The sequence below is a fragment of the Ornithorhynchus anatinus genome, chromosome 8, assembly GCF_004115215.2.
Source record: "Ornithorhynchus anatinus isolate Pmale09 chromosome 8, mOrnAna1.pri.v4, whole genome shotgun sequence".
In the NCBI taxonomy this organism is placed as follows: Eukaryota; Metazoa; Chordata; class Mammalia; order Monotremata; family Ornithorhynchidae; genus Ornithorhynchus; species Ornithorhynchus anatinus.
The window spans coordinates 27872271-27944359 of NC_041735.1; the positions used below are offsets into that span (position 1 = coordinate 27872271).

The 72089-nt window shown below is 46.4% G+C and overlaps 1 protein-coding gene across 2 annotated transcripts; it reads right to left on the bottom strand.

The window, feature by feature from the left end:
• Positions 1–919: 919 nt before the first annotated feature.
• Positions 920–48371, bottom strand: SGK2 (serum/glucocorticoid regulated kinase 2). 2 transcript variants are annotated; one of them, XM_029070086.1, is made up of 15 exons: positions 48337–48371; positions 48005–48080; positions 28242–28332; positions 27261–27321; positions 25669–25718; positions 22352–22409; positions 20313–20396; positions 15966–16097; positions 15257–15369; positions 13143–13179; positions 11838–11924; positions 7530–7625; positions 6524–6679; positions 3864–3953; positions 920–1858 (listed from the first exon to the last, which is right to left on the bottom strand). In XM_029070086.1, the coding sequence occupies exons 1-15, from the start codon at positions 48343–48345 to the stop codon at positions 1691–1693; spliced, it is 1308 nt and encodes a 435-aa protein (XP_028925919.1). In that variant the 5' UTR covers positions 48346–48371; the 3' UTR covers positions 920–1690. The 2 variants fall into 2 exon arrangements, with proteins under 2 accessions (XP_028925919.1, XP_028925918.1); XM_029070085.2 differs by lacking the exons at positions 48005–48080; positions 48337–48371 and adding an exon at positions 37454–37712.
• Positions 48372–72089: the final 23718 nt, after the last annotated feature.

The following is a 72089-nucleotide window of genomic DNA, read 5'->3' on the forward strand; positions in this document are numbered from 1 at the left end:
GCCTGGGTGGCGACGGGCAGGAGGGGGAGGCTTAGGGGTGTGGGGAAGGAAGATGGGTTCTTCTGCAGATCCCAAGAACTGCCCTACGGCTCTCTTAGGATAGACAAGAGTTTGCTTCTTTAAATCAGTATCTATTTCCCAACTGTTGTTTTCCAAAGACCTTTGCCCCTCCATCCTGCTTTCTGCACAACCACACACACATGAGCACACTCTCACCCCCACTCCCCAAGGAAGAACCCAGCAGGAAGAACAGTGGGGAAATAGCTAGGGAACCTCAGAATAATTCACGTGAAACAATCATAATAATGGTACTTGCTAAACACTCTGTACCGAGCATTGTACTAAGCACTAGGGTTGGGACATTGAAAGCCAATTTGACATGGTCCCTGGCCCACATTTAGGAGCAAGCAGGAGGGAGAATAGGTACTGAATCCCCTTTTTACAGATGAATAACTGAGGCACGGAGAAGTAAAGTGACTTCCCCAGGATCACCCAGCAAGCATCTCACAGAGCAGGGATTAGAACCCAGGTCCTCTGGTTCTCTTTCTACTGGGCCATGTTGCTTCTCAATACTAATCTTCACCCCAGAACTAAAGGATAATCAGATGACTTTTAAAAATGTGCATATCCAGAGGTTGTTTAAAGAAACCACTTCTTCATTCGGATTAATGAGGAATACAGTTTACTAGAGCACTTCAGGAGTCCTCCAGAAGCCCTTTAAGATACAATTTTGTGGTGTTTGTGGTGCTTTCTAGACCATATTCCATTTAATACAGTTGCAGTTCTATGTTTGCTGCTTCTATAGGCTTAAATGAATTACGATGGTCCAAATTTTTTATTCCTACATGATGAGGGAGAAGAAACGGATACTTTTACCCTTCGATTGCAAAAATGCTTTTTAGTTCTGCTTTTTTTCCAACCATTTCAGCTAAATGACATGGTGGAAGCCAACAGCTTAAAAGTGAATTCCTAACCTTAGTCTTATATGTTGCTTCAAAAGAGTTCCATTTTTTTTAATCCCCACCTTATTGCTCTGGGGGATATTTTAATTCAAGCTCAGCAGACAATCGAGAGCACTGGACCATGTATTGCCCAATAAATTTCTTGATGGAAAAAAAAAACATTCTGGAGGCACAAGATGATACTGATCAGGTTTTCCATTCTGCACCTAAGTCTTTTGAAACGATGAAAAGTGGGGCAAAATTTACATTAACAGGCGACACCTACTCAGCTTCAAACCTGCTCTGTTGGGTTTACTTTTGCAATTTCAGATTGCTATTGTCACTACGATTCAAGGACTAAAATCATCCCATTTGGAAATTGCAAAGGAGGAAAGACAAATCGAAAGGTGATTGCATTTCTGAGCTCCTAAATTCATGGCTGGTCCCTAGTTATTGTGCAGAGACCATACATAATTTGACCCTGGATTACCACATTAATCCTGCACAAGATAGTCACTGGCATTACACGCCCAAAGAAAAAACCCAGCTAAGAAGTTGGATTTCTTCCTCTCCCAAAGGTGTAGGAATCATTTCGTTCAACAGGAGGGAAATGATTTTTCAGTACAAGAAGGTGGGCCTTTCTCTTTCCGATTATGCTTACCTTACTGCATCTCTTTTTTCCAAATGGACATGCAAGTGGGTTTCAAAAAACAAAATGAAAACACCTTTAATAATAAGACCTATGCTACTTATTTCCAATCTAAAAAGTTCTCATCTGTGGGAGCGTAAGAAAAACCTAAAAAGGCACTCGAAGTCCCAGAGCTGCTGGCCGTTAAATCTGGGGTTCGTCCGATGGAATTCGAAACGGCTTCCTGGGTGAACTCCGGATCAAAATGTCGCAAGTCAGCAGGACCAGCCTGAGAAAGAAAGTCATAGAGAAAGTGGCATTAAGCTCTGTTCAGTTGGTTTCAGAGCAATTTCAGGACTGAAAGGCAGCTGAGGAAATAGGCCCCCTTGCTCGCAGTGGAGTGGCTCACGTCCAAAATGCCAATGATTGTTGCCGAGTTGTACATTCCAAGCGCTCAGTATAGTGCTCTGCACACAGTAAGAACTCAATAAATACTATTGAATGAATGAATGAATGTCTGCTCCTCTAGTTCCCCAGGCCCTCTTGTCCCGGAGGGAGGGAGGTCATTCCCGCTGGTTTCAAACCCCTTCTCAGCTCTCTGAAGCAACGTCACCCACCAGCAAGACCACCGGAAGGAAGGGTGGCCACATCTTAGATTGGGAGCCAAATGTGGGGCAGACACTATAGCCAACCTTGAATCTACCCCAGTGCTTAGTACAGTGCTTAGCAAGTAATTGCTTAACAAATACTATCATTATTATTCGTTACATTATCATTATTATTGACAGACCAACTTTCCTTAGCTTTAGGAGGTGTGTCCGTGTGTTTCGGGAAGAAGATGATGATGATGGTATTTGTCAAGCACTTACTGTGTGTCAAGCACTGTTCTAAGCACTGGGGGAGATAAAAGCTAATCAGGCTGGTCACGGTCCCTCTCCCACATGGAGCTCACAATCTTAATCCCCATTTTACAGATGAGGTACCTGAGGCCCAGTGAAGTGACTTGGCCAAAGTCACACAAAGCAGACGAGTGACAGAGCAGGAATTAGAACTCAGGTCCTTCTGAGTCCCAGGCCCGTGGTCTATCCTCTAGGCAGTGCTGCTTCGCTATATAGTTCTCATTTCCCCTCCCTTCTGTTTCACCTGTGTACTTGGATCTCTGTCCCGTAAGCACTTGTAACTTACCCAACATCAACCCCACAGCACTTATGTAGAAATCCATATGCTCTGCTGCTTCCCCTATATTTCATTTTAGTGTCTGTCCTCCTCGCTAGACTGTAAGCTCCCTGTGGGTAGGGATTGCATCTACCAACTCTGTTTTATCGTGTGCTCTCCCAAACATTTAGTGCCATGCTGTGAACACAAGTGCTTAATAAATACCACTGATTAATTGATTAATCTCAAAGAGGAATCTAGGAAAGTGGGTTTGGTACCTGAAAAAAGGACTCACTAGCACATTTCTTCCTGGAAGCAACACTCTGTGTGGGAGAGTACACTGGTATACTTGGGTGGCTGTGCGGCCTAATGGAAAGAGCAGGGACCTAGGGGCCAGACTATCCGGATTCTGGTCTCATCTCTGCTGCCGTTCTGAGGTGTGACCTCGGATAAGTCACATCATTTTTCTGGGCCTCTGTTTCCTCACCTGTAAAATGGGGCTAAAATACTTCTCCCCCCCCTTCTTAGACTGAGCCCCTGAGTGGGACAGGGACCATGTCCAATCTGATTTTCTTGTACCTAACCCAGTGCTTAGCACAGGGCTTGGCACAAAGTAAGCAGTTAACACTATAATTATTACAATCAAGAGTCAGGCTGGACAATCAAAAGAGAAGTGAGAGTGGACCCATGCTTCCTTTCAGCCTCCAGACTACAAACTTGCTGCGGGCAGCGAACGTGACTACCAACTCCGTTAGGCTGTACTCTCTCAAGCGCTTCGTACAATGCTCTGCACACAATAAGCGCTCAATAAATACCATCGATAGAGTGATTTCAGCCAAGAACAGGCCTTTGGAATGCCCGGAGACAAATCCCTTTCTGTGCCAATCCCAAATGGGAATTCCCTTGTTCTGTGAATCCAACCAAGCAACATATTTTTGATACTGCTTACATTATGTCTCCTTGAGGGGATCTTAATAAGGGAAATGTCTCAGCGGGGCAGATGATGGTCTAACAGTGCAATTGGTTGGTTACCACCAGGCCAAATCCTTAATTCTTAGTTTGCAGGATCTGCGCTCTTAAATTTGCAGACTAATACTTTCTAGTTTTTCAAAGCCTGATTGGATGGGGGGGCCCCTTACCACATTTGGGTTGAAAGGTGGAGTTAGCCTCTTGTGAAACAAGTCATCCCAGTTTATCGGGCTGAAGAACACATGATTCTTGATCTCGAGCTGCAAAGAAAAAATAATCCATCAGTCAGTAGTATTTATTGACCACTTATTGTGAGCAGAGCACTGTACTAAACACTTAGGAAAGTGCAATACAATGGAGTTGATAGACACACTCCCTGTCCACAAGAGGCTTACAGTCAACCGGGGGAAACAGATATTAAAATAGATTAGGGATAGGGGAAAGAGTAGAGTTTAAGAATATATTCATAATTATTGTGGGGCTTGGTTGAGTTTCAAAGTACTTAAAGGGAACACAAGTAACCCATAGTTGACTCAGAGGGGAAAACAGATTGGGGAAATAAAAGATTTAGTCTGGAAAGCCCTCTTGGGGGAGATGTGATTTTTCAGAGGGTTTTGAAGATGAGGAGAGTTGTGGACTGCCTGATATGAAGGGGGAGGGAGTTCCAGGCACAAGGGAGAATGTGGGCAAAGAGTAAGTGATGAGATAGACGAGATTGAGGTACAGAGAGTAAGCTAGAGAGCTTGTTTGGGGCAGGAAACTCTGTTTTATTGTTCCCTCCCAAGTGCTGAGTACAGTGCTCTGGACATAGTAAGTGCTCAATAAATACCATTGATTGACTGAGGGAGCAAGCTGAGTGATTCCCTCAGTGATCATATTCTTATTAATATTACTATTATTATGGTATTTAAGTAATAATATTAGTAATCATAATGTTGGTATTACTGTGTGCAGAGCACTGTTCTAAGCCCTGGGGTAGATATAGGGTAATCAGGTTGCTCCACACGAGGCTCACAGTCTTCATCCTCATTTTACAGATGAGGTAACTGAGGCACAGAGAAGTTAAGTGACTTGACCACAGTCACACAGCTGACAAGCAGCAGAGTCGGGATTTAAACCCATGAACCAAGTACTTACTATATGCCAGTCTCTGTACTAAGCACTGGGGTGGATACGAACAAACCAGTTTGGACACAGTCCCTGTCCCCTGTGGGGCTCATAGTCTCGATCCCATTTTACAGATGAGGTAACAGAGAAGTGAAGTGACTTGTCCAAGGTCACACAGCAAACAGGTGATGGAGCTGGGATTAGTACTTTGGACCTTCTGACTCCCATGCCCATGCTCTATCCACTACGCCATGCCGCTTCTCTTGGGCGAGTTACTTAACTTCTCTGTGTCTCAGTTTCCTCAACTGTAAACTGGGGATTCAGTATTCATTCTCCCTCCTACTTAAACTGTCAGCCCCATGAGGGACCTATCTCGTATCTTAGCTCCAACACTAAGAATAGTGTTTGGTACATAGTAAGTGCTTAACAAATGTCACTATTATTTTTACAATTATAATCTTGGTCTTAGTGATTGTTAGGAAGTCAAAAAGTAGTTATTCGATAAAGATGTTGGGGTCAAGGGAAAGGAAAAGAGGAGACCAAGAGCCAAGTCACTGTTCTGGTTCCTGGAAGACAAAGATTTTAATCTCTGGATCATATGCCAAGCCTCACCTTCAGCTCATCTCCTGTCCCCAACTTGGCCTAGTAGAAAGAGCACGTGCCTGGGAGTCAGGAAACCTGGATTCTAATTTTGGCTCTGCCACTTGCCCGCTACGTGACCGTGATTAAGTTGCTTAACTTCTCTGTGCCTCCATTTCCTCATTCGTAAAATAAGGATTCAATACCCGTTCTCCTTCCTGCTTAGACTGTGAGCCCCGCATGGGCCAGGGATTGTGCCCAATCTGTATCTATTCTAGTGCAGAGTGTTTGGCACAGAGTGAGTGCTTAAAAGGAACCACACTTCCTATTAAGTCAGATCCTTCCACCCATCTTCAGGAAGGAAATTAGGTTGGATGCTAGAAAAAGCTCCGGACTTACAGTGGGGAACCACCATTACACATAAATAATAATAATAATAATGGTAATAATTTGTTAAACACTTACTCTGCACCAAATCACTGTACTACGTGTCATGTAGATACAAGATAATCAGATTGGGTACAGACTCTCTTCACATGGGGTTCACAGTCTATGAAAGAGGAAGAACAGGTATTGAAAAGTATTGGGAAGTCTCATTATCTGGGGATCTTTGAGAAGCGGGGAGAGAGAGAAAGAGAGAAAGAAAAGAGCAGCCTGGCCTAGTGAAAAGAACACAGGCCTGGGAATCAGAGGACCTAAGTACTAATCCCCAATCTATTCCCTGTCGGCTGTGTGACCTTGGGCAAGTTAACTGCCCAAGTTAAGGTTACTCCATCTGTAAAATGGGGATTTAGACTGTGAGTTCCAAGTGGGACAAGACTGTGTCTAACCTGATTCGCTGGTATCTACACCAGCACTTAGTACAAGGCCTGGAACATAGCATATGCTTAACAAGTATCCTTAAAAAAAAAAAAGGCTAATTAACTGGGATATCCCAAGAACAGTCCTGCGCGGACACAGGGGGATGAGTAAATGACCTCTAGGGTTTCCTCCCAGCGCTTCCATTCTAGGAACCTTTCTTGGCCCCTCTCTCCAGCTCATGGGTCCGATTGCATCTGAATAAATTCATCTCTGCTCTTAAGGTGGAGAAGAAGGGTCTGGTGGCTTAGGGAGCGGAGATTCAGAGATAAGCCACATCACGTACAAAGTCCATTTTGGCTCCAAGTCTCCTCTTCTGATCCTTGTGGAGAAGTGCTTGGAGGATGTCACAGGCTGCCACAGTCCTGCCTCCCTGGATCTGGAGCGGCTGGTGCAGGATATTCTCGTACATCTGAGACATGTCCCGGCTGTAGAAGGGTGGCTGGGAGGAGGAAATACCCGTCAGGTGTGGCAAACCAGGAGCTGGTCGCAAGCAACACCAAAGCACACTGTAAGAAGTCTAGGATGGCAACGGGAACCCAGGATACGTGAGGGCTCAGGGAGGAAGACCAGCAATAGAATGGCCTGGCCTTAGAAATAGGTTTCATCCTCAGAGCTGGCCAAGTGCCTGGACCATCTGTTTCCATCCCTCCCCAACAAACACTCCCTGATCATTCCCCATTTACCCTCAAGCCTCCCTCTCTATCTAGGTTCGCTAGTCCTTCTCACGCCTACAGACACAGCATCCAACAATGGCAGAATGATACACATGATCCCCCTGGGCTTTCAGCTGTGGGAGTGAAGCCTCTGTGCTCTTGTCCTCTCCTCCCATTTTTGGAAATCCCACGCTCCCTCCCCTCAGGCTTCCAACAAAACCAGGAGCTTTGGGGCAGAGGTGAAAGGAGCCAAGAGTTTCTGAATGACCCGAAAAATGATAAAAATTGGAACTCCCCATGACCAGCATGCTCTTCGTAGCTTGCCTGAGCCTAAGCCCCATCTTATATGTTCCCGCCAAAATAGCCCAATCACTTTGTGACCCTGAACTCAAAAATAAAGAGTTGGCCCCTTTTCCCAAAAAGGCTCACGGGGGCAAGCCACCCATGCTACCTCCTGGACACTCAGATATAGCACAGACTTCTGCAAAGCTGTATTCGAGTAAAACACCTAGAGAGAAGGGAGATTTTCTGTATTTGGTGAATTCTGAGGTCTTTCTCCAGGCTCCTAGCTGGTTACTAGGGATGCAATGGGAGCTTTATTGACAAGAGTGGGCTAATTGAAAATCCGTCACTTACCAATCCAAAGAGCATCTCATAAAGAACAGCTCCCAAACACCACCAGTCTACCGTCCGGTCATAAGGTTGCTTGCGCAACACTTCTGGAGCCAAATACTATGAAGAAAAGAGTCTGTGATCAATCGTTATAAAAAAGAGTGGGATTCTGGAACTTTAACAAAGAGGGAACGTGGCACCATTTGAGGCAATGGGTCTGAACTAAAAAGTCCCTCTACTCAATTAAACACCAGGTATCTCCTCCTTTCAGGAAAGATCTTTCCTGAGAGGGTGAATCCATTTCAGCACATGGAATCCCTAGAAGTAAACAGGTTATTCCATTCCGGCAGTTGCCTTTTAAAGAACTAATTTTTCTGTTTACAAATTAAATGGCCCTTTACTTGCCCCTCTTCTCCCTTTGGAGTTCAAAGAGGAATAAAAGGCACATACAGTAAGTGCTCCATAAATACTATTGATTGAAATGAAAATGTCTCTGGTATTAGGTTTCAGGGAGGGGTGAGTCTTTGGGATGACCCTGTGGATTTTAATTATTCATAATATGTTTTTCTGCCACCGTCCTAAATTATGAAGGTCGATGACTTGGAAAGCATTCAAAATATAGTCAAATACTTCTGCTACTGGGCAAGGAAGCTGGGCAAGCAGCAACTGCGAGAAGCAGCTGAGAATTACCAAATCACACATAGCCTGAACTTGTTGGATCTATTGTAACCAGGCATAAGGAAGCCTCTGTTTCACTCCCAGCACCGTCTCCTGATTAAAGAGATTTTAAAAATGGCTTCTACCAAGTTTGAAAAGAAGCTTCCATGAATTGAGAGACATGAAGGAATTAAAGGATTGAAAAAGCAATTAGAATCTACAAGGAAAGTTCTAAATTATTGGGATTATTTATCTTGGAGAAGACAAGGAGTGGGGAGTGATTTAATGATCTCGGATTGAATGAAGCCATTATCCCAGACAGAGATTAGCTGTTTTCCATTTTACTAGTCAAAGAGAATATAGGCTTGAATTGCATATGAGAAAATTTAATTTTTGGTTTTTTTATGGTATTTGTTTAGTGCTTACTATGTGTTAAGCACTGTGATAGATACAAGTTAATCAGGTCAGACACAGTTAGAGTGAACTTCCTAATTAAAAGGTTTTTTAAATACTGTCCTGAAGGTAGTTACCAAGAAAGGCCACAGAATCATCTTTGGGGAATTTTAACAAGTGAGTGATTTCCATTAGACTGTGGTGATTTAAGAAGGTAATAGGCCTCAAACTTCTGTTTGGGGGTCACTTCAGTGGGACAACGTCTCTGTGGTCTGGCCCTAGAGAAGAGAGGGTGCCATCCCTCCACTCCCAAGATTTCCACCTCTGAGGTAAAGGACTGATTCTCAATCAGTAGTATTTATTGAGCGCTTACCATGCGCAGAGCACTTTACCAAGCACTCGGCAGAGGACAATACAGGAGAATGAGCGGACACATTCCCTGCTCATAATGAGCTCTCGGCCGCTTTCCCGAGCACAACCTTTTTAGAAAGAAGTGGGTGGTGGAGGCCCATTTTAAAATTAGCACCAGGAGCTCCTCGAAGTATATCCACTGGGAGAAATGGGATTCTCAAAGGTGAAACTTCAGGGCAAGATGGCCCAACTACCCCACCTTATTATCCCTCATGGATAGGACACATTTTGAGAAAAACACTTGCTAAATCATCTCTCTGTCACCTCTTACAGCCCAAGAGACCAACATCCACTGGCCCAGCTTAATAGTTTGGATCCCATGTTCCCTAATAATGGTGGTATTTGTTAAGCACTTACTTTGTGCCAAGCACTGTACTAAGCATGGGGGCTGATAATATTAATAACGATAATAATAGTATTTGTTAAGTGCTTACCAAGGGCCAAGTGCTGTACTAAGTACTAGGATAGAAACAAGGTAATCAGGTTGGACACAGTCCCTGTCCCGCATAGAGCACACGGTCTATGCAGGAGGGAGTTGGATTTAATCACCATCTTTACAGATGAGGAAACTGAGGCACAGAGAAGTTAAGTGACTCGTCCAAGGTCACACAACAGACAAGTGGAGCGCTGGGATTAGAACCGAGGACAAGATAATCAGGTCAGATGCAGTCCCTGTCCCACAGTCTAGGGAGGAAGGAGAACAGGTATTTATTCCCCATTTTACAGGTGAGGAAACTGAGGCATAGAAAAGATAAATGACTTGCCAAAGGTCACATTGCAGGTAAATGGTGGAACCGGGAATAGAACCCAGGTCCCCTTGTTCTCAAACCCACATTCTTTCCACTAGGCCATGCTGCTACAGGACAACGTCTTCAGAAGTGTCCAGTTTCATTCTCTGGGGTCGGACTTTTGGCAACATCAGAGCCAATCTAGGGAACTACGCAGACAGCATTGATGGAGCTTACTGTTTTGGAATCACAGAGCAGAAGTGAAAGCCAGGGTCAGAGAGCAAGATATCAGTCAGTCAATCGTATTTACTGAGCGCATACTGGGTGTGGAGCACTGTACTAAGCACTTGGGAGAGTACAGCATAACAATATAACAGACGTTCCCTGCTCACAGTGAGCTTACAGTCTAAAGGGGGCGACAGATATTAATACACACAAACAAATTACAGATATGAAAGCTTCTCAATGCAACCATGAGCCTACCAAAATCCAGGAATTCCCTTCAGCCCATGTTTCCCCACTCCTCAAGAACCTCCTATGGTGTCCATCCACCTCCACATCCAACAGAAACTCCTTACCATTGGCTTTAAAGCACTAAATCACCTTGCCCCTCCCATCTTACCTCTCTGATTTCCTGCTACCTCCCAGCCCGCACACTTCTGTCCTCTGATGCCAACTCACTCACAGCAACTCGATCTCATCTATCTCACCGCTAACCCCTTTTCCACATCCTGCCTCTACCCTGGAACTCCTTCCCCCTTTATAACAGGCAATCACTCTCCCCACCTTCAAAGACTTATTAAAAACACATCTCCTCCAAGAGGCCTCCCCTAAGCCCTTATTTCCTCTGCACTTATGTATGAATTCATAATTTACTTATTTATACTAATGTCTGTCACTCCCCTCTAGACTGTAAGCTCACTGTGGGCAGGGAACACATCTACCAAGTCTGTTATACTCTCCCAAGCACATAGTAGAGTGTTTTGTACACAGTGAGTGCTCAGTAAATACAACTGATTGATTGATTCAGTCTTGGGGAGAAAATTCCGCCAAGGTTTTCAGTACCATTAGAGAATGCCAAGAGGAAGACAGTGAGGAGCAGGAAGGAAGGATCTGAGAACCAATTGAGCTTACTAAACCTGAAAAGCATCCAATGAAGATAATTGCCCCACCCATTCCCTGAGCTCAGAGCATCATGGGGCATTTTAATGAAGCAAAACATCCCAGATCCTCCAGTCACATTGGCAGTTAGGATATCAGACCTAGATTTCACACAACTCAAGTAGCTGAAAGGCAAAGGTTCAAATGTCCTGATAAGTAAAGGCTTAACAAATACTGTTTTTATGGGCCAAGTATTTACTAAGCCTTGGGATAGATACAAAATAATCAGGTTGGACCCAAACCCTGTCCCAGGTTAGGCTCACAGCTTTTAGATGAGAAAACTGAGGCGCAGAGAATCTAAGTGATTTGCCCAAGGCGGCACAGCAGACAAGTGGCAGAGCCCAGAAGGGAACCCAAGAACTCTGACTAAAGGGCCCATGTTCTTTCCATTAGGCCACATTGCTTTTCCTGATGCCCTAGTAGCCTGCCCAAAAATTCAGGATTCTAGCACATTGGCAGATGTCTTAGAAGGTCAGACTGGTCCTTCTGTTCATCCTCATTCACTCCTGTAGAGGAAAGAGTCCCCTCATTCATTCGCTCATTCAACTGCATTTGAGCTTTTACTGTGTGCAGAGCACTACACTAAGCACTTGGGAGAATCCAATATAAAAATAGACACATTCCCTGCCCTCCTCAGGCAGAGCCACAAAAACACTCCCAATAAGGATGGAGGGGAGCGACGTTTGGGTGAACCTCCTCCCCGTTGCTTTGCCATGGCACCAGTGCTGCTATCCTGCTGCCAGCCTCGCCCCCAAGGTGCTACGAGCCCGGTCAGGGACACGGCAGGCAGACGGGGCATATGAGCATTCCCAGGAATGCTTGGTACAGACCAGAGATCTTCTCCATCTCTCTGACGCAACTCTGCCAGAGGATGAGGGAGGGGTAGGAGGATTGAGCTTCTCACAATTAACCTCCCAAGCCATTAGGGGACTGCTCTGGCTTCTCCCACTCCTCAGGATTTGGTTCAGCAGCAGATCCATACCTCTGGAGTGCCACAGAAGGTCGAAGTGGTTTCTTCTGGCTCCATTCCTTCTTTGCAGAGTCCAAAGTCGGTCAATACCACGTGCCCCTAAGAGAAAACAAGTGGACTGTGAGATTTAACACCACTCTCCTTGCGTGGCACACATATAGCTCAGTTTCGGGTTGCTTCAGAGAACCCAGTGTCTTATCTGAAGTTCATTATCAGCTCTCATTTCCCCATTCCTCCTGTCCCTTGTCAGCTTTTGCTAACATTTCCTAGAGGGAGGGGGAAAGGCTTGAGGAGCAAAGGGTGAGGAGAGCAAAAACAATAAATAGAAGATTAGCTCAGAGATGGCCGGATCCCCCCTTAGACGGTAAGCTCACTGTGGACAGCGATTGTCCACAACTCTAATGCAACGTGCTACCCCAAGTGGGTAGTACAGTGCCCTGCTCACAATAAGAGCTCAGTAGATACCATCGACTGATGGATTCCGATCCATTTAGCAGCACTGTTCCCGGCGGCATATTAATTAAGGATGCAGTGGTTTTAAGGAAACATCCAAAATCTCATCAATACAGTAACATGAGAGCTCATTATTTATCCATCATCTAGGGAGCTTTTAGACGGAGCAAAATGTTTTCCTCCAGCTGCATGATGCTAACTACATAAACCTTAATTAACATCATTACTACTAGCAAGGAATTTCAGTGTGGCCTAATGGATAGAGCACAGGCCTGGCAGTCAGAAGGACTTGGGTTCTAATCCCTGCTATGCTGCATGTCTGCTGTGTGACCTTGAGAAAGTCACAACTTCTCTGTTTCTCAGATACTTCATCTGTAAAATGGGGATTGAGACTGTGAGCCCCACGTGTGTCCAACCCGATTTGCTCATAACCCAGCGCTTAGTACAGCAGCGTGCTTAGTGGAAAGAGCCCGGGCTTTGGAGTCAGAGGTCATGAGTTCAAATCCCGGCTCTGCCACTTGCCAGCTGTGTGACTGTGGGCAAGTCACTTCACTTCTCTGTGCCTCAGTTACCTCATCTGTAAAATGGGGATGAAGTCTGTGAGCCCCACGTGGGACAACCTGATTCCCCTGTGTCTACCCCAGCGCTTAGAACAGTGCTCTGCACATAGTAAGCGCTTAACAAATACCATCATTATTATTATTATTATTACAGGGCCTGGTATATAGTAAGTGCTTAATAAATACCACAGTTATTAATATGAGCATAGTACCTTATCCTGGAGTTGACACAATATAAGGTGAAGTCAACTTCTCACTCCCTACCACCTCCATCTCCACCTAAATAGCCAGCAGACACCCTTACCTGGGAGTCCAAGAGGATGTTCTCTGGCTTCAAGTCCCTGTGGGAAATGGAAAGAAGACTTTTGCCTCAGTTGTCCCTTAAGGAAGTAACGTAAAGAATTCCCACATGTTCACATTGGGAATGTTAACCGAGCACAGCACAACTCAGTTTGTACAGTTTTATTTTAAACATGTGGTCAACACAAACGATGGTGCAACAGAATTTTCTGCTCTCCTCACGTTCAGCCACGATTACTTCTAATTCTTCGAACGCACCGTACGGATGCAGTCTCATAAATATGGACATTGCATGCTCGTGCAGCTACTTTATTCGAGGTCAACAGATAAGGGGTGGACATTACCAACTGAACTGGACAGTCCACGCTAAATGGGTACACTGTGCTATTGGCAGTTAACAGAACTGAGAGTTCACTTTCAAGAACTCATTCCAGCAGGGCCTTGTTACTGAAAGAGATCCCTTGAACTGGGATGAGGGTTAGCATTAGAGATGCAGCTTTACTGAGGCTCTGTAGTGAGCTGCCTCTTACACAGAATGTGTTCAGTATTTCCAGATTGGGCAGTTGAATAGACACCAGATAATAGCGAAGCTGGGAAGCAAACGCGAAACCCCGTAAACTCGTTGTGGCCAGGGAATGTGTCTGTTATACTGTAGTCTCCCAAGTGCTTAGTTCAGTGTTCTGCACACGGTAAGCACTCAATAAATACAGTTGACTGACAAACTCTGAACTCCATCTCTGCCCCGACTACCTTTTTGGCTCCACTCCCATCTCCACATCATCTTTCGGTTCACCTACTTCTCTCCTCCTACTTCCATCACCACTTTCAATATTTACAGGGTGAGGAGGAGGAAAAGTCCCTTCCTCCATCTTACAGTCCCCCTTCCCCTCACCAGGCACTTCATGCCCTCCTCACCCTCCTCCCAGAAGCTTTGATTGAAGACAGAGAAGATACAATCACTCTCCCTACCTTCAGAGCCTTATTGAAGGCACATCTCCTCCAAGAGACCAGCCCTGACTAAACCCTCATTTCCTCTTCTCCCACTCTCTTCTGAATCGCCCTTGCAAGCCACTTGCCAGCTGTGTGACTTTGGGCAAGTCACTTAACTTCTCGGTGCCTCAGTTCCCTCATCTGTAAAATGGGGATTAAGACTGTGAGCCCCACGTGGGACAACCTGATTCCCCTATGTCTACCCCAGCGCTTAGAACAGTGCTCGGCACATAGTAAGCGCTTAACAAATACCAACATTATTATTTTCTCCCTTTTTCACCCTTCCCTCAGTCCTACAGCACTTATGTACATGTCTGTAATTTATATGTCTGTCTTCCCCCTCTAGACTATAATCTTGCTGAAGGCAGGGAACATATCTATCAAGAAGCAGCGTGGCTCAGTGGAAAGAGCCTGGGCTTTGGGGTCAGAGGTCATGGGTTCGAATCCCGGCTCTGCCACTTGTCAGCTGTGTGACTTTGGGCAAGTCACTTAACTTCTCGGTGCCTCAGTTACCTCGTCTGTAAAATGGGGATTAAGACTGTGAGCCCCACGTGGGACAACCTGATTCCTGTGTCCACCCCAGCGCTTAGAACATTGCTCTGCACACAGTAAGCGCTTAACAAATGCCAACATTATTATTATTATTATCAGCTCTGTTATATTGTACTCTCCGAAGTTCTTAGTACAGTGCTCTGCATACCAGTAAGTGCTCAATAAATACAACTGGTTTATTGTTAGATACACCCTTGCTCATGTTTTCCTTCAGGCATGAAACTCCTCCCGCCTTTCATATCCATCAGTTCACCAGAATCCTCAATTTCAAACCATCCCAAAGTCACAACTCCTCCAAGATGCCTTCCCAGACTTAGCCCTTATTTAATCTATCCACTCTCCCTTCTGAGTCGACTTTGCATTTGGCTGTGTACCCCTTAAACACTATGACACTCACCCCAGCCCCAAAGCACTTATGTACATATCCTTATATTCCACTACTTCCTCTATCCAAAATCTATTTTCATGTCTGTCTCCCAACTGTAAGCTCCTTACAGGACTGTTAGGATTGTGCCTACCCAATCTGTTGTATTCTAGTTTCTCAAACAGTACGGTACTCTGCACACAGTTGGTTACCTGTAAATGATGTTCAGGGAATGCAGGTAGCCCACTGCACTGGCCACTTCAGCGGCATAGAAGCGAGCACGGGGCTCGAGGAAACAGCGTTCTCGTTGCAGGTGGAAAAAAAGCTGGGGGACAGAATGTTACGTAAGCAGTTTCTTCTCGGTTGACACCTTTTTACAAACTTCAGAGATCACTCAAAAGCTGAGGCCCTAAGTAGATGGGGGCATCCCCTCCGCTGCCCCTAAAAGCATTCACCTCAACAGACTGCATCTGTTCTCGGTTGTACAACAGGTGCAAGAGAAAAGTAGCCTTTAGTGTGCTTTGTAATGCACTCCTTTCTGCCGGGACCTGAGTTTCTGTTATATGATTTGCGTAGAGCACGATGGCAGATTTAGAGCTTGTTCTTCTGACAGCTCGTTAATATCTCTGGACACAGCATCTAGAAACCCAGCAATCACCCCATGAGGGGGAAAATGGTTTCCATTTTAGGACAGAGAACTAAAGGCCCAGAGACTGACTGATTTGTTCCAGGGCACCTGGCAAGGCCAGGACTAAACCTTCCTGATTCCCAATCTGTTATCAGCTCATTGGACAATCTGCAGCAGCCTGTTAACTGGTCCCTGAAGGGTAGAGGGAAAGGGGGGGGGGGGCCACAAAGACGCAGGATGGATTCAGAGGGAATATGGCCCGCTGAGGCAGCTTCGGTTTTCCTCACACCCACCTCTCCTCCATTGACGTAATCCAAAACGAAATAGAGCTTCTCGGAGGTCTGAAAGGAGTAGTGGAGTCCCACCAAGAAAGGGTGCTTCACGTTTTTCAGCAGTACGTTGCGTTCTGCCATGATGTGATTTTGCTGTCCGGAACCAATCGATTGAAGGAGAGAAAAAGAGAGAGAGAAAAAAGGAATTAATCTTCACTCATTCATTCATTCAATAGTATTTATTGAGCGCTTACTATGTGCAGAGCACTGTACTAAGCGCTTGGAATGTACAAATCAGTAACAGATAGAGACAGTCCCTGCCCTTTCACGGGCTTACAGTCTAATCGGGGGAGACAGACAGACAAGAACAATGGCAATAAATAGAATCAATTAGAATTAATAATCTTAATACACCCACACCTCCTTCTGCTCCATCTCAGGACTCTTGCAGTATTCTTGATCATCAATTCACAGGACACAATACATATTTATACATATTATAAATTATTTGTATTAAAATTTGTTTCCCACTCTAGACTGTAAGTTCACTGTGGGCAGGGAACATGTCTACCAACTCTGTCATACTGTTCTCTCATTCATTCAATAGTATTTATTAAGCGCTTACTATGTGCAGAGCACTGTACTACGTGCTTGGAATGTACAAATCGGTAACAGATAGATACAGTCCCTGCCCTTTGACGGGCTTACAGTCTAATCGGGCTTACAGTCTCATCTCCTAAGCGGGTAGTACAGTGCTCTGCACACAGTAAGTGCTCAATAAATACAGTTAATGCAGATGAGGGGAGGCATCATGGGACCAGCATCTCAAGTTGCCCAAACCCCAGTGACATTTACTATTAAGTTCAGAGTTCAGACCTCCTTACCTGGCTTCTCTACCCACCCCCTCCCTGCAAATCTGTCCTGTTCCCCTACCGACACCTCTAATCTTTTGATCCATTTACCCTAACCCACCTTGACTACTGCATCCGCCTCTGTGCTGCCCTCTCTGCCTCACCCCACTTCAGTCCAAACTTCACTCTGCTGCCAGGTTTGTTTTCCTAAAAAAAAAGTTCAGTCCATGTCTCTCCACTTCTTAGAAACCTCTGAAGGTTGCTGATCCCTCTCCACATCAAATAAAAACTCTACACCATCCACTTTAAAACACTCAATGTACTCTCCCCTCCCACCTTACCTTGATCTCCCATTAGGACCCAGTCTTCACACTTCATCCCTCCAATGCCAACCTACTTTCTGTACCCAGATGTCATCTACATCACTGCTGGCTCCTTGGCCACAACCTCCCTCTGGCCTGGAACTTTCTCCTCCTTTGTATATGACAGACCACTATTATCCCCACCAAAGCCATCCTAAAATCACATCTCCTCCAAGAGGCCTTCCCTGATTAAGTCCTCATTTCCTCTACTTTCTCTCCCTTCTGTGTCATTTATGCACTTGGATCTCTAACTTTTAAGCACTTGATATTCACCCCACCCTCAGCCACACAGCACTTATGTACATATCTTGCCATTTCTTTTTTCTGTATTTTAATGTCTCTCTCTCCTGTGGGCAGGGATCATGTCTACCAGCTCTACTGTATCGTACTCTCTAAAGTGCTTAGTGCAGGGCGCTGTACCCAGTAAGTGTTCAATAATTACTGTGATTGATTGATTGATTCAGAGCAGAGAGATAGAAGGAAGTTGGGTGGTGGGCTGATGAAGCATTATCAGCAGTCCTTTTTGCTCTTCTCTGTTCTAAACTTCTCCTGATGCTGTTTCCCGCTCATTTTGCCCATGGCCACTCCCCTCCTGGCTCCAATTTTCGATTGCCAGCGCCCAGCTGGCCCGTGTGTCACTCCAGGTGGGCTCCGAGTGTTCTAAAATTAACCCTCAGGAGGGGAAGTTGGGAGTGGGGCCAACGTGAGCAGGTTGGAGCACACAGGGTGCCACGGTGGGATCCAGGGCCGAGTCCCGCCTCCACAACCTGTGCATGACTCAGGAGGTGACTGTAGAAACAGCGGGGCATAGTGGACAGAGAGCAGGCCTGGGAGGCAGAAAGACCTGGCTTCTAATCCCAGCTCTGTCACTTGCCTGCTCTATGACCTTGGGCAAGTCACTTTGTTCCTCTGGGCCTCAGTTACCTCATTTCTAAAATGGGGATTAAGACTGTGAGCCCCATGTGGGACACATCGGCGAGTTGTCCCTATGTGGGACACACCACAAGACAGAGCGAGTTGTCTATACTCGCTATCTCCAATTCCTCTCCTCCAATTCTCTCCTTGATCCCCTCCAATCTGGCTTTCGTCCCTTTCACTCCACAGAAACCACTCTCTCAAACGTCACCAGTGATCTCCTTCTTGCCAAATTCAACAGCCTCTAATCCTTCTCACCCTCTCAGCTGCCTTTGACACCAGGGACCACCCCCTCTCCAGGAAACATTATCCACTTTTGGCTTCACCGACTCTGTCCTCTCCGATTCTCCTCGTATCTCTCTGGTCGTTCATTCTCAGTCACCTTCTCAGGCTAAATGTTCAGTTTTGGGTCCCCTTCTATTTTCCATCTATACCCACTCCCCACTCCCTTGGAGAACTTATTCGTTTGCACGGCTTCAACTACCACCTCTATGCAGACAAAGCCCAAATCTACATCTCCTGCCCTGACCGTTCTCCTTCTCTCCCTCTCTGCAGTCCCGGCATTTCTTCCTGCCTTCAAGACCTCTCTACTTGGATGTCCTGCCATCACCTCAAACTTAACATGTCTAAAACAGAACTCTTTAATTTTTCCACCCAAACCCTGTCCTTTCCCTGACTTTCCCATCACTGTAGATGACACCACCACCCTTCCTGTCTCACAAGCCCCAAACCTTGGTGTTATCCTTGACTCCTCTCCCTCATTCAACCCACACATTCAATCCATTACCAAATCCTGTCTATCCTACCTTCACAACATGGTTAAAATTTTCCCTTTCCTCTCCATCCAAACTACTACCAAGTTAATACAATCACTCATCCTATCCCACCTGGATTACTGCATCGGCCTCCTTGTTGACCTCCCAGCTTCCTCTCTCTCCCCATACGAGTCCATATTTCACTCTGCTGCTTGGATCATTTTTCTACAAAAACGTTGAGAACGTGTCATCCTCCTCCTCAAAGAACTCCAGTGGTTGTCCATCCAACTCCATATGAAACATAAACCCCTCACATTTGGCTTTAAATCACTCCGTCACTTTGCTCCTTACCTCACCTCACTTCTCTCCTCTACAACCCAGTCCACAGACTTCTCTCCTCTAGTGCCCACTTTCTCACTGTGCCTTAATCTCATCTGTCTCACCACCGACCCCGGCCCACATCCTGTCTCTGACCTGGAACACCCTCCTTCCTCAAATTCGACAGACAATGACTCTCCCCTCTTCAAAGCCTTATTGGAGGCACATGTCCAAGAGGCCTTCCCTGTCTACTTTTCCTCATCTCCCACTCCCTTTTGAGTCGCACTGACTTGTTCCCTTTGCTCTTCCCCCTTCCCAGCCCTACAGCACTTATGGACATATCTATAATCTTATTTATTTGTACTGATGTCTATCTCCCCCACTTTAGACTGTAAACTCGTGAACAGGGACTATCACTGTGTATTGTCGTACTGTGCTTTCCCAAGTGCTTGGCGCACAGTAAGTGCTCAATAAATATGATTGAATGAATGAATGACAGGGACTGTGTCCAACCCGATTAGCTTGTATCTACCCTAGCACTTAGTACAGAGCCTAGCACAGAGTAAGCACTTAACAAGCCATGGCAGCTGAACAGACACAGTCTTGCTGCTCTTCTCTGGAAGAAGCAAGAGCCCCACAAATACAAGGGAAATGCAAATTCCAAATTCCCAAATTTCAACTGCAGACTGAGAGCTACAGAAGCTAGTCTGGGACTGGCAGGGAGATTCAGACTCACCAGCAGCTTCCAAAGCACTTTGGAAAGTGTAGACAGAAATCAGGATTTTGCATGTGGAACCCACCTGATGTCCCCGCCTCATCTCCCACACTTCCACCCAGAATTGAGAAGCAGTGTGGACTAGTGAATAGAGCCGGGCCTGGGAGTCAGAGGACCTGGGTTCCAAACCCGGCTTCACCACTTGTCTGCTGTGTGACCTTGGGCAAGTCACTTCACTGTGTCTCAGTCACCTCATCTGTGAAATGGGCATTAAGATGGTGAATCCCATATGGGACACACACTTTGTCTGATCTGATTAGCTTTTACCTACCCCAGTGCTTATAATAGTGCTTGACACCTACTAAGTGCTTAACAAATATCATAAAAAATGCTTTAATAGAGCCATCTTCCCCTGATCACATCCTGGCCCTTCAAAGCTTTCCAGTACCTACCTCTTTCTTCTTCAAGATAGATTTCTTCTGCAAGACTTTCACAGCATAAAACGTCCCGTCAGACTTGCGTTTTGCCAAAAGAACCTGCGCCAGAAGATACGAAAGGATAAGGGGAAAGGGCCTCAACTCAATCCGACTCTCACCATCCAAAAAGAAAGAACTCTCAGGGAGGGAATCTGATCCCCGATTCCCCTTGTCCCAGCCATTTCTCCCCACTGAAAAAGGAGGTCACCCAACTAGGCAGAGAAACAAGCTTAGGCTCATACAGTGTCTGAATTGTGGTTGGCGGGGAAAGCTGTGCTTGTCAACTACAGGAGGATTTGGAAGATCATCTAAAAACCACAGTTATTACTATTATTATTATCATCAAACCCGAGTGCATTTTTCTGGCATTTGTTTAGTGTTTACTATATGCTAAGCAATGTACTATGCATGGAGTAGATACAAGCTATTCAGGTTGGACACAGTTCCTGTCTCACATGGGGTTCGTAATCTTAATCCCCATTGTACAGATGAGGTAAAAGGCACAGAGAAGTGACTTGCCCAAGGTCTCACAGCAGACAAGTGGCAGAGTGGGGATTAGAACCCAGGTCTTTCCGACGCCTAGGCCCGTGCTCTACTCACTAGGCCACGCTGTTTCTCTTATTCCACCCTCAACTTTGCAAGGCAGCAGAGATTCTGAAGCAAGCTGTCTGGTCACTTTGTTCTAGCCAGGACAGATCCTCTCACCCTGGGTTCATTCATTCAGTAGTATTTATTGAGCGCTTACTATGGGCAGAGCACTATACTAAGTGCTTGGAATGTACAATTCGGCAACAGATAGGAACAATCCCTGCCCAATAAGGGGCTCAGGTTGAGTTATTCCTTCATTTAATCATATTTATTGAGCCTTTACTGTGTGCAGAACACCGTACTAAGTGCTTGGGAGAATACAATATAACAATAAACAGTCACACTCCCTGCCCACAATGAGTTTACAGTCTAGAAGGGCAGGCAGGCATTAATAGAAATAAATTACAGATATACCCATAAGTGTCATGGGGCTAGGAGGGGGGTGATGAATCAAGGGAGCAAGTCAGGGTGATGCAGAAAAGAGTTGGAGAAGAGGAAAGGGGAGCTTATTTAGGGAAGGCCTCTTGAAGGAGATGTGCCTTCAATAAGGCTTTGAAGGAGTGGAAAGTAATTGTCCGTCAGATTTGATGAGGAGGGTGTTCCAGGCCACAGGCGGGATGTGGGCAAGGAGTTGGTGTGAGATAGAGATGAGATGGAGGCACCGTGAGAAGGTTAGCACTAGAGGAGCGAAGTGGCGGTTTGGGTTGTAGTAGGAGAGTAGCGAGGTGAGGTAGGAGGGGATAAGGTGAGTGACGGTTTTAAAGTCAATGGTGAGGAGTTTTTGTCTGATGCAAAGGGGGATGGGAAACCACTGGAGCTTCTTGGGGAGTGGGAAACATGGTCTGAACTGTTTTGTAGAAAAATGATCTGGGCAGCAGAGTGAAGTATGGACTGGAGTGGGGACAGACAGGAGGCTAGGACGTCAGCAAGGAGACTGATAGCTCCTGGTCCTGACCCGCAGGCAGAGAGACACAGATTCATTCATTCATTCAGTTGTATTTAGTGAGTGCTTACTGTGTGCAGAGCACTGTACTAAGCAACAGTTGCCCACTCTCCCTCTCCAGGATGGGAAACCGTCCCTCAGCTCCGGTGCAGGTTGCAGTTCATTGACCTGAGGGCTCCGTGCGGGAGGAAACCCACATAGTGGATAGAGTATGGGCCTGGGAGTCAGAAGGTCATGAGTTCTAATCCGGGCTCTGCCACGTGTCTGGTGTGTGACCTTGGGCAAGTCACTTTACTTCTCTCTGCCTCAGTTACCTCTTCTATAAAGTGGGGATTGAGACTGTGAGCTCTACCTGGGACAGGAACTATGTCCAACCTGATTTGCTTGTATCTACCCCAGTGCTTAGTACAGTGCCTGGCATATAGTGTTTAACAAATACCATTATTATTATTAGGGATCCACATCCTCCCCGAATATCACTTACCTTTCCAAAGCTCCCTTTGCCAATCACTTTTAGGAAGTCAAAATCTGTTGGCTTTGCACTGTTACAGGAAGAAAACAAAATTTAAAAAAAAATTACTGGTCAAAAAGACCCCTGCGTCTCTTGCTCTGTTCAGAAGTACAGAAAGACTTCAAAGTGTTACCCTGGTAGAAAAACAGCAGAGGTCCCACCATAATAATCATAATAATGACATTTATTAATTACTATGTGCCCCGGGCCTGGGTAGATAAAAGGTGCTCAGACCAGACACAATCCATGTCCCACACACAGTCTAAGATGGAGGGAGGGCAGGTATTTTATTATTTTTTTCTCTATTTTATAGAAGAGGAAACTGAAGCACAGAGAGGTGAAAGGTCTTGCCCAGCATCACACAGAAGGGAGGAGAAGGAGACAGGCCTAGCACCCAGGTCTCCTCATTCCTAGTCCCCGGTTCCTTCCACTGCACCAACCCCTTTTAGGTGGTGGGAGGGGAGACGGGGAAGGAGACTATGGTCTGATAATCCTGTATCTACGCCAGCTGCTTCCACGTGGGACGCGCCTAACAAATACCATAATCACCAGCGTCATCATTCTGGCTAGGTCACCCACCCTGTCCTGCTCCTCGTTCTCTGACAGCAAACCCTCTCCCATGTCCCAGCCCTGACTACTGGTAGCTGGACCAGAAAACATGACAAAGGCCTCAGATGGAAATTAGCAGCTTTCCCACGGTAATTTTCACCTGAAGAAGGCATTCAAGAGCATGAGCACTGGGCACATTAAACTCCTTGAAAGACCCAGGGTAACGAGATCTGGGAATGACTGTCTTCCAAGGCAAAGATTAGATGGAGCTAGATCTCACAATCTCCTTTTAAAAATGGTATTTTCTAAGCACTTACTTTGTGTCAAGAACCTGTTCTAAGCGGCGGGGAGGATAGGAGTTAATCAGGTCAGACGCAGTCCCTGTCCCACATGGGGTTCACAGTCTAAGTAGGAGGGGAAACAGGTAAGGTCGAATCCCTAGCTGAGGAAACCAAGGCACAGAGATGATAAGTGAATTGACCGAGGTCACACAGCAGGCAATTGGCAGAGTAGAGATTAGAACCCAGGGCCTCTGACTCCCAGGGCCCGTGCTCTTGCCACTAGGCCACGCTGCTTCCTCGGCATTCCTAAGGCTTGCTCTGCTCAAGTTTTTAAGGGTCTGCCCAGGGCAAGGGGTGATACCGTGGTTGGGAAGAGGAGCTTCAGGGTCTGCCATCCCATCGAAGTGAGGCAGAACAAAGAAGCTAGTACAACTGGGAACAGGGAGCCCTTACATTGGGGATGGAGGAAGATGGAAAAAAAAGAATTACAGAATTCTTCTGGCTCATTTCCACCAGGGTGATATGGGAGCATTTTTCACACTCAGAATGAGGTGGCTTCTCACTGGCTCTCCAGGAGCAAGTTGGGTGCTTGGGTAGTGGAAGGGGATTTTTCTTGGCTATATTAATTTAACAATCCCTGATGAGAAGATGACATATGAAAGGAGTTGGAAAATAATGATAATGCTATTTGTTAAGCACTTACTTTGTGTCAAGCACTGTGCTAAGGCCTAGGTTAGAGCAACCAAACAGTGGTATTTGTTGAGTTTTTACTATGTGCACAGCACTGTATTTATGGCTTGGGAGAGCTCTCTCTGTCTCAAGTACCTCATCTATAAAATAGGGATTGAGCCTGAGAGCCTCATGTGAGACGAGGACTGTGTCCAACCCTTCTTGCTTGTATCCATCCCAGTGCTTAGAACAGTGCCTGGCACATAGTAAGCACTTAAACATCACATTTATTATTATTACAATACAACAGAATTAGTGGACATTCTCTCTGCCCATAACGCACTCACAATCTAGAGGTACAATACAAATCAGATAGGCACAGTGGCCTTCCCACACAAATCCAAGGGGATGAGGGGATAGGTATTTTATTCCATTTTACAGGTGAGGAAACAGGCAAAGAGAGATTAAGTGACTTGCCCAAGGTCACACACAGCAGGCAAGTGGTGGAGTCAGAATTGGAACTCAAGTCGGATGTCCTAAGCTCTTCCTAGTAGGCCTCGCCGCTTCTGGTTGAGAAGCGACTGTGATTTCCTTTTCCCCGGCTGCCGGTTCCGGAGGCCCAAGGAGTGACAGCGAGAGAATGAAAGATGAGCTTTGAGTCATAGACACAAAGTGAGGGACCTGCTGAGAACAGGAAGTGAGGAGGCCAAAGACACTTCTCTGTCCCTCAATTTTCTCAACTGGAAATGGGGATTAGACATCTGTTCTCCCTCCTGCTTGAAGTGTAAGCCCTGGATAGTACAGGAACCGTATCCAAACTGACTGTGCTGTATCTACCCCAGTATTTAGAACAGTGCTAGACACATAATAAATGCTAAATGCATTATTGATAATAGTAATAATAATAATGTCCAACTTCCAACAACTGGCTCATGAAAAACTGGGTTTTAAGCAAAATGCTGTAAATCGGAGGCCATTTTCTCATAGAAATAATGTTATGAATGGGGATTGGTTCCTGAACTAAGGTCAGCTACTCTATTTTTATCAATATCACCCAGGATTATTTACTCAATTAAAGATGAGTAATAGAGTGACATTACCACGTTTATTAAAATCAGGGAGGTTCCACAGTTGAACAGTTGACATCAATCGGAGTTAAAAGCCCTATGTCCCTGTCCCCCTGCTACTCCAGCTTCCCCGCATCTTCGGAAACTTTCCCCTTCATTTCTCCCCCTTGCGTCACTTTGGTTTTTGAAGTTGTTTTGCTCTGGGAAGGGAACGTGTCTACCAGCTCTGTAATATTATTTTGTACTCTTCCAAGCATTTAGTACAGTGCTCTGCACACATTTAGTGCTCAAACACAAATTGATTAATTGGTCATTTTTCCTGCAGCTCCTGGGAGCTCCTGTAGCCCCAGAGCTAGAGCCATAAAGTCGAAGCAGGTGTGTTGTAAATTTAGAAATGTTGTCAGCTTCAGTCAGTCAACTATACTTATTGAACCCTTACTTTCATTCATTTAATTATATTGATTGAACACATACTGTATGCAGAACACTGTATTAAGCACCTGGGAGAGTACAATATAATAATGTAACAGACACATTCCCTGCCCACAGTGAACTTACAGTCTACAGGCCACCTAGTGCAGGATATAGATCCATTCTCTCCTCAGAGGTGGCCCCCTCTCGAGAACAGCATTCTGGCCACCGGTGGGACCCCAACTCTACTGGACCCAGAGCAGAGGAACCTGAACGACGCCTCTCGCTCTGCTCTGGACTGAATGACACTTACTTGGGATTGGCTGAAGGACCAAGGTTGATATTTCCATTGGGGCTTGAAGGCTGAGAGGAATGAGAGAGGAAGAGTCAATAAAATCCTCATGCCCCCTGCCTCATGAGCTCCTCGACTCCTGATATCACCACCTTGAGGGGACAGATGCCCCTCTGCAGACATCAGCCTGCTTCCACTCCCTTCCTTGTAGACCATGATCCCCTTATGTGCCGGGACCGAGCTTAAAATGTCAGGCAGGGTTCCCTAATCCTGACGGAGAGCTGCCTAATCCCGACTAAACCCTCCTTTCCTCTTCTCCCACTCCCTTCTGCATCACCTTGTCATGCTTCTTTTATTCATCTTCCTCCCAGCCCGCAGCACCCCTCTAGGCTGTAAGATAGGGAATGTGTCTGCTTATTGTTGTACTGCATTCTCCCAAATGCTTAGTACAGTGCTCTGCACACAGTAAGTGCTCAATAAATATGACAATGAATCTGTAATTTTATTTATTTCTGTATACATTTATTTATTTCTGTCTCCCCCTCTAGTCTGCAACCTCACTGTAGGCAGGTAACGTGCCTGTTTATTGTTATATTGTGCTTTCCCAAGCACTTAGTACAGTACTTTGCACACAGTAAGCACTCAAATACGATTGAATTAATGAATTCATTTATATTAATGTCTCCCTCCCTCTCTAGGCAGTAAGCTTGCTGTGGGCAGGGAATGTGTCTTCTATTGTACTCTCCCAAGTGCTTAGTACAGTGTTCTGCACACAGTAAGGGCTCAATAAATATGATTGACTGATCCTGTCTCTGGGGAGAACGGGCCCTTTGCTAGTACCGCACACTTAATAATAATAATAATGTTGGTATTTGTTAAGCGCTTACTATGTGCAGAGCACTGTTCTAAGCTGGGGTAGATACAGGGTAATCAGGTTGTCCCACATGAGGCTCACAGTTAATCCCCATTTTCCAGATGAGGGAACTGAGGCCCAGAGAAGTTAAGTGACTTGCCCACAGTCACACAGCTGACAAGTGGCAGAGCCAGGATTCGAACCCATGACTACTGACTCCGAAGCCCAAGCTCTTTCCACTGAGCCACGCTGCTTCACTTGTCCTGAGGTGGGCTGGAAGAGGAGGACTCCCTATAGCAAAGGCAAGGAAGCTCCTTGGAAACACTGATGGAGTGAAGAGGACCCTCACCCGCTCACCACCATCCCCCCCAATCTAGACTTTGGCAGTTCCTGCTCCCCCAGTCTGTCCCAAATCAAAACATGCAACAAAGAATGTAGATTTCATCTACTGCCCCAAAAGATGGCCTCCTTGAGAGAGGAGAGGAGAAGGACCGGGGAGAGTCATTTAGGTGGACATTTAATCAGTCTGTGGCATTTATGAAGCGCTTACTGAATGTAGAGCAACACAGTAAGCAGTTGGGGGAGTACAATGTAACAGAGTTAACATGTTCCCTGCCCTCAAGGAGCTAGTTTTTGGTACTACTGTGAGATTTAAATTTTCCCCTCCCATGGCCAAGAAAGCACGTGATGAGCCAGGCTTGCCCTCCCCACCCCCCACCAAGCAAAGCCAAGACCATCCCTGAGCAGAAGCAGCTCTCACCTGAGTGTCGGCCTCCATGCTGGAAGGAACGTCCATTTTTAAAATGGCTACCTGCTTGGCCCTGTGGACACAAGGGGGAGGGAGAATACACATACATAAACACACACACACACACAACCCCCTCTCCCAAAAACCCCCACGAGCACCACGTCCTTCAGGACTCACCAGGCGGGCACTGCTCAGACAGGCCCACCTCCCATGCTCAGCAGCGGCCGGCTACCCACAGGCCCCAACCATGCAGAGATTCCGCCTTCTCCAGGAACCATCGCTCCTTCCCACCCTGCTCCCCACTCCCATCGCCCCCAACAGGTAGGGACCGGGTCAGATCAGGCTTTACACACGGGCCCGGCCCCACGATAAGCAAATTGGCAATCGGCACAGAATGACCCGAGAGGACCCTGTCCTTTGCCCTTGTCCCATGCAAGCCGCCCCTTTCCCCTCCCCAAATCTCTCTGACCCAAGTCTAGGGCTTCTACTCCACCGCTCCCAGAGTCAAGGCCCCTCTTTTTTTCTCTCAAAGCTACATTTCTTCTACTTAGTCCTCCCCACCGGCACCACAGTCTTCCCGTGACTGCTCAAGGACATACGGCGTTGGGGGGCGGGTGCGGGGGAGTGGGGAGGAATGGCTGTTGTCCACGCAGCCTTGACCTTCCTGCTCGCCCGCCTGGGGAAAGAGCCTCTTGAGCTCCGGCTTATACCTCCGATTCCTCCTGCACGTTCTCCGAGCACTCGCCCCTCGCTCTCTGAGCCCTCGCTCCAAGCCATCCCGGTAGAGCTACCCCACCCGTACTCTTGCCTCCTTCCCTGCCCCTGGGCCCAGAGCAGGGTCAGTCAAATCGCTCTCCAAATAATAAGCAGCTGACCGCCCCATGAAGACCGCAGATGCCGGTAACACAGTAGCTCTGCTCGGCCCGGATCAGAGGCTAAGGGATCCAGCAGATCAGAGATCACCCTCGGTGGTCTTGGCCCCTGGATACTCACCGCCCACACTGCCTGGAACCGGGGGGTCTCACGGTCTTCTCTATCCTCCGCCGACCCTTCTCCAACCTCCGTCGGCCGTGCTTTATAAATTCTGCGGGGAGAACGGAGCAGATTAGCTGACACAGACATCCCCAGAAAGGAGGCCCATTTGAACCGAACCCGATAATATTTCCCCAATAACTAAGCACTGAAGAAGACAGAAACAAAGCCCATCTTCTGTGATCTGTTTTAGTGTCTCCGGGGGTAAGATCCGGGCCTTGGCTCACGTTACAGCAGGAGCAGGGGAGTCTGTGTCGGTAGCCAGAGGATGAGGGCTGAGGGCCAGGCTAGGTAAAAAAAAAAAAAAAACCTCTTCTGTTTGTTTAATAAACTTCACACTCCTGAGCCGCAAAACTATCAACTCTGCCATTTATTTACCTGGGTTTTTTTCCTTGACTGTGCCCAAACACACACACACACAGACACACACAGAGTTCCGTAGCTGCACCTCTCAAACAGAAATAGGAATTATGGCAATAAATAATAATAGTAATAATAATCATGGTATTTATTAAGAGCTTACTATGAGCCAGGCACCATTCTAAGTGCTGGGGTAGATACAAGATAATGGGGTTGGACACAATCCCTGTCTCACAAGGGGTTCACAGTCTTAATCCCCATGTGGTATTTGTTAAGGGCTTGCTCTGTGCTGAGTTGCCCCTTTTCTGTGTGACCTTGGCCAAGTCACTTAATTACTCTGAGCTTCAGTTCCCTCATCTTAGACTGTGAGCCCCCAGTGGGACATGGGACCCAGGGCTTAGTACAGTGTTTGACATATAGTAAGCACATAAATACTATCATCATCATTATTATTAGTATTAGCAGGAGGTGGCAATAGGAGGTCTGCTGGAACATGACTGAAAGATAATCATCGTCAGGGCTATTTATTGTGCGCTTACTGTGCGCAGGGCGCAACATGATAGAGTTGGTAGGTAACGCAGGAGCCTGCTACCAGCCCAGAGAACTTTCACGGCTCTCTTCCTCACTCTCCCCAGGGCACAGTTCTGCAGAATGGTTTCCTTGAAGGTCAGCACAGTTGGGTCATGTGACAGTGTAAAATGCCCAGAGGCCGAGGTGCCCAACTAGCCATTCAGGTTTCCCTCAGAGCTGAGTGAACAGCAGAAAACAAAGTCAGCCTTTTTTTTTTATGGTATCTGTGAAGCGCTCACTGGGGGTAGGTACAAGCAAAACACAGTCCATGTCCCACTTGGGGCTCACGGTCCTAATCCCCATTTTACAGATGAGGTAACTGAGGCACTGAGAAGTTAAGTGATTTGCCCAAGATCATGCAGCGGAGCCAGGATTAGAACCCACATCCTTCTGACTTCCAGCCTTGTGCTCTATCCATTAGGCCATGCTGCTCCTTCTCCTCCTTCCTGTGGGCAAATTAAACTGATGAAATATTTTCAGGCTCCGGGAGACTTTTCGGAAAGAGAAGGGAATCAGCAGAAAACAAAAAGCAAACAACTTGGGTTCATTCGAACTCTTCATGAATACTTAACCCCTACTCAAATCTCCACCTGCTGTGACTACTCTCTGAGCCAAAAGTTTCCCAAGTCCAACCCCCTGCCTCATCATCCCACCCCTAAGCATCCGCAGCACGGCTTAGCGGACAGAGCATGGGCTGGGAGTCAGAAGGATCTGGGTTCTAATCCCAGCTCTGCCACTTGTCTGCTGCATGATCCTGGGCAAGTCATAACCGTTCGGGCTCTCAGCATCCTCTTCATTAAAATGGGGTTTGATACCTGCTTTCCCTCAGACTGTGAGCCCCATGCTGGATAGGGACTGCATGCCTGCTCTGTGGGTAGGGAAGGGGTGTGTTTATTGTTATACTGTACTCTCCCAAGCACTTAAAACAGTGCTTTACACATGGTAAGCGCTCAATAAATATGACTGAATGAGTAAATGACCCAATTATCTAATATCTAACCCAGTACCTATTACAGAGTTTGGCTTATAATTGGGTTTAATAACCTAATTGCTTTATCAATGGCTCTCTGGAGGCCTCCAACCTGTGATCCTACTGGATTCTCCTGAAGTTAAAAAGGAAGCAGACACAGTCAGGAAAAAAAAAATTCTGAAGACTGTTAAGTAGTAATTCAATCAATTGGTGGCATTTATCGAGCACTTATTGTGTGCCAAGCTATACTAAACACTTGGGAAAGTACAATGCAATTGGTAGACACGATTCCTGCCCACAAGGAAGTTACAGTCTAGCAGAGAGAGACAAACATAAAATAAATTACAGGTAAGGGACGTTTCCAAGTATAAGGACAAAATAATAATAATGGAATTTGTTAAGCACTGTGTACTAAGTGCTGGGATGGATACAAGCAAATTGGGTTGGACACAGTCCCTGTCCCCTATAGGGCTCACAGTCTCAATCCTTATTTTACAGATGAAGTAACACGCACAGAGAAGCAAAGTGACTTGCCCAAGGTCACACGGCAGACAAGTGGCAAAGCCGGGGATAGAGCCCATGACTTTCTGACTCCCAGATCCTGACTCCCATCCACTCTGCCGTGCTGCTTCTGTACCTTAGGTTTGTAGGGATTATGGGGGTGAGGGGGAATACCTAAGTGTTTGGGGGTGGGATTAAGGGAATTGGCATTAGGGCCTCAGTTACCGCATCTGTAAAATGGGGACTAAGACTGTGAGCCTCATGTGGGACAACCTCATTACCCTGTATCTACCCCAATGCTTAGAACATTGCTCTGCACATAGTAAGCACTTAAATACCAACATTATTATTATTATTATTAGGGAGGGAAAATAGGACGAGGAGGTAACGAGAGCTTAGTTGGGAAAGGCTTCCTGGAGGAGGTGTATTTATTGAGCGCTTACTATGTGCAGAGCACTGTACTAAGTGCTTGGAATGTACAATTTGGCAACAGATAGAGACCATCCCTGCCCAGTGACAGGCTCACAGTCTAAACGGGGGAGACAGACAGTAAAGCAAAACAAAAAACAAAAAGACATCACCAAGGAAAATAGAATCGAGGAGATACACACCTCCTTAACAAAATAAAAAGGGTGATAAGTAATATATACAAATGAGCACAGTGCTAAGGGGAAGGGGGTGGGGGGGGAGCAGAGGGAAAGGGGAGCTCAGTCTGGGAAGGCCTCCTGGAGGAGGTGAACTCTCAGTAGGGCTTTGAAGAGGGGAAGAGAGTTAGTTTGGCAGATGTGAGGAGGGAGGGCGTTCCAGGACGGCGGAAGGACGTGGGCCAGGGGTCGACGGCGGGATAGGTGCGAACGGGGGACAGTGAGGAGGTGAGCGGCAGAGGAGCGGAGCGTACGGGATGGGCAGTAGAAAGACAGAATAATAATAATAATAATAATGACATTTGTTAAGCGCTTACTATGTGCAAAGCACTGTTCTAAGCGCTCGGGTAGTACAGGTAATTAGGGTGTCCCACGTAGGGCTCACAGACTTCATCCCCATTTTACAGATGAGGGAACTGAGGCCCAGAGAAGTAAAGTGACTTGCCCAAAGTCACACAGCCGACAAGTGGCAGAAGCAGGATTAGAACCCATGCCCTCTGACTCCCAACCCAGGGCTCTTTCCACTAAACCATGTTGTTTCTCCAGGGAGCAGGGAAGCAGAGAAGGGAGGTGAGGTAGGAGGGGGCGAGGGGATGAAGAGCTGTGAAGCCAGGAGTGAGGAGCCAAAGCTCCAGGGCTCCCTCGGGCAAGGTGCCCAGTGTGGCCTAATGGATAGAGCACGGGCCCAGGAGCCAGGAGGACCTGGGTTCTAATCCCAGCTCCGCCACTTGTCTGCTGTGTGACCTTGGGCAAATCACTTCACTTCTCTGGGTCTCAGTTACCTCATCTGGGGGATTACGACTGAGCCCCATGTGGGACCTGGGCTGGGTCCAACCTGCTTACTTTGTATCTACCTCAGCGCTTAGAACAGAGTGTGGCACGTAAGTGTTTAAATACCATGGGAAATAGTGCCTTCCCTAGGCAGTGCACTCCTTGGGGTGGAAGAAATAGTACAAAGAAAAAGGCAGGGTTCAGTGAAGCTACAGAAAGGTCATGAACCTGCAGCCCCTTTCCAGCTAGAAGAGCTCCAGGCTGAATTCCCGGAAGCCTCAAAGTCAACGGGTGCAGCCCAGGAAGGCAGGACCAACACAAACCCCTGCTCCCTCCTACCCTCCTTCAGCAGCAAGACCTGAGAAGTAGCAAGGCCTCGTGGACAGACCACAGGCCTGGGAATCAGAAGGACCTGGGTTCTAATCTTGCCTCTGCCATATGTCTGCTGTGTGACTTGGGGCGAGTCACTTAGCTTCCCTGTGCCTCAGTTACCTCATCTGCAAAATGGGGATTAAGACTGTGAGCTCCATATGGGTCAGGGCTAATCAGCCTGACCTAATTAGGTTTTATCTACCCCAGCGTGAAAGAACCCAGGCTTGGGAGTCAGAGGATGTGGGTTCTAATTCTGGCTCCACCCGTTGTCTGCTGTGAGACCTTGGGCAAGCCACTTAACTTCTCTGTGCCTCAGTTCTCTCATTTGTAAAATGGGGATTAAGACCGGGAGCCCCATGTGGGATGAGCTGAATACCTTGTATCTAGCCCAGTGCTTAGCACATAGAAAACACTTAAATACCATTACTATTACTGTGCTTGACACATAGCAAGCCCCTAACAAATGCTGTCATTATTATTATTCCTTCCCCGCAACACTTGACTGGTTCTGAGATCCAGGGCACCTGGAGTCCTTGAGAAATACGGAGCAGCCACTTTCCCCATCCACATTCTCTGACTTCCACAGCCAAGCACAAAAGAGTCAGGGGACCTGAGTTCTAAACCCAGCTCTGGCACTTGCCTGCTGTGTGACCTTGAACGAGTCACATTCCTACTCTGTGCCTCAGTATCCTCATCTGTAAAATGGGGATTCCATGTCTGTTTTCCCACTCCCTTAGACTGCTTATCTCTTTCCACTGCCCACCCCGCACTCGCCGCTCCTCTGCCGCCCACCTCCTCACCGTCCCCCATTCACACCTATCCTGCCGTCGACCCCCCGGCCGCGTCCTCCCGCGGTCCCAGAACGCCCTCCCTCCTCACCTCCGCCAAACTGATTCTCTTCCCCTCTTCAAAACCCTACTTAAAGCTCACCTCCTCTAAGAGGCCTTCCCAGACTGAGCTCCTCTTTTCTCTCTGCTCCCTCTACCCCTCCCTTCACCTCTCTGCAGCTAAACCCTCTTTTCCCCCCATTTCCCTCTGCTCCTCCCCCCTCCCGTCCCATCCCCTCAGCGCTGTACTCGTCAGCTCAACTGTATATATCTTTATTACCCTATTTATTTTGTTAATGAAATGTACATCGCCTTGATTCTATTTATTAGCTATTGTTTTGAGATGTTCATCCCCTTGATTCTATTTATTGCTATTGTTCTTGTCTGTCCATCTCCCCCGATTAGATTGTAAGCCCGTCAAAGGGCAGGGACTGTCTCTATCTGTTACCAATTTGTACATTCCAAGCGCTTAGTACAGTGCTCTGCACATAGTAAGCGCTCAATAAATACTACTGAATGAATGAATAGTAAGTGCTCAATAAATATTATTGAATGAATGAATGATGGGCAGGAACTGGGCTTAATCATGAGAAGCAGCGTGGCTCAGTGGAAAGAGCACGGGCTTGGGAGTCAGAGGTTGTGGGTTCTAATCTGCCGCTTGTCAGCTGTATGACCTTGGGGAAGTCACAACTTCTGTGCCTCAGTTATCTCATCTGTAAAATGGGGATTAAGACTGTGAGCCTCACATGGGACAACCTGATTACCCTGTATCTACCCCAGCACTTAGAACAGTGCTCTGCACATAGTATGTGCTTAACAAATACCAACATTATTATTATTATCTGATTGCACTGATTCCACCCCAGTGCTTGGCACAGAGTAAGCACTTAATTACCACAAATACTATGATGATCATTACTAAGGCAGTGCCCATGCCCTGGACAGAGCCCCAGAAGAAGCAGAGGGGGCATCTTCCCTCATCCTCAAGGGCTTGGGATAGTTACCGCCTCAGCACCCGATTGTTGCCCACCTCTGGCCATCCCCCCTTGCCACAGTGGAGCAGGATCCCGGTTCAGGGGGACCTCTACCATCCTCCCACAGGCTCCTCTCCCCTCCCAAAGCGACCCCAACCAGGTTTCGCCTTCACCACGGCCCGGAAAACAATCGGTCGTACTCATCGGGGTCTTTCTGTGTGCAGAGCACTGTATTAAGAGCTTATCAATTAAGCCCACCCCTTCTGGAGTTTGGTTCCCCCCACCCTCTAGGGCCTTCCTGCCCCCTCCCGAGGGACCGCCACTCACACGGAGCAGAAGGGAGGGCCGAGGAAGCCGAGAGCTTAAGTTCCTGCAGCGTGCAGCCTTGATTAATCTCTGGGACAGGAGCAGGGACCAGAAGGGCTTGGCTGCAGGGAGAAGGAAACCAGGCTAAAAGTCCCCACTCCCAAGCCTGGAGTCTCCAGTTGCCAGGTAGAGATATCTGGGTGAGAGGGGCTGGAAGATTCGGGCTCGGGGCGCGTGCCCCATCTGTAAGCCTCCTGCCAAGGAAACACTGGCCAGTGAGGGAGGGAGGAGGAGGAGGAGAAAGAAGGGAGGAGAGACTGAGGACGGGGAGGAGGCGATCGAAGACAGGGGGATCCAGCCAGGGAAGGGAGACAGAGATTCTCTTTTTGGAAGCTGGCCCCAGTCCCCAGAGGTCAGCTCTGCGGTGAACAGGGATCTGCCTGACCGGCTTCATTCACCATGCAGAGGCCGGGCTTTGGCCACAAAAATAATCATTAACAACGATATTTGTTAAGCGCTTACTACGTGTCAAGCACTGTTCTAAGCGTGGGGGTAGATACCAGCTAATCGGGTTGGACACAGTCCCTGTCCCACATGAGATTCACGATCTTAATTATTCATGGGTATAGAAATGTCTGTCTCGGAGGGAATGTGTCTGTCATTGTATTGTACTCTAAGCACTCCGTACAGTGCTTTGCACACAGTAAGCACTCAATAAATACGAGTGAATGAATGATTAATAACAACAATAATAACTGTGGTATTTATTAAGCAGTTACTCCGTCAAGTACCCTACTAAGCGTCAGAGTTGACAAGAGGCAATCAGATCACATCCAGTCCACGTAGGAGAGAAAACTAAGCCCTACGTAGCACGTACTACAGTGTTCTGCACACAGTAAGTGCTCAATAAATATGATTGATTGAGAACAGGTATTAAATCCACATTTTACAGACAGGAGGCACAGAGAAAGTATATGACTTGCCTAAGGGCGCACAGCAGAGAACTGGTAGGGCCGGAATTAGAACCTAGATCCCCGAGTCCCAGGCCTGTACCCTTTCCACTAGGCCAAGCTGGTTCCCTACAAGGGTGCTGTCGCCGGAGACCCCTAATCTTTAGGCCTAGGGGAGAGATCCAGTTGTTTCTCCCAATCACAGATCAGATCTGCATTGTCATAGCTCTCTACCTCTTGGGATTTAAAGGATTTAAGGGGTAAAATCCCCCTCAATTTGACCTACAGCTTGCCTCTGAATTACTCAGATATTTAGCTTTCACCCCCACCCCTTAGACCACTTTGTGTTGGCCTGAGTGTTCTGATGGTCCCCGGGAAGAGAGAGAGAGAGCACACGAGCGCACGTCAATTCTTAAATATTTGTTTCCACTGTTTAAACAAGGCACAACTCTCCCTCCAGAGAGTCCAGAGAAAAGCAAGGTCAGCTCCTGGGGCCCCTCACTTTCTCCTTGAGGTATTTAGCCTGGGGAGTCAGAATTTTTGCATAACTGGCCCTCTCCGACTACCTCCCTTCAGAAAGAGTCAAGACTTGAAGCAGTGTGACTTAGTGGAAAGCTCACGGGCTTGGGTGTCAGAGGACGAGGTTCTAATTCTGACTCCGCCACTTGTCTGCTGTGTGACCTTGGGAGGCCACTTAACTTCTCTGTGCCTCAGTTAGCTCATCTCTAAAATGGGGATTAAGACTGTGAGCTCCATATGGGACAACCTGATTTTCTTGTATCTAATCCAGTGCTTAGAACAGTGCTTGGCACATAGTAAGCACTTAAATACCAACATTATTATTAAGCACTTAAATACCATTATTATTATTCATATTCCCAAAGCACTTTCTCCCAAAGGGGCCAAGAAGTTGCAGATAAATCACTGAATCCTATTGTCCTTCAAACTAATTAACCTGCATGAAAACTGGTCTGCTAAAATCTAGTACATTATTTGCAGAAAAGTAGCATACTACTGGACGTCAGAAGAACCTCAGTTTTAATCCCAGCTCCGCCATTTGTCTGCTGTGTGCCCGTGGGCAAGTTACTTAGCTTCTCTGTGCCTCAGTTACCTCATTTGTAAAATGGGGATTAAGACTGCGAGGCCCATGTGGGACATGGACTTTAGAGAAGCAGCGTGGCTCAGTGGAATGAGCACGGGCTTGGGAGTCAGAGGTCACGGGTTCGAATCCCAGCTCTGCAACTTGTCAGCTATGTGACTTTGGGCAAGTCACTTAACTTCTCCGTGCCTCAGTTCCTTCATCTGTAAAATGGGGATTAAGACTGTGAGCCTCACGTGGGACAACCCGATTACCCTGTATCTACCCCAGCGCTTAGAAGAGTGCTCTGCGCCTAGTAAGGGCTTAACAAATACCAATATTATTATTATGTACAACCTGAGTCTCTTCTATCTATCCCCGTGCTTAGTATGATGCCTGGTACTTAGTAAGTGCTTAAGAAATACCACTAGAACAACAAAACAGAAAAACATCTGCGGAGAGATTCAGAGACCTCCTCTTCATGCCCTGACTATCAGATATGACGCATCAGAGGTTGCCTGGATCATTCAAACCCAACCCAAAGAACTTGGCGATCCCCTCCCCCACTTCAGCGCTCCCTGCTGCGGTGGGAACCCAAGGAGAGACTACGGCGAAGAACACACACACGGTCAAAGGAAACCCACATAGACAGTGTCAAAGGACACAGACACACATACAGTGTCAAAGGACACACACATACACCCCAACACACCAAAGAACACCCAAAACATACAGTGAAGGACACACACACACACAGTGTCAAAGAACACAGATGCACACTGTATCACAGGACACACAACCACATCCAGTGTCACAGGATACATGCAAGCACACACACACACACCCCTACCTGTTAGGAAATCCACCATCAGAGCTAGCATCCTGGAATAAGGAAAGCAGTCCCCAGCGGAGCGATTCAAAGACAACTTAGTGTCCTGTTTGGACATCCTCTTTCTATTCATCAAACAATAAGCCAACTGTCCCTCCAAGGACCAGCGCTGGGCATGTGCCTTTTAAATGGTGCAGAGAGGAGCCTGGGCTCTGATGTCATCCAGTGCAAGGAAATGAACAACCTCCTCCTCCTGGGCCCAACTCCCTTCCCCCTCCCGAAGCCTCCGCAATCCCAATTAGAAGTATCCAAAGGGCCCAAGGTGAAGCCGCGAGGAAGCTAGAGGAGGAGGAGGAGCTGCCAAGTCCGATGCTCCACAGAAAAAGCAGGAGCGATCGGTTAACGCTTTCCGGAAGAGAAGCAGGCTCTGCTGGGAAAGGCACAGTCACGGACAAGAGGCAGCTCCCAAATCCAGATCCCAAGAGGGGGGCTAAAAGCCGCCACTGGACTAGTGTGATTGACGGGATGATTAACTCCGTCATGGTCAATGTCCTTCCCCAACTCTTTACTCCAGAATTCAGCAGAACAACCAGTCTGAGTACTGACCAGTGGCTGCTATGGTCCTGCGATGTTCTCAGTCTGTCTGACCCTTGAATTCCCTCAACACAGAGGGGTTCGATGCAGAAGAGTTAACCTAATAACTCCGGCCGGGTGTGGGAAAGAAGTCAGGGCTGGGGTGGGTTGGGGAGGGAGGTAGTTCCTGAAGTCTGGGGCAAGGCCAGTGGAGAAGAGGAGAAGGAGGAAGAAAGGAGGTAAAGAAGGAGAAGGATGAAGAAGGAGGAGGAGGCAAAGGAGGAAGAAAGGAGGTAAAGAAGGAGAAGGATGAAAAAGGAAGAGGAGGAGAGATAAGAGGAGTTACTATATGCAGAGCACTGTACTAAGCACTTGGGAAAGTACAACAGAATCAGCAGACATGATCCCTGCCCACAACAAGCTTACAGTCTAGAGCCTGTAACGAGTTTACAGTCTACAGTCTAATAGAAGTATTAGTAATAGCATTTATTAAGTGCATACTGTGTGCAGAGCACTCTACTAAGCACTGGAAAGAGTATATAGGTGGGAGGCAGAATAATAATAATAATTATGGCATTTGTTAAGTGCTTACTGCATGGCAGGCCCTGTATTAAGCACTGGGGTGGACATGTGAACTCACAATCTTAATCCCCATTTTACAGATGCGGCAAGTGAGGCACAGAGGAAGTGAAGTGACTTGCCCAAAGTCACACAGCAGACAAATGGCAGAGGCAGGATTAGGGCCCATGCTCTGTCCACTATTCACTTAACTTCTCTGTGCCTCAGTTACCTCATCTGTAAAATGGGGATTAAGTGAGCCCCACGTGGCACAACCTGATTCCCGTGTCTACCCCAGCACTTAGAACAGTGCTCTGCACATAATAAGCGCTTAACAAACAAATACCAACATTATTATTCATGAATCCTGTCCCTCAAGGAACTCACAATCTATGAATCTAGATGGGGAGAGGACAGGAGACCAATACATCAGGAGCAATCAAACAATATAACACAGGACAAATTGAAAAAGTACAAACGAAAGTCATTAAGGAGTTTTGGCTAGTCAAGTAGAATTTCAGGCTCCTCATGAATAAGAGTACACACTATGTCTGCAGTCACAGAAACAGCTACTGGAGCCACTGGTATTCCTGTGATTTTTTTTTAATGGTATTTGTTAAGCTGTTATTATGTGTCAAGCAATGTTCTAAGTGCTGGGGTAGGAATAAGTTTAGCAGGTGGGACATAGTTATATTCTTTTTCCCTCAGCATGCTGAGGGTGGGAAATTTGAGGTGGATTGGTGTGGTTGTGGTCGGGGGCACAGTGCAAGAGCACGTGGGGAAGCGAGGTGGCTATTGCCAGATGTTTTGCCCAGCTGTGGTGAAGAGAAGCCAAGAAGCAGTGGCTTTTATACCCCAGCTGAGGGGGGTGTGGCGATGTGGGTGTGTGCGTACACTGGGGGCTCTCTGTATTCTGGGAAATTATAGAGAATCCACTTGTTTATTTCAATTTAAAGTGATGCATGAGGAAACTCCCTCTCCACCGCATTTAGCATCTGCTCGCTGAACTCCAGCACGTAGTACAGTGCCCTGCACACAGTAAGCACTCAAATACAACTAAGAAAGAGCACTTGACGGTAGACAACTGGGAAGAGCTGAGGATGCGGAGAGGATGTCTGGTCCCACCTGGGATGGGTGGAGGGTTTAGAGGGGGTGGTTGGGATCCTCCCACATTCCACTCCAGCCCCAGAGACCTTCTTGACTCGGAAAGCTCCAGAGCGGGACAGGCTCAGAGATGCATGAAAGCCTCCGTGCTCATGAGGGGTCCATGAGGCCCTCATCCCCAATCTAGACAGATCAGTCTGAGGTTAGTGAAGGGTGGTGGAGCCAGCTGGTAAAAAGATCCAGTGTCTGATTCCCCTTGGGATTTGGTATTGAACAAGCCATTCCAATGTATGAGAAGCAGCATGGCCTCGTGGAGAGAAACCAGGTGTGGGAATCTGAGGACTTGGGATCTAATCCCACTTGTCTCCTGTGTGACCTTGGGTAAGTCACTTCACCTCTCTGGGCCTCAGTTACCTCATCTGTAAAATGGCCATTAAGACTGTGAGCGCCATGTGGGACATGGATCGTGTCTAACCTAAATAGCTTGTATCTACCTTAGTACTTAACCAGGCACACAGTAAGCGCTTAACAAATGCCATTAATTCACCATTATTTTATTTTTTTTTATAGAAACAAGAACCTGGAGTTTAGTGGAAGGCAGCGTGGCTTAGTGGAAAGAACAAGGAGCTGAGCATCAAGGAGCCGAGAAGTGGAGTGGCTTAGTGGATAAAGCACGGACCTGGGAATCAGAAAAACCTGGGTTCTAATCCCAGCTCCACCACGACTGCTGTGTGACTCTAGGCAAGACATTTCACTGGGCCTCAGTTACTATATCTGTAAAATGAGGACAACAGTATGAGCCCCATGTGGGACAGGGACCTGCGTCCAACTTGATTAATATGTGCTTAGTACAGTGCTTGGAACATAGTAACGTTTAACAAGTACCATAATTATTATTTATTATCTATCACGAGACCTGACCTTCAGTGTCCATTCTTCACCTGTCTGCTGGGTGACCTTGGAAAAGTCACTTCATATTTCTGGGCCTGTTTTCTCCTTTATAAATTGAGGATAATACCTGCTTTTCTCTACCACACAGGGATGAGGATAAAATGTGATCAGGGATGTAAAAGTGCTTTGGAAAAATTTGCTATACAAAGTTTTCTCAACATTGAAGGTGCTCAAGGCAGCCAGAGAAAAACCAAGTAATCCCGGGAGCTTGAACATCTCCCAGGCAATTCCTATTAAGGTCTGCTGCCAGACAGAAGGGTAATAGTACTTACTGAGCACTTACTGTGTTCAGGGTGCTGTACTAAGTGCTGGCAAAGAGTCCACAGGTGGGAATTAGACTTGGACACAGTTACCCGAGGAGCTCACAATCCTTGAGCATGCACATGACCCAAAGAGATGAAAGGGAAGGAGGAATAATGATAATAGCAGTAATATTTAAGAGCTTAACTATGTGCCAAACTGTGGAGTAGAAACAATATAATCAGATTGGACATAGTCCCTGTTCCATATGGAGCTCAATCTAAGAGGGAAATAGAACAGGTATTCAATTCCCTTTTAGCAGGTAAGGAAACAAGCACAGAGAACTTAAGTGATTACCCTAAGTTGATGTAGCAGGCAAATGAGGGGGACAGGATTAGAAACTGAATCCCCTCATTCCTGTGCTCTTCTCATAAGGCCAACAAGAGTTAGGGAAATAAAATGGTGTTGCATTTGTTGAACTGACTGGAGTTGGGTTTTCCTGCCCTGTTGCTTTCAGCAGTTCAGGGATCTGGGCTTGTTCTGGACATCTAGCGCTCCGCTCAGGGGATTCCCCTGCTATTCCCCCAGCTTGTTTCCTTCTTGTTGATTTTTTTCCCGAGTTTACATTTATCATTTTGGCAAGGAAAACCAGGATCCTGGGACATTTTTCCCAGCAAGTTTCAGTTTTCACACTGGATTTTTAGCTGTGTGTATGTTGCAAAAACGTTTTCCTTCCACAGCTTTTTAGCCCATCACAGCCAATGAGTGGAGGAAGAGTTGAACCTAGAGGAGGAAGACATGGATATCCTCATGGGCATTCATATATTGAATTAGTTCCTCAGGAGCCGGTCATCCGGACCCAGGTTCAGTTTTTGTCCCAGGAAGCTTTCATAAGTGTCCCCAACCCTTTTAATCCTGAGCCCACCCACCCCGATCCATTCCTCCAGTCATCTCATTCCCACATCATCATTCCCACACCACAGCCAACTTTCTTGGACCCTACCTCCTACACCTCTGGTGTCTATCTTTTGGCCCATGTCTCTCTCCACTAAACACCAAGCTTCTGTTCCACCTTCCACAAATTGTCAGCTTCTTTCCAGATAGGAAAATTTCATACATCCTCAATTTCACCCAAAAAATAAATGTACCTCAGCATATACCATTCAATAATCACTCCCATTAACATGGAAAATATAGAACCAATACTTACACAGTATTCTTGACATGTCTGAATAGTACTTAGAGGTTTGTTCATGGTTTTAGTTACTGGGAGGCCAAAGGGCCTGATCGAGACCTGCCCGCCACCCCCAATACCACAGATAGAAAAAGAGAGAGAAAGAAAGAGGGAAAGAAAAGAGAAAAAAAGAACAGTGAAGCAGCCTGGCCTACCAGGTAGAACACAGGCTGGGAGTCAGAAAGACCTGTGTTCTAATTCTGGCTCTGCCACTTCTCTATGTGACCTTGGTCAAGTCACTTCACTTCTCCAGGCCTCAGTTACCTTATCTGTAAAATGGGGATTAAGACTGTGGGCACCAAGTGGGTCAGGGACTGTGTCCAACCTAATTACTTTTCATCTACCCCCATGCTTAGAACAGTGCCTGGCACCTATTAACTGCGTAACAAATACCATAAAAAGAGAGAGAGAGAGAGATACCCTAGAATGTGGTGAATAGATTAAAAAGGATGGGATATTGGGTACATGAAGGGTAGGTAAGTGGTAGAATTAATCAATGGTATTTATTGAGTGCTTACTGTTTGCAGAGCACTCTACTAAGCACTTCATTACTAAGCAATAAATGATCCTCGCCCATAAGGTTCTTACATTCTATAGGGAGAGATAGACATTAGAATAAGCTAGAGAGAGGGGAAATGGCAGAGTATAAGGATGTGTCCATAAGGGCCCTGAGACTAGGGGTCTAGTCAGTATCAAAGTGTTTAGGGGATGCCTAGTAAATACAGCAAGGAGGTTGAATGGGAGAGGGAAAAGAGAGATTAGTTAGATAAGGTCTTCTAGATGAGATAAGATTTAGTAGGGCTTTGAAGATGGGGATAGTGGTGGCCTGTCAGATACAAATGGGGAGGGAGTTCCAGGCCAGAGGAAAGACATGGGCAAGGGGTCAGTGGTGAAAAAGTAGAGATCGAGTTACAGTGAGCAGGTTGGCATTGGAGGAGCGGAGTGTGTGACCTAGGTTATAGTGGGAAATCAGAGAGGTTAGGTAGGAAAGGGAGAGCTGACTGAGTGCCTTAAAGCTGGTGGTGAGGAGTTCATTTGATGTGGAGATGGATGGGAAACCACCGGAGGATTTTGAGGAGTAGGGACATGTGGACTGATTTTTATTTATTTATTTATTTATTTTACAAAAATGACCCAGGCAGTAGATTGAAGGGACAGGGTTCAGGGATGAGGTTGATGCAGTAGTCAAGGTGGGGCATGACAAGTGCTTGGATCAGCCTAGTAACAGACTGGATGGAGAGGTGGATTCTAGAGACACTGTGAAGGTAGAATTGACAGGATTTGGCGACAGACTGTGGGGAGACAGGACACCAAGATTACAGCCTTGTGAGACAGGGAAGATCTTGGTGTTGTTTATAGGGATGGGAAAGTCTGGAGGAGAACAGAGTTTGGGGAGAAGATAAGTAATTCTATTTTGGACATGTTAAAAATTTGAGATGTTGGTTGTTAGTGGGACATCCAAATGGGGATGACTTGAAGCCAGAAGGAAATGCAAGGCTACAGAGAAGGAAAAAGATGAGGGCAAGAGATGTAGATTTGGAAATCATCTGCATAGAGATGGTAGTTGAAGCCGTGGAAATGAATAAATTCTCCAAGGGAATGGGTGTAGATGGAGAATAGAAGGACCCAGAATTGAGCCTGAGGGATTTCCACAGTTAGGGAGTAGGAAGCAGAGAAAGAGCCCACAAAAGAGACTGAGAAGAAGAGGCCAGAGAGATAGGAGGAGAACCAGAAGAGGAGTGCTGGGAAACCAAGGTTAGGGGTTTCCAAAAGGGCAAAGACAAATGAGAGTTCAAGGAAGATTAGGATGGAGTAGAGGAAGTCAGTGATGATTTTAGAGAGGGCAGTTTCTGGAAGTGCAAGGGGCTGAAGTCAGATTTCAAGGTGTCAAGGAGAGAATAGGAAGAGAGGAAGGAGAGGTAATGGATGTAGGTGACTCACTCGAGGAGTTTGGAGAGGAATGCTAGGAAGGAGACGAGGTGATAACTGGAGGGAGCAGTGGGATTAAGGAAGGGTCTTTCTCAGGATAGGTGATACACAGGCAAGTTGAAAAGCAAGGGAAAGGAGCCATTGGAGAATGAGCAGAAAAAGAAGGGAGGTGGAGAAGGTGATTTAGTGCCAGTGCCCCCACCACCCACAGACACATACTCAGTTACTCCCCTCCTTCCCCAAAGCATTTAAGTATCCCATCTGTGTTGCTTCTCTTACCTGCAATTTATTTTAATGTCTCTCAATTAGGCTGCAAACTTCTTAAGGGCAGGGATTGTGTCTACCAACTGTCCTATACTCTCCCGGAGTTTAACACAGTTTTCTGCATATGACTGCTGGGGGTGGGAAATGTGTCTATTACATCATATCGGACTCTCCCAGGTGCTTAGTACAGTGCTCTGCACATAGCAAGCGCTCAATAAATATTATTGAATGAATAAATATGATAGACTGCCTTAGTAAATACCATCTACTGATAGCAGGAAAATAGGGCAAAAGGTGGGTGGTTAATAAGGATCACAGGAAGGTTTTTTCTTTTTTAAAAATACAGAGAGCAATGCTCCCCAGTTGGCAGATTAAAATGGGGGTTTTCTTTTTTTTTTCCTATCCAGGATGTCTGCTATAACTAAGGCTGGCCTTCGTCAAATCAAAGCACCTGTCACAGCTGTACACATTGGACCTCCCTGTCTTCCTCAACCTCCTCCCTGTCTTCCTCCCCCTCATCCTTCCCCCCCTCTTCCCTTCTTTCCTGCCAGCTTGAGAACAGCAGGAAAATATTCACATTCAACATCGTGGGCTCCTCCATAGCTTGGCCTGTTCAAATGAATTCAGGCCTGAAGAGGCCCATCCATCATACATATAGCAAACATCAGAAAGCGTGGAAAACACTGAAATGGATGCTGGAGAGCCTGGGAAATCAGCTGTGGAGATCTTCAACAGGAAAGATGTTTTATGGGTGGTTTAGATGTGGCCCTTTCTGGAGGCAGAAGGATGAACTAGATGATCTTTCGGGGAATAATCGATTTCAACGAGTGCTTACTGTGTGCACAGAACTGTACTAAACACCTGGGAGAGTACAATATAACAGTTGATAGACTAATGTCCCCGCTCACAAGGAGTTTACAGTTTAGAGGGGGAGACACATTAAAATAAATTACCTTTAATAAATGCTGATAGACTGAGGGTGGGGTGAATAAAGAGTATAAATCCAAATGCAAGGGTGATGGCAGAAGGTAGAGAAAATGAGGTTTAGTCAGGGAAGCCCTCTTGGAGGAGATGTGATATTAGTAAAGCTTTGATGGTGGGAGAATGGACGTCTGTCAGATATGAAGAGGGAGAGCGTTCCAGGTCGGAGGTAGAATGGGGGTGAGAGGTGAGTGGTGAGATAGATAAGATCAAGGTACAGTGAGTAGGTTGGCCTTAGAGAAGCAAAGTGCGGGGGCTGGGTGACAGTAGGAAAGCAGCAAGGTAAGGTAGGAGAGGAGGTGAATGAGCGCTTGTGATCTGTCAGATTTGACTTCTACACTGAATTATTAGCTGAGCCATTAGCTCGGTAAACAAGGGGTGTCCCCGAATTGGAATCTGATGTGCCTTCATTTTCATGTGGGCTCAGTCTCCTCTCTCTCCTGTCACTCCCTCCATCTTGCCAGGCTGCCTTTGTCTCTGGGACATAAAGGCTCCTCTTTGTAAGGTGGGGTCTACAGCAGCCCTCCAGTCAGCAGGCTCAGGAACGTTACACTTTCTTGGGGAGAAACTTGTTTTCCACCCGACATAAATTTTGGAGTTTTCTCCCCTGCTGGTATCTTTAAAATCTCAGAGCGTCCACAGGCTCTGTCTGACCCTCCCAGCAGCCTCCTCTCAGGAACCACTCCCAGAAACCATTTGAGCAGCCAACGGAGAGATTCTAACCAAGCAGCATGGCCTAGTGGAAAGGGCATGGGCCTGTGAGGTAGAGGAACTGGCTTCTAATCCCAGCTCCAACACTTATCTGCTGTGCGACCTTGAGCAAGTCACTTCACCTCTCTGAGCTTCAATTACTTCATCTGTAAAATGCAGATTAAGATGTTAAGTCCTATGTGGGACCCAAACAGTGTCCATGTTAACTTATTTCTACCCCAGCACATAGTATAATGACTGGCACATAGTAAATGCTTAACGAATACCATTTAAAAACAAAAAAATACTCAAATCTATACCAGGTTCGGAAAGAACCTCAGCGATCTCCTAATTCATCCCTCTGCATTTACCCAGCCCTGAAAGACAGAAAACCTGAAGTGTCTCCTTCAGTTACCCATCCAAAATACCAGTAATTGTATTTATTAAGCACTTATTAGGGGTATAGCTCTATGCTAAATGCTGGGGTTGATAGAACATTCAGATCAGACAGCCCCTATCCTACCTGGGGCTCACAATCAAAGAAGGGAGAGCAGACACTTAATCCCCATTTTACAGATTAGGAAACTGTGGCTCAGGGAGGTTAAGTGTGACTTGCAAAGTCACATAAGAAACCAAATGACAGAAAGGATTAGAACCGAGGTCTCCTGACTCCCAGTCATGTGCTCTTTTAATTAGGCCATGGCATTTCTCAGTGACATTCATTAGTCAGAGGTGCTGATCACAGCAAATTAAAAAAACAAATTTAAAGCCTAGGATAACACAGAAAAAAAAACAGTCCCATGAATGACAGTGACAGTGGAACAAAAATGGAAAAAAAAAATCAAGTAACAGAAAATATTACCAGTTTTACTGACAATCAAAAGAGTAAATTCCTTCTCTGGTAGGCATAGAAATGAGTTAAGGATGGTCGATGGACTGGTGGAATAATAATAATCTTTGTATTTGTTAAGGGCTTACTATGTGCTGAGTACTACACTCTGCTGGGGTACATAAAAGATAATCACATCAGACGCAGTCCCTGCCCCATATGGGGCTCAGTCTACACAGGAGGGAGAAGAGATATTGAACCCCCACATTTCAGATGAAGAAAGTGAAAAGTTCATAGGGCTTGGAGTAAAGATGTCTTTGTCCTAGCCCCAAATCTTACTTGCCGGCTGTTTGACCATGAACAAGTAGCTTAACTGCTCTATCAAATGGGAATAAAATACTCGTTCTCCCTCCCTCTTAGTCTGTGAGTCCCATGTGGTACAGGGACTGTGTTCAATCTGATTATCTTGCATCTACCCTAGTAGTTAGCCCAGTTCTGGGTATAGTAAATATTATTATTAATGATAAAAATAATCACCTCACAACCTCCTCCCTGCCTTCACATCCCACACTTACATACACACACCTGCAGATACTCATTGACTCATCCTCACATAGCAATCAGTGATACTTATTGAGCACTTACTGTGTACAGAGCACTGTACTAAGCACTTGGGCGAGTACAGTACAACAGTCGATTTCCTGCCCACCCAGAGCTTTCATACACCCACAGGCAAGAGCTAGACACCTACACCTCCACCATTTTGATTCTTTTCTCCTTCTCACCTGTAACTCACAGAGAGCACATCATATGTTCAGGGAGAAGGTCTAGACCCCAAGAAATCCCTCTGAGGAGTCGTCAGTGATACAGTCCCGGCTGCTCCTGCCCTGATTCCCCTTTTCATTATTCCCCCTTTCTCCTGTCTGTGTGACTTGGGCAAGTCACTTCACTTCTCTGTACCTCATTTCCCTCAGCTGCAAAATGGGGATTGAGACTATGAGCACCACAATGGACAGGGACTGTGTCCAACCCGATTTGCTTGTATCCACCCCAGCATTTAGTACAGTGCCGGATAAACAAAAGGCACTTAAATGCCACAATTATTTTTACTCTCCCTCCACCCGGTTCTTCCTTCTCCCCTCTCCACTCCCCCCACTAACCCCCAACCTGGCCCTCAGCAGATAGGCATGTGGTGGTTGGTATTGGGGAGTTACTTTACCTGCAGAAGGATGAGTCTTGACTCCTGTAATCCCAGCTGTGTGCTCTCCTGCCTGGTAGGCCCCAGAGTTTGGTTCCTGAGAAAGCACAATTGCTTAATGAGTGAGAATTGTGTAACCACTCTCTCTCCTTCCCTCCCTCCCCCACTCCTCTCTTCTCTTTTTTCTGTTGATTTTTTGGGGGGAGTGAGCCTGAAGGTCAAATTAATATTCAAGGGGTGAGGGAAATGGGGAAGCTACCTAGAGGTCTGGGGAGTTCAGGGGGGCCAACAGAGGATGGAGGGGAGGGACAGAGGATGTGAACCAGGTGGGTTAGGAGGGGGCTTCAGTTTACCTTAGCCATCACCCAGTGGTGGGGCTGGGGACCTCCAGATACACCTCCCTGCCCCAGCACCTGGAAGTTAGTGTGGGGAGGGGAGACATGAATTCTCTCATTCCTCCTCCCTTAGCTTATTCACATGTCCCTCAGCAGAGGAGAGGATTAAATACCTATTTAAAGGTTCTTCTCTCTCATTTTCTTTATTGCTTTCAGCAGGAGGAAAACCATTTACCTGCCAGGTGGTGGAACCTAGAGCCTAGACTCCAGCTCCCAGCAGTCACTTAAAGGGACAGCATTCCCTTTAAATAGACTTCTAGTCAGTGAGCATGGGGCTCCATTCAATGCCTTTCCTCACAGGGCTTTGGTAGAAGTTAGGGCCAAGGTTTAGGACCGGGCCCATTTCCACAGCTGATTCTCTGGTAGGGTCAGGCTGTAATAGTCCAGCCACAGTGTGACATGTTCTGGCCCTTTTTCCTTTAAAGGGGAGTAAAGGCTTCCCCCACTCCTCTGGACTATAACCTTGTCATGGGAAGAGAATATGTCTGTTTATTGTTATAATGTACTCTCCCAAGTGCTTCATATACAGAAAGCACTCAATAAATATGACTGATTGACTGTTAGGGGGTGGATTTCAAAGCAGAGGGCAGTGGTGTTAATTTTTGATTTGAGTGCTCCTGAAAAAACTCAGGGCATGCCCTGTTGTGGGCATGGAGTGGCTCTTGAAAAACCCAGGCATACATGAGAAGCTATGTGTATGATACCAGGCAAGAGACATAATGTGATGATGCCACTTTGTGGATGATGTCATTATGTGGAAATGCCCCGATTTTGCCCAATCCTAGGATATCTCTGAGGGGGGGAAACCCCAAACCCCCTCCTGGCTACTGGGCCTTTGCATTCCCCTCCCAGGTCCGAAGGAAGCAGCCAGCCCTAGTGGAAAGAGCACAGGCCTGGAAGTCAGAGGATCTGGGTTCTAATCTCTTTTCTGTTGTGTGGCCATGGGCAAGTCACTTCACTTCTCTATGTCTCATTTCCCTCATCTGTAAAATGGGTTTAAGGAGCCTTATGTGGGACAGAGACTGTGTCCAACCTGATTTGCTTGCCAGAGCTTAGTAAAGTGCCTGGCATGTAGTAAGTGCTTAACAAGTACCTCAGGTAATATTATTATTATGAACTCTTAGTGCTAAGCACTTATTACATCATTCTGCACATAGTAAGCACTCAGGAAATACTATTGAATGATGGAGTCTTGAGACTCCTCAAATCTGCCAAACAATTACTCTCTCTCTTCAAAACCTTAATGAAGTCACATCTCCTCCAAGAGGTCTCCCCAGTCTAAGCTCCAATTTTCCTCATCTCCCACTCCCTTCTGCTTCGCCCTGACTTGCTCTATTTGCTCTTCCTCCCTCTCCCAGCCCCACAGCACTTAAGTATGTATCTGTAAATTTTTTTATTGATGTCTGTTTATTTGTATCACTGCCTGTCTCCCATCTCTAGACCGTGAGCTCGCTGTGGGCAGCGATTGTCACTCTTTATTGTTGTACTGTACTTTCCCAAGTGCTTAGTACAGTGCTCTGCACACAGTAAGTGCTTAATAAAGGCAACTGAATGAATGAGACTCAGTGGCAGGAGTCGTGGAAGAAATTGTCTCAGCCCTGAAAATGTAAATGTCAGACATGAGGAAAATCGGGTTCACTTGAGACTGATTTTTCTGCAGAAAGCACCCCTGCCCACCCAAAAATGGAGCAATCAGGTGAGTCTGGAGGCCTGGGTTTCTGGGGTGCGTAGGGGAGGTGGGATGTTTGAGGCCTGGAGTCAATGCCAGGATGGACCAGTTGGGGCTGGAGAGCTGGACCCTAGACCCCCTTGAGCCTGGGAGGAATGGGAGGTTGAGGCCCCAAGTATTTGTTAATAATAATAATAATGTCGGTATTTGTTAAGCGCTTACCATGTGCAGAGCACTGTTCTAAGCGCTGGGGTAGATAGAGGGTAATCAGGTTGTCCCACATGAGGCTCACAGTCTTAATCCTATTTTACAGATGAGGTAACTGTAGAAGTGAAGTGACTTGCCCACAGTCACAGCTGACAAGTGGCAGAGCAGGGATTCGAACCCATGACCTCTGACTCCCAAGCCCGTGCTCTTTCCACTGAGCCATGCTGCTTCTCTAAGTAGTTAAGCACTTACTATATTCCAGCCACTGGGGTGGGTACATGCAAATTGGGTTGGACACAGTCCCTGTCCCACACTGGGTTTAGCTTCAATCCCCATATTACAGATGAGGTAACTGAGGCAAACAGAGGAAAAGTGATTTGCCCAAGGTCACACAGCAGAGAAGTGGGAAGAGATGAACCGAATTTTTTTTTTAAGAGAAATGATCCAGGCCAAAGAATGAATTATGGGCTGAATCATAATAATTGTGGCATTTGTTAAGCACTTACCATGTACCAAGCTCTGTACTAAGCGCTGGGTTGGATACAAGCAAATTCAGTTGGACACAGTCCTTATTCCACATTAGACTTACAGTCTCAATCCCGAGTTTTCCAATGAGGTAACTGAGGCACGGAGAAGTGAAGTGACTTGCCCAAGATCACGCAGTAGACACGTGGCAGAGCCGGGATTAGAACCCATGATGTTCTGACTCCCAGACGGGTGCTCTGAGGGGAGAGACAGGCTGCTGCTGATTGTTACTGGCAGAAAATCTAGACACCAGCCAACCACGACCATTACAACTTTATCCTCTCCTACTTTGGCTCTACCCTCTCATCCTCCCAGCAACAATACTTCTCCATCCTTATTGATTCCCATCCTCATTGACCAAGATAGTATTTCAGACTTCTCACTCCTTTCTTCAGCCCTCAGTCCCTTCCCCCCTTCCCCATCTATTGTCCCTAATGACCTGGCCACGTACTTTATTGTTTAAAGTATTAAACCATTAAGCACAATCTCCCTAAAATTTTCCTTGTTCTCTAGTCACTTCCTCCTCCAGCCCTTTCTTCGACTCTCCCACCCTTCCCAGCAGTATCTCAAGCACAGATCTCCTGCTGCTTATGAAATTCTACCCCTTCCACCTGTGCTTCCAATCCCATCCCTTCTCACCCTATCAAATTCATGACTGTTATCTTTAAATGCTCACTTTTCAAGGCCTCCTTCCCCACTGTTTTCAAACATGCCCATGTACCTCCTATCCAGAAAAACCCTCTCTTGACCCCAAATCTCCCTCCAGTCTCCACCTCATTCCATTCTTACCATTCCTCTCCAAACTTCTCCAAACTGAGGTGTTTTTTTTTAAATGGTATTTGTTAAGCACTCCCTATGTGCCAGACACTGCACTAAGTCCTGGGGTAGACACAGTCCATGTCCCAGTCTTAATCCTCCTTTTACAGATGGGGTAACTGAGACACAGAGAAGTTCAGTCACTTGCCCAAGATTACACAGCACACAAGTGGTGTAGAACCCAGGTGTTTCTGACCTTTTCTAGCATTGACTTCACTGACACTGTGTTCTCTGAATTCTCCTATCTCTCAGACTGTTCCTTCTCAGTCTCTTTAGCAGGCTCTTCGTCTGCCTTCCACTCTTTAACTGTGGGTGCCTCACTATTCAGTTCTAGATTCCCCTTCTATTCTCTGTCTACCTCCACTCCTTAGAGAACTCATTAGCTCCTATGGCTTCAATTACCATCTCCTTCACAGATGATTCCCAAATCTTCCTCCAGCCCTCCAGTCTCACATTTTCTCCTGCCTTTAGGACATCTCTACTTGGACGTCCTACCAACATCTCAAACTTAACAGATCCAAAGCGGGAACTCCTCATTTTCCTACCCAACCATGTCCTTCCTCTGACTTTTCTATCACCATAGACAACATCATCACCCTCCCTGTCTCACAAGCCCATAACTTGGCATTATCATCAACTCATCTTTCTCATTCAACAAGCATATTCAATAAGCAATATGACCTAGTAAAAAAGCATGGACCCAGGAGTCAGAAGGGTCTGGGTTCTAATCCTCACTCCACTGCTTGTCTGCTGAGTGATTTTTAGTAAGTCACTTCACTTCTCTGTGCTTCAGTTACCTCATCTGTAAAATGGGGATTAAGACTGTGAGCCCCATGTGGTATAGGAACTGTGTCCAACCTGATGAGCTTGATTCTACCCCAGTGCTCAGTACAGTGCCTGGCACATAGTAAACACCTAAATACCATTAAAGAATCCTGTCAGTTCCATCTTCACAATATCTCTAGAACTGTCCCCTTCTCCATCGGGACTGCTAACTCACTGATCCAAGCACTTATCATATCCCACCTTGACTACTTCATCAGCCTCCTCCCTGACCTCCCTGCATGCAACCAGTCAATCAATGGTATTTATAGAGCATTTACTGTATGCAGAGCACTGTACTAAAAACTTGTACCAAAAACAGTTATAGACTCCATTCCTGTCCACAAGGAAGTTTACAGGGGGAGGCAGGGATTAACATAGATTAGGGGTAGGAGAACTAGTCAAGTAAAAGAATATTTATGTAAATATAGTGGGGCTGAGGTGATGAAGGTCAAAGTGATTAAGGGGTAAACAGCCAAGCGAATGGTCAACACAGGGAAAGGTAAATAGAGAGCTTGGTCAGGAAAGGCCTCTTGGAGGAGTTGTCATTTTAGGAGGGTTTTGAAGTTGGGGAGAGTGACAGAGAGTCAGCTATGAAGGGGGAAGAAGTTCCGGGGCCTAGGTCAGTGGCCTAGATGAGTTTGTGGTACAAAGAGTAAGTAGGTTGGTGTTAGAGGAGTGGATGTGCAGGTTGGGTTATGACAGGAAATCAGTGAGGTCAGGTAGGAAGGAAAGAGCTGTCTGAGTAAATTAAAGCCGATGACAAGGTGTTTCTATTTGATGCGGAGAAGGATGGGCAGCCACTGGAGGTTTTTAAGGAGAGGGGAGATGTGGATTAAGCTGTTTTTCAGAAAAATAACCTAAGCAGCAGAGTGAAATTTGGACTAGAGAGGAAAGGGTCAGGACTAGTTTTCCAAGACTTCAAGTGGGGATGGAGAATAGAAGGGGAATCCAGAACTGAGCCTTGAAGAACTCTTACATCAGAGGGTGGGAGGCAGAAGAGGAGCCTGTGAAAGAGCAGTGTGGCCTAATGGAAAGAGCACAGGCTTGGGAGTCAGAGGACCTGGGTTCCAGTCCCAGCTCTGCCACCTGTCTGCTTAGTGACCTTGGAAAAGCCACAACTTCTCTGTGCCTAAATTTCCTCTTCTGTAAAATTGGGATTAAATCCTACAACCTCCCACTTAGACTGTGAGCCCAATGTGGCACAGAGACTGTGTCCAACCCGATGATCTTGTGTCTACCCCACTGCTTAGAACAGTGTTTGGCACATAGTAAGTGTTTAACAAATGCCATTGAAACGAATTGAGTGGTCAGAGAGAGAGGTGAGAACCAGGAGAGGACAGTGTCAGGGAAGGCAAGGTTAAATCGTGTGTTACCTTGAGCAAGTCACTTAACTTCTCTGGGCCTCAGGTTTCTCATCTCTAAAATGGAGATTCCATACCTGTTCTCCTACTTAAACTGTGAGCCCCATGTGAGACAGAGACTGTGCCTGACCTGATTATCTTGTTTCTACCCCCAACTCTTAATAAAGAGCTTGGCACATAGTAAGTGCTTAGCAAATATCATGATTATTAGTAATAACTCAATAAATCCCAATGGTTGATTAATGGGATGGGAAGTCCTCAAGAGTGGGCATGCCAGGTAGCTCAGAACCAGGATTGTTTTTTAATGGTATCCGTCATGTCCTAACCACAGGCTGGGCACTCTACTAAGTTCTTGGGTAAATACAACCTAAGCAGGTTGGACACACATAGGGCTGTCCCACTTGGGGCTCACAGCCTTAATCCCCATTTTAAAGATGAGGTAACTGAGGCTCAGAGAAGTTAAATGACTTGCCTAAGGTCACGGAGCAGAGAAGTGGCGGAACAGAGATTAGAACCCAGGACTTTCTGACTCCCAGGCCTATGTTCTATCCACTAATCAAGGTGGCTTCCATGTCCTAGCAACAGTCTGCCCGACGAGTACCCTGCCTATCTCTTCTTGTCCTGGCTTACTCTCCAGCCTGTCTGTATCCAGCCTCAGACCTTCCACAGCGGGGACCCCCGACCTTGCCACCACATTCCCAGCTCTTCCCAACACAATCAGCCCCAGTTTTGAGTGGGTTAATCACATCACCTAGGCAGGTCGCTAACAGAAGGTGATCAACAGCAAAACATGCTTCACCTATAGATTCTTTCCCAGCTATCAGTACCAGGACATTTTTTAAAACTCTAGAAACCAAAGCCTCATGGCCTAGTTGAAAGAGCACAGACCTGAGAGTCAGAGGATGTGGGTTCTAACCCCAGCTCTGCCACACGTTGGCTGTGGGACGTTGGGCAATTCATATAACTTCTCTGTGCCTCAGATACCTCATCTGTAAAATGGGGCTTTCAGACTGTGAATCCTGTGTGGGACAGGGACTGTGTCCAACCTGATGACCTTGTATCTACTCCAGCACTTAGAACAGGGCTTGGCAAATTGCAGCAAATACCACAATTACTATTATTATTTCCAAAGTTCTTGAAATATACATATATACATATATATATACACACACATATATATACATATATATATATCTGCCAATAGATGGCAGTCCCTTCACAGCTCTGACTAAACTGGGCAGGCGAGCCAGGCCTCAGCCTCTCCAGAAGGAAATATCCAAACTGGCAAAGATATGAAGTCCCCAAACCAGACATCCGTCAGGGTTTTGGGGATAGTATCAAACAAAAACTCCAAGCTACTGGTTATAAAGCACTCCACCACCTTGCCCCCTCCTACCTCACCTCCTTTCTCTCCTTCTGCAACCCAGTCCACACATTTTGGTTTTCTAGTGCTAACCCTCTCACTGTGCCTCAGTCTCTCCTATCTCCCAGCCGACCCCTCGCCCACTTCCTGCCTCTGGCATGGAACACCCTCCCTCTTCAAATCCGACAGACAGTTATGGTGTCGTGGGTAGAGCACAGGACTGGGAGTCAGAAAGTCATGGGTTCTAATTCCACCTCCACCACTCATCTGCTGTGTGACCTCAGACAAGTCACTTAATTTATCTGGGCCTCAGTTACTTCATCTGCCAAATGGGGATTGAGACTGTGAGCCCCATCTAGGGCAAGGGACTTTTTCCAACCCTATTTGCTTGTATCCATCCCAGCGTTTAGTATAATACCTGGTACGTAGTGCTTAACAAACACCATCATTATTATTATTCCCCCCTCAAAGCCTTATTGAAGGCACATCTCCTCCAAGAGGCCTTCCCAGACTAAGCCTCCCTTTTCTTCATCTCCCACTCCTTTCTGCTTCACCCTGACTCATTCCCTTTGCTCTTCCCCACTCCCAGCGCCATAGCACTTATGTACATATCTGTAATTTTATTTATTTGTATTGGTGACTGCCTCGCCGACTGTAGGCTGTAAGCTTCGTGGGCAAGGAATGTGTATGTTTATCGTTGTATTGTACTCTCCCAAGAGCTTAATACAGTGCTCTGCACACAGTAAATGCTCAATAAATCTGATTGAATTGAATGAATGAATGATGAGGAGGTCATACCTGCCATCAAACTGCTCAAAGGACACAGAGGGTTTTTGTTTGCTTTTTTCTTTTTTTAAAATGGTATTTGGTGAGGACCCCCAACTGCATTATAATGGACAGTGAGTTCTGAGACCCCGGCATAGTCTGACTCCCCACTGGGCTTCCCACACCACCCCCTGATTCCCCGAGTTTCCACGTTATTCCATATTACTCCATCCACAGTATGGTAGTCCAGGTGGCCCACTAGGCCAAACACGGCCACACTATTGTAGATTTGCCTTCTGGTTCAAAGGGATGCCACTGATGGGGTAATCACACCCAGGAGAGTTGAGTGTCAGTGAGAGAAGATCTCTTCCCCAACTACGAAAAAGGAGTCGGGCACATTTCCCGGCCCTTCGCCACTCAGAGACAGATCCCCAAAGGTGCTGTTGAATAGCACTGCCATGGAGGTGGCATTTGTAAGTCCTAATGTGGACTTGAGGCATTTCAGCTGTCCTATGTCACTCACACCACCGTGGAGAGTGATGAGGGTGAGACCTTTGGGTACCGGGATGCAAGTCATCCTGAGTGCAAATGATTGATGTATACACTAGTCCAGTGGCTAGTTAAAAAAAAAGGTCCGGGAATCAGCAACTGTAATAGAGTTCATTCCCTCCCCCGTCCTTCCACTGTAAAAACCACGAAATGCTCATTATCATGAGAGACTTTGATGACACTTGGCTTTTAAATGACTTTTTCAGTTGACACACCAATAGTGACTCTCAACCATAGCATGTCCTTCTAAGTCACCCTGTAAACCCAGATATTAATAGACCTTAATCAGGAATCGCCCTGGTGAGACACCTTTCATCCAGGATCTCAAAGTGTCTGACAAACCAACATTCTTAGTCACGCTTTCCAGATGGGGGAAGATGAAGCCCAAGGGAATTAAGTTACTAAGTGACAGAACGAGTCAATGGAAAAAATCCGGGCAGAACAACAGCTCAATTAGACCACAAGCCAACTCAATATGATCATGACATGAAATGTTGTTTTAACTGGTTTCTGAATCTTGGCACCTACTCATTCAACAAAATGACCCAGGAGGGACAGGCATTGTGTCTAATACAATTATCTTGTATCTACCACAGTGCTTAAAATAGTGCCTAGCACATAGTAAGTACTTAATAAATACCATAAGAAAATCAGGAGACTCCAGAGCACAGGCCAAGAGCATATACGCTGGTCTCCTCCACCGATACATTTTTCCTTCCTGCTTAGGTTGGGTTTCAAAATATACAGGTGTTTTGAGTTTCAACAATCGCTATATCTGGTTTCAGGAATCCCGACTATTAAATCAAATACATTTCCTCTACCTGCCTTAAAATGGTATTATATTTTCCCCTTTATTTGGGGAGATGCATCCCCTGAGATGCCTCATGAGCGTATGTATTAGAAATTGCCTTTATAATAGGGAAGCAGTGTGGTCTAGTGGAAAGAGCTTGGGCCTGGGAATCAGAGGATCTGGGTTCTAAACCTAGTCCCACCACTTGTTTGCTGTGTGACCTAACTTCTCTGTGCATCAGTTACATCAACTGTAAAATGGGGATAAAATAATAATAACAATAATAATTATATTTGTTAAGCACTTACTATGTGCCAAGCACTGTAATAAGTGCTGGAGTAAATACAAGATAATCAGGTCCCAGAAGGGGCTCAGAGTCTAAGTAGGAGAGAGAACAGGTTTTGAATCCCCATTTTACAGATGAGAGAACTAAGGCACTGAGAAGTTAAGTGACTTGCCCAAGATCACACAGCAGGTATGTGGCAGAACCAGAATTAGAACCCACGTCCTCTGACTCCCAGGCCCATGCTCTTTCTACATGGCATGCCCCTCCCTCTGACTTAGACTGTGAGCTTTATGTGGTGCAGGGACTATGTCCAACCTGATTATCTTGTATCTAACCCAGAGCTTAATAATAATGTTGGTATTTGTTAAGCGCTTACTACATGCAGAGCACTGTTCTAAGCGCTGGGGTAGATATAGGGTTATCAGGTTGTCCCATGTGAGGCTCACAGTTAATCCCCATTTTACAGATGAGGTAACTGAGGCACAGAGAAGTTAAGTGACTTGCCCACAGTCACACAGCTGACAAGTGGCAGAGCCAGGAGTCGAACCCATGATCTCTGACTCCGAAGTCCAGGCTCTTTCCACTGCGCCACGCTGCTTCCCAAGCTTAAACCAGTGCTTGACACATAGTAGGCACTTAACTAATGGCACTAAATTATTTTACTTACAATGGGTCTTGTCAATAGATTTCAAGACCTTTTCCACCTGCTATAAATCTTCCCAGTTTCCTGGTGAGGAACTTCTGGGTCGTCTGTGAGGTACAGGCAAGGAAACTGGGTTAAATACCAGAGCCAAAGCCCAGAATATTCCAAGGGCATCTTCCGGGATCGCTAGCTCTCTACTCCCATCACCAGCCAAAGGCCCACGTCAGAGATTCGACTTTTTGGTGGGGCTTTGCTTGACTAAGGTTCTTTTTATCCTAATTCTCACTTGGATCTGGATTCCAACCCTTTTTCACTCTGTTGAACGGGGCTTATTTTGCACAGATTTCCCCCTTTCTGCAAACGCATTCCCACTGTAAGGTGGGAACATCTGTACCTAATTTGTTTTTCCAAACAACTGGTGAAACAGCCATGGTGCTCCGCTCTACATCTCTAGAGAAAGGGATCAACACCCCTGAGAGGAGAATCAAGTTCCCCTCCTGTTCCCACCGAGGTGACATTTCTACAGCGATTGTAGCTGAAGAAACTGAGCAAGCACTCAAACTTGCAAGGGGAGGGAGGTGTGAGTCTGTCACAGAAGAACTAAAATTACTGGTAAATTATTTAGCTCTTCTTCAAAGGTGAAGTATTAGTCAGATTTTTTAGTCACAGAGGCACATTTTTAGCCACCCAAGTAAACATGGGACTCAGCTGGCGAATCCACCACACTGTCTAAAGGATGAAGCAACGAAGGATCGGATGTGGTGAGTGAAAAAATCCCCCTGGGCAGGAAAGTTAAGGCCCAGGCTCACTTATCAAATTGGGTATGATATCCAAGATATCCACTTACCAGTCGTGTGACCTTGGGCAAGTCATTCAACTTTTCTGTACTTCAGTTTCCTATATGTTCAATGGGGATTCAAATACCTCTTCTCCCACCTCCTTGGGCTTCGAGCCCCATGAGGGACAGGAACTGTTCCTGACCTGATAACCTCTGATAAACTCAGTGTTTATTACAGTGCTTGGCACGTATTCAGTGCTTAACAAACATCTCAAGGATGATTATCATTATGGCTTCTGGTCCCTGGCATTGCTCGGGGCTGAATCGGCGGCTTCAGCCTAGCTTGGGAGCTGCGAGGCATTTCAGCCACTGCTGCTTCCCCCATTCATGGGAAGCTCGTTAACCGACACATGAGCTTCGGGCCCAGAAGACACGAGCTTTGGCTCACCTTTGCCGGGGGAAATAATCCGTGACAGAGTCAGGCTTCTCGAAAGGAACCAGGACCCCGCTCCTTCTCTGCCCCACAGTGTAAGCTCAGTCTGGCCCTTTCTCCCTGCTGCTCGCTTCAGCTCTCTATAAAATTTTCCTCCCAGGAGGCCAAACTGTTTCCAGACATTATCTCACCAATCCTCCTCCCGCCCCTGGGAGGAAGGTTGAGAGCGGAGATTACTATCTGTTTTATGTATGAGACACTGAAAGGTGAAGGTACTTAGCCAAGGGCATGGAGCAACCGTGGCGGATACAGGAACACAAGCTGATCTCCCTGCTTCTGGCCCACCGTGACACCCACTAGACCTCTCTGACCCCCTCCGCTCGCTGGTTGGTGAATAAATGCAGCATTGTGGGCGAGGAGGTGATGGCGGGACTGAGGGGAGAGTGCGTTTGGCTCCTCATTTTGCATTCCTGCAATTTGACAAATTGTCATTTGCAAGGGCAGAAGACTTCTGGGCCTAGAGAGAAGTTGAAGAAGAGAGGGAAGGACACTGAGGCTGTTTCCTTGCTTCCCAGGCCTCAGCGGCAGAGAGGACGGCTCGCCTCTCCCACGGCCTTCAGTCCCTGGGACAGAACAGCACCACTACTGTTCTCCTGTCCACTTACCCAGCCAATCAATCAAACAGAGGCATTTTATTGAGTGCTTACTCTGCATAGCATTGTACTAACTAAGCTCTTGGGAGAGCACATTCCCTGCCCACCAGGTGCTTACAGCCTAGAGCGGGAGGCAGATATTAAAATAAACACGGATATGTACACAAGCCCTGTGAGGCTGAGGGTATGGTGAATATCAAGGGTTTAAAAGGCACAGACCCAAGTGCACAGGTGATACAGAAGCAGGAGAGAGTAGGGAAAATGAGGGCTTAGTTGGGGAAGGCCTCTTGGAGGAGATATGATTTTAGTAGGGTTTTGAAAATGGGGTGAATACCCTATGAGAGGGAGCCCTTCTTCCTTCTCAGGGTGGTAACGGATCAACTACCAGATTTCCTACAGATCTCCAGCAGATAGCCCAACAAATTGTTTCAGCTCCCTTATGTGTCTGTCGCCACTCCCTGTTTGCCCGCTTTTTATTTTCAACTGTGAGCCCCCTGAAAACCAGAAGCCATGACTAAATCCCACCTGTGTATTTTTTTTGCTGCACTTAATACTGCATGAAATAAGCACCTAAGAAATACTATTACCACTAGTATTTTTACAGGGGAAAAACAGTCTATGCCCAATCCAGGACTGGCTGATCGGCCTTAATCCAGGCATTACTCTTTTTGTTGCTGGGTTTGCTGGATATGGCAGCAACCACAACAGTCAGTCAGTCAGTCAATCGCATTTATTGAGTCCTTACTTTGTGCAGACCACTGTTCTAAGGGCTTGGGAGAGTACAATATAACAGAAATATTCCCTGCTCGCAACAAGCTTACAGTCTAGAGGGGGAGACAGACGTTAATAGAAATAAATAAATTATACATGTGTACATAATTGCTGTGGGGCTGGGAGGGGGGATGTATAAAGGAAGCAAGTCAGGGTGACACAGAAGGGAGAGGGTGAAAAGGAAATGAGGGCTTAGTCAGGGAAGATGTGGCTTCAGTAAGGCTTTGAATGGTGGGAGAGTAACTGTCTATCAGATATGAGGAGGGAGGGTGTTCCAGGACAGAGGCAGGATCGGGGTGAGAGGTCGGTGGTGAGATACATGAGATCAAGGTATAGTGAGAAGATTAACATTAGAGGAGCAGAGAGTGTTTGTTGGGTTGTAGCAGGAGAGTAAGGAGGTGAGGTAGGAGGGGGCAAGGTCCTCACCTCCGCCAAACTAATTCTCTTCCCCTCTTCAAAACCCTACTTAAAACTCACCTCCTCCAAAAGGCCTTCCCAGACTGAGCTCCCCTTCTCCCTCTACTCCCTCTACCACCCCCCCTTCACCTCTCCGCAGCTTAACCCTCTTTTCCCCCCATTTCCCTCTGCTCTTCCCCCTCTCCCTTCCCATCCCCTCAGCACTGTACTCGTCCGCTCAACTGTATATATTTTCTTTACCCTATTTATTTTGTTAATGAATTGTACATCGCCTCGATTCTATTTAGTTGCCATTGTTTTTACGAGATGTTCTTCCCCTTGACTCTATTTATTGCCATTGTTCTTGTCTGTCTCCCCCGATTAGACTGTAAGCCCATCAGACGGCAGGGACTGTCTCTATCTAATGCCGACTTGTTCATTCCAAGCGCTTAGTACAGTGCTCTGCACATAGTAAGCGCTCAATAAATACTAATGAATGAATGAATGAATGAATGGGAGCTTTAAAGGAAATGACTTGGGGGTGACACAAATACTAGAAATCATTAACCACCTGTCATCTCTAACTTTACTTCCTCCCCTTCTTCCCTTAGGAGAGAAAGACCACTCCAGTGTGCCCCTTAGTAAGTTTGTTGTGGGTAGGGAATGGTCTTCCACCTCTGTTGTACTATACTCTTCCAAGTGCTTAGTACAGCTCTCTGCACACAGTAAACACTCCATAAATATCACTGATTGACTGATTGACTGATTAGGCTACCCCTTGAGGTGGAGGGAATTTTTCTCAATCCCATAGCAATCTGGTTTCTTCCCAGAGCTGAGAAATAGCTCCTTCTGCCTGACCTTTTTGGACAAAGCAGTAAGTCAAACAGATTCCAATTTGTGTCTGGATGATCAATGGCCTCACTTCTTTTTCATTGTTATAATAATAAGAAATACGACAGAACCCAAGGTTCTGTCTCACGCAGCGGCACAGAGGATGCTTGGTGAAACCATGTAATTGATGGTTACTCTCTTGGAAGCAGCATGGTCCCGTGGTGAGAGCATGGGCTTGGGAGTCAGAGGTCGTAGAATCTAATCCTGCCTCTGCCACTTGTCTGCTGTGTGACCTTGGACAAGTCACTTAACTTCTCTGTGCCTCAGTTACCTCATCTGTAAAATGGGGATTAAGACTGTGAGACCCATGTGGGACAACCTGATTATCTTGTATCTCCCCCAGCGCTTAAAACAGTGCTCGGCACATAGTAAGCACTTAACAAATACCATCATCATTATTATTATTCTATGGGCCTCGGTTGTCTCAACTGTAAAATGGGGATTAAGACTGTGAGCCCGGTGTAGATAGTACCTTCTATCTACCTCAGTGCTTAGCACAGTGCCTGACACCTAGGAAATCCTTAACAAATACTATTATTATTGTTATTATTATTATTCGTCTTAAGGAAGTACCAGGTTCCTCTTTATCTCTGCCAGACAAGAGATACATTTCTCACCCTTTCTCAATCACCTATCCTAAAAAACCTACCAGTTCAACATGCTACACGATTCCCTTAGCCCCAGTTTAAGTTCTGATCCTACTTAATGCATTATTTTTGTTTTATTTGTTTTTAATGGCATTTGTTTAGCTCCTATTCTGTGCCAGACACTGTACTAAGTGCTGGGGTAGATACAAGCTAATCAGGTTGGACACAGACCCTGTCCCACATGGGGCTCACAGTCTTAATCCCCATTTTACAGATGAAGTAACTGATGCACAGAGAAGTGAAGTAACTTTCCTAAGGTCACACAACAGACAAGTGTTGAAGCTGGGATTAGAACCCAGGTCCTCTGACTCCCAGGCCCGACCTCTTTCCACTAGGCCACAATGATCTGAAAACTGCATTAGGCATAATGTGGCCCTCTTCTTTCTTAAAAAAGAACCTGAAAGTTTTCACCCAGAGAGAGGCTTTGGGGCCACCCCTCCCTCATAGAGTTGTCCAAAGCCACTGTTGAACTCCGTGCGGTAAACGGGAAAACATCTGAGTGGAACCAAACAGAAAGTTGCCTCCATATGATTAAACTGTGTCCTAGAATTGGTTCTAGTTGATCACCATCTTTCTCACTCTTGGGGCTAAACTAACTGCACCTGGATGAAATCTCTGCTAGGTGAAATGAAAAAACATTTTAGAATAATCTTCCTGAGTCATTTCAGGCACTTGAAGTTTCCTTTCCCGTATAATCTACTTTAAGAGTCTTTCAGTTCAGTTATCTGTCTGGTCCGTCATAAGGATCAGTCCTGAAGAAAGGCCTGCTGGTTGGTTCCACTGAGGCTTAAAAGCAGTTGGTCAAAAATAGACCAAACATTCTTCCTCTCCTGAGGGGGAGTTTACAGTAATTGATGGTGTTTCCCCTCAAAAGGGGCAGGCCTACCTTGGGCCTTACACCGAGACCCCCTGCCTGATTAATTAATTCAATACTTGTGGTTTGCACAATGCCCCACACACTCTCTCTTTTCTTTTTCTTCTCTGCAATCTTGCATTTCCTCCTGGCTTCAGGCCAACTCTACCTGGATGTCTCACCAAGACCTCAAATCAGGTTGGACACAGACCCTGTCCCACATGGGGCTTACCTTCTTAATCCCCATTTTGCAGATGAAGTAACTGAGGCACAGAGAAGTGAAGTGACTTTCCTAAGGTCACACAACAAACAAGTGTTGGAGCTGGGATTAGACCCCTGGTCAAAACTGGACTCCTAAGCTTCCCACCCAAACCCCCTCCTCCCTACACTGCTGACAATGCCGCTCTCCTCCTCGTTTCCCAAACCTGTAACCTTGGAATTATCTTCGACTCATCTCTCTCATTCAACTCACATATTCAGTCAGTCACCAGATCCTTGGGTTCTGCCTTCACGACATTTCCAGAATCTGCTCCTTCCTCTCCATACAAAATGCTACCTTGCTGGTCCGAGTATTTGTCATATCCCATCTTGATGACTGCATCAGTCTCCTCCATAACCTCCCCGCCTCCTGCCTCTCCCCTCTCCAATCCATACTTCACTCGGCTGCCCAAATCATTTTTCAAAGAAAGTTGTTCTGCAATTATCTCCGCACTCCTCAAAAATCTCTAAAGGTTGCCCCATCCATCTCCACAACGAGCAGAAACTCAGTATTGACTTACAGGTACTCAATCAGGTCTCTTATGCATTACTTATTCTCGTTCACTCCTACTAAAACTAAAAACTTCTCCCACCCATTTGGCTCCTCAAAACCAACCTATTCATTGTACCTCCATCTCCTTTCTCGTTCTGTCAACACCTTGGGAGAGAGGAGGAAAGAGTAAGGAAACATGGATCCAGGATGAGGTGGAAGCCAAGAAACCACCCCCAGATACTGGAGCCAGGGAAAGTATGCAGGGTGAGAGATGAGGCTGAGAGCAGGCTGGGCCCTGAGCTCAAGATAGGGGTTAGGGAGTCCAATCCACGTAGGAGCAGCCACTAGCATCTGGCTTAAGCTTCTCGGCTCGATTATTCCTGTTGGTTACTGGGAGGGTGGAAAACTATTCTCCAATCAACTGTACCATGAGGTAGATAGATAGGCAGAGAGATAGTGAGATAGAGATAAACAGACCAACAAAGATTGATGGATGGATTGGCAGATAAATAGACAGATAAGGGGGTAGGTAGATAGACTCATAAGGAGGGGCGAGAGAGAAACAATTTTACCAAATCCTGTGATGGAGAGTCCATGACAAACTACTTCTTGGGGCAATAAATATCCCTGTTTATTTTCTTTGCCTTGTTTTTGTTCCTAGCACTTAATTATCTCTTCACATCCTGATCTATTTCCCTGTGGAATTTCAAGTTCTGAGAGAGGTCTGCTGCCTCTGCATATGAAGTAGGTGTTGCACGTTCATTTAGAGGCTGATTCATTACAGTGACTCAAGAGAACAGAAGGTAGACGGTAGAAACCAGCAACAGCTGTGGACTCTGTTGACAGTGCCCGCCTTGCAAAATTTGGAGGCTAATTTGGATTATCCCTTCCAGGTCTGCAATGGCTTCCAGAAGCTCTTGGAGCTGAAATCCTGAAAAGCAGTATTGCCTAATGGATAGAGCACAGGCCTGGAAATCAGAAGGATCTGGGTTCTAATCCTGACTCTGCCACTTGTCTGCTGTGTGACCTTGGGCACATCACTCAACTTCTCTGTCCCTGTTACCTCATCTGTAAAATGGGGATTGAAAGTGTGAGACCCAAGTGGGACATGGACTGTGTCCAACCTGATTAACCCTTATCAACCCCAGCACCTCCTACAGTGCCTGGCACATAGAAAGCATTTAATAAATACCATAAAAAAATCCTAGGATCTGGACAATGCAGGGCTCTAGCCTTGCTTTTGCCCTACTCACAGTTAAGCCAATTTGTCAGGGTGTCAATCAAGGGCAGCCTTATTCTGGAAAGTCTGACTCTCAGGAGGGCAAAAGGCCTAGAAAGGGAGCTCTCCCCCTCCTGCCAAGAAGCATTACTTCTTTCCCAGGAAATGAATCGACCACAGGCCCTGGAATTCCCCACACTGGACAAAGCCAATGAGAGAAAATGCCCTCAAGCTTTCTGACTTGATTCCTTTTTTTTTCCAAAGAGGAGAGCTGGGCAACGTGTCCTGCTAGTCTTCCTGCTCCACTTGGGACTAGTATGATATGATGTCCTACTCTTGTCTTATTTGGCTATTCATTATTAGTTAAGTGCTTTTAGAACAATTCGTGGCACATAGTAAGTGCTTAACAATACCATAATTGTTAATTCTGGCCATATCGATGATCATAGCTGCTCCTTCAGGCCCTAGGACAGACATTTTAGATGGGGATAGACAGATAAGGACCTCTTTTGAAAAATGATCAGCCGAAGGGTTTTAAAGGCAACAGAAGAGTTTAGTGGATGTCAGTGCACTGGTGCTGGACTGGGGCTCAGTGAAACCGATGTTACTGAGAAATGGTTCTCATTAGAACAGTGATTTTTTCATTTAATGATATTTGTTGGGCACCTACTATGTGCCAGGCACTGTACTAAGCTCCGGGGTAGATACAAGCTAATCAGGCTGGACACAGTCCATGGTCTACATGGGGCTTACAGTATTAATCTTCATTTTGCAGATGAGGAAACTGGAGTACAGAGAAGTAGGGTGACTTATCTAAGGTCACACAACAGGGCAGCGGCCAAGCAGGGCATAGAGCCAGTCCCATGTTCCCTACCACTAGGGTCTAAGTGTTGCCTAGGGGGTAGAGCATGGACTTGGGAATCACAGAACCTGGGCTCTGTGACCTTGGGCAAATCACTTTACTTCTCTGTGCCTCCATTTCCTTATCTGCAAAATGGGGATTCAATACCTGTTCTCCTTCCTACTTAGACTGTGAGTCTCATGTGGCATCTGATTATCTTGTATCTACCCCAGTGTCTACTAAAGTGCTGGGTACTTAACAAAGTACTTAAGTATCACAATTATTATTATAATCATTATTACTAGTACTATTATCATAAAGGTCTATAAGCTCCACGACAAGTGTCCAGGATCTCTGCTAGAGAAATAAGTGCAATTATTTTAGCAGAATCTCGCGCCATGAATATGAATCAACAGCAGGGCTTTGTTCCTAGGAGAACGCAGAGGGACGGTGGAACTCACAATGTCAAAATGTCTCTGTTCTGCCCATGTTCACTTGGCGGGGAAGAGGCAGCAGGAAAGGGAAGGAGGAGCAGGGAAATTGGTAACAGGACGGGGTGGATAAGGAGCCTTAAAAAGGACAAAACTAATAGGTTCTATGCTGCTGCTAGTAGCGTGAGACTCTTTGAATTGCCCTTTTAAGTTTCTCTTCAGAGTTCTTTGCTGAACTGGTCCCGGGTCTACACTTTCTAGCATCCTGACAGGTCGTTTTCCCTCTCAGGGTCGCACCTGGAGAGCTTCCACTACTCTACCAGTCTCAGCTATGGGAGGAAGAGTCAAGCTGAGGCCTACTTATTCCATTCCTAGCTTGGGCAGTGGCTAGCTAGTGGAAGGCAATCTACTCCAAGTCAAAACTCACCCAAGCCGGGCAGGAGTGGCATTGGAGAGAGTCAAGGGCGGAGACTCGAGTTTATTGCGCGGAAGGAGGCGATGGTAAACCTCTTTGGAAAACTCTGCGGATCCACTCCCAGAACGATTGCAGAAGGAGAGCGGCGCGTTCTAGGAGAGATGCGTCTGTGGTGTTGCTACGGGTCGGAAACGACTCAACGGCATAAGACGAGACAACGGGTCTTTAAACAGATCTTTCTGCCCCCTTAGATCTCTTGTTCCCTGTGAGCAGAAGATGTGAGTTTTGTTTTTGTTGTACTTTCTCAAGTCTTAATATAGTGCTCAGTAGGTCCTCAATAAATCAGTAAATACCATTACAAGCACTCAAAGGTGGCGGACTTTGAGGAAAGCCAAACTAATTCTCTTATCCTCTTCAAAGCCCTACTGAGAGCTCATCTCCTCCAAGAGGCCTTCCCAGACTGAGCTTCCCCTTTTCCCTCTGTTCCTTCTCTGTCCCCCCTTCACCTCCCCTCAGCTAACCCCCCTTTTCCCCCTTTCCCTCTGCTCCTCCCCTTCTCCCCCTCCCCTCAGCATTGTGCTCATTTGTACTTATTTTTATTACCTATTTATTTTGTTAATGAGGTGTACATCCCCTTGATTCTATTTATCGTGATTAAGTTGTCTTGTTTTTGTCCGTCTGTCTCCCCCAATTAGACTGAAGCCCGTCAATGGGCAGGGGTTGTCTCTATCTGTTGCTGAATTGTACATTCCAAGCGCTTAGTACAGTGCTCTGCACATAGTAAGCGCTCAATAAATACTATTGAATGAAAGGAGAGATGAGGTGTGGGCCAACAAGGCATGATTCCTGCAGAGTTGGAAATGACTTGCAAAGGATCTTCTGAGCACACCTTGCTCCATTCAGGGGAGTGACCCATGAAGTCCTAGAGAACCAGAAAGAAAGCAAAAGGTCGGTCTTTGCTCTAACCTTTGAGTCATGAATGGTGTTTATTGAGCTCTTACTACATGCAGAGTACTGTACTGAGAGTTTGGTAGAGTAATAAGAAGAATAATAATAATGTTAGCATTTGTTAAGCGCTTACTATGTGCAGAGCACCGTTCTAAGCGCTGGGGTAGATACAGGGTAATCAGGTTGTCCCACGTGAGGTTCACAGTCTTAATCCCCATTTTACAGATGAGGGAACTGAGGCACAGAGAAGTTAAGCGACTTGCCCACAGTCACAGAGCTGACAGGTGACAGAGCCAGAATTTGAACCCATGACCTCTGAATCCCAAGCCCGTGCTCTTTCCACTGAGCCATGCTGCTTAGGGCAGACACATTCTCTGATGGTATTGATTCCTGTCTACTTGTTTTGTTTTGTTGTCTGTCTCCCCCTTCTAGACTGTGAGCCCGTTGTTGGGTAGGGATTGTCTCTGTTGCCGAATTATACTTTCCAAGCACTAAGTACAGTGCTGTGCACACAGTAAGCACTCAATAAATACTACTAAATGAATGAATGAATGCCCACAATGATCTTATAGTCTAGAGGTGAGCTTAAACTCTAGGGTCATGATGGTGATGATAATAATATAACCATAATAATTATGGCATTTATTTAGCACTTACTATGTGATAAGCACTCTCAAAATCACTGGGGTAGATACAAGGTAATCAGATTGGACACAGTCCCTGTCCCAGATGGGGCGTACGGTCTTAATCCCCATTTTACGGATGAGATAACTGAGACACAGAGATGTGAAAGTGACTTGCCCAAAGTCACACAGTAGACATGTGGGGGAACCGGGGTTGGAGCCCACGTCATCTGACTCCCAGACCCATGTTCTTTCCACTAGACCACACTGCTTCCCTGCTCCCAAGAGAGAAGCAAAAATGAGACAAGGCTTAGATATCTGCATGAATAAATTAGTCTTCAATGGAGAGGACACTTAGGAAATTATTATTTTTATTATTATAATTTAAGTACTTATGTAGTAGACACTGTACTAAGCGCTGGAGTGGATATAAGCAAATTGGGTTGGATTCAATCCCACAGGGGGCTCACAGTCTTAATTCCCATTTTACAGATGAGATAACCGAGGCAAAGAGAAGTTAAGTGACTTGTCCAAAGTCCCACAGCAGACAAGTGGTGGAGGCATGATTAGAACCCAGGTCTTTCTGACTCCAAGGCCTGTGCTCTATCCACTAGCCCATGCTGTTTCTCTTTTGCTGGCATGGAGCCTCTCTCCACAAACTCAACTAATTTGTCTCCAGTGTGTATAGAATCCTTAAAGAGATGACTCTATTTATTGCCATTGTTCTCGTCTGTCCGTCTTCCCCGATTAGACTGTAAGCCCGTCAAACGGCAGGGACTGTCTCTATCTGTTGCCGACTTGTTCATTCTAAGTGCTTAGTACAGTACTCTGCACATAGTAAGCGCTCAATAAATACTATTGAATGAATGACAGGGGCCAAACAGAAATGAACACCAGAAGTCACAGAGGCCCTGCCTGCCGAAGGAAGAACTGAGGAGCAGCATAGCCTAGTGGACCTGTGCCTGGAAGTCGAAGGACCTGAGTTCTAATCCCACCTCTGCCACTTGCATACTATGTGACCTGGGGCAAGTCACAACTTCTCTGTGCCTTAGTTTCCTCCGCTTTAAAATGGAGATTCAATACTTAGACTGTGAGCCCCCATGTGGTATGGGGATTGTCAGACCTGATTACTTTGTATCTACCCCAACACTTAGTGTTTGACACACCCTAAACGCTTAACAAACACCACTCAAAAACAACTGAGAACGCCAAGGAGCTGAGTTACCAGGTGTGAATGTGAAGTGTGCACTGGAAACACAAGCAGCAGGTGTATAAAGGTGGGAGGTTGAGCCAGCCTGTCGTTCTTATTCTTGATTCTCTTACTCTTTCTCTCAGAATGTTCTCTGGCTCTGCTGCATCTTGTTTCACGCCTACCATTGGTGGTCCATCCGAGGGGCCGCAGTCTGGATGGTAAGCCTGTTTCTCAAATCCGGAGGCCCAACATCTGGCAGATAATCTCTACCGTAACCCGACTGTGGCTGACTACCTACCGAGCCTGTTGGGGATTACTGCCGTGTGCGGGGAGTCCTTCAGTCATCTTAAAGAAGAAGCGTAAGTCTGTTGTGGCAACTACCGAGGTTCTCCACTGGCCACCATTACCACCAAGATCCAAGCCACTGTCTTAATGACTAGACTGCTGTAGAATGAAATTAATCTGGTGTCACCGTCAAAGTGTCATAAATCAATCTATTGATCAATGGCAATTATTAATGGTACTTGTTAAGCGCTTACTAGGTACCAAGCACTGTTCTAAGTACTGGAGCACTGTTCTAATTATTTGAATCACTGAACACCTACTGCGTGTAGAGCACTGTTCTAAACACTTGGGAGAAAACAACACAACAGAGTTGATGGATACTTTCCCTGCCCACCAGGAGCTTACAGTCTTGGGGGAGGGGGGACAGACAATAAAATAAATTAAGGATATATTTGTAAGTGCTGTAGGGCTGAGGGTGGAGTGAATATCAAGTGCTTAAAGAGTACAAAGCCAAGTGCAAGGAGAAAGCAGGAGGGAAGATGAGAAGAGTATGTAAATCAATGTGTACAGACATGCTTCATGTGTGTGAGTGCATTCAGGTGGTATAAGAGTTTTGAAGTGGTAGTTCATAATCTTGGGGAGAATATTAATCAGGGACAGCTTCCTGGAGGAGGTGGGATTTCAGAAGGGTTTTGAAGATGGGGACCTCTGTGGCCTGGCAGGTTTTGAAGAAGGAGGAAATCCAGGCTGGGGGAAGTGGTCAGAAGTGGGAGAGTCAAGGGTATATAAGATACTTACAGAAGGGTAAGAATGATTGTGAATTCACAAGTGCCCAGTTGGTGCAGAAATGCTGATGCTGATGATGCTGATGTAGAAGTTGTAGGGAATATAAATTGGGAAGACGAGAAGTGAGTCAGGGAAAGCATCCTGGAGGATATGTGATTCTAGTAGGGTTCTGAAGACGGGGAGAGCTGGGTTTTGACAAATTTGAAGAGGTACAGAGTTCCAGGCAGAAGAGAATCATGTGGAAGAGGTCAGAGATGGAAGAGACAGGGCCCAGGTTCTATCCACCAGGCCTCGCTCCTTCTCCATCCCGGATCCACCTGTTTACTTGTTCTGACGTGAACATAGATCTATAATTCCACTATTTATATTGATGCTACTGATGCCTGTTCATTTTTTTTTAATGTCTGTCTTCCCCTTTCTAGACTGTGAGCCTGTTGTGGGCAGAGATTGTCTCTATTTGTTTCCAAGCACTTAGTGCTCTGCACACAGTAAGCGCTCAATAAATACGATTGAATGAATGAAGAAGAAAGTAGATAAGGAGGACATAGAGAGCTGTTCGAGTGGCTTAAGGTCAATGGTCAGGAGGGTCTGTGCAATGAGGAAAGGAACTGGGTAACCCCTGGAGCTTTCTGAAGAATGAGAATAATAATAATAATGTTGGTATTTAAGTGCTTACTATGTGCAGAGCATTGTTCTAAGCACTGGGGTAGATACAGGGGAATCAGGATGTCCCACGTGAGGCTCACGGTTAATCCTCATTTTACAGATGAGGTAACTGAGGCACAGAGAAGTGAAGTGACTTGCCCACAGTCACACAGCTGACAAGTGGCAGAGCTGGGATTCGAACTCATGACCTCTGACTCCCAAGCCCGTGCTCTTTCCACTGAGCCACGTGGCATAGTGACATTTTAGAAAAATGAACTGGACACCAAAGAGAAATCTGATCTGAAGAGGGAGGATATTGGAGGCAGTGAGGGAACTCAAAGGAAATGACAAGTG

What these genes read in the sequence shown, in the direction of transcription:
- SGK2 (XM_029070085.2), bottom strand. Translation starts at nt 37,565, where the DNA reads ATGAATAGAAAGAGGATGTCCAAACAGGACACTAAGTTGTCTTTGAAT. An exon ending in GCATGGAGGCCGACACTCAG is followed by an intron (nt 25,719 to 27,260) that starts GTGAGAGCTGCT and finishes CATTCCTCTCAG; the next exon opens with CCTTCAAGCCCCAATGGAAA. An exon ending in CTATCTTGAAGAAGAAAGAG is followed by an intron (nt 16,098 to 20,312) that starts GTAGGTACTGGA and finishes GGTTCCGGACAG; the next exon opens with CAAAATCACATCATGGCAGA.